At 44.5% G+C, this 72,089-nt stretch overlaps 2 protein-coding genes across 2 annotated transcripts; both read right to left on the bottom strand.

The window, feature by feature from the left end:
• Positions 1 to 14,060: 14,060 nt before the first annotated feature.
• On the bottom strand, positions 14,061 to 29,230 carry LOC144692042 (uncharacterized). Its single transcript, XM_078560600.1, has 5 exons — positions 29,153 to 29,230; positions 27,720 to 27,874; positions 25,565 to 25,770; positions 22,281 to 22,370; positions 14,061 to 17,909 (listed from the first exon to the last, which is right to left on the bottom strand). Exons 1-5 carry the CDS (start codon positions 29,228 to 29,230, stop codon positions 17,758 to 17,760), a joined length of 681 nt encoding a protein of 226 aa, XP_078416726.1. The 3' UTR covers positions 14,061 to 17,757.
• Positions 29,231 to 34,179: 4,949 nt separating this feature from the next.
• On the bottom strand, positions 34,180 to 68,700 carry gucy1b2 (guanylate cyclase 1, soluble, beta 2). Its single transcript, XM_078560599.1, has 10 exons — positions 68,619 to 68,700; positions 62,484 to 62,644; positions 57,711 to 57,810; positions 54,592 to 54,788; positions 52,091 to 52,202; positions 49,339 to 49,442; positions 42,893 to 43,109; positions 40,801 to 41,121; positions 36,693 to 36,841; positions 34,180 to 34,344 (listed from the first exon to the last, which is right to left on the bottom strand). The coding sequence occupies exons 1-10, from the start codon at positions 68,683 to 68,685 to the stop codon at positions 34,180 to 34,182; spliced, it is 1,593 nt and encodes a 530-aa protein (XP_078416725.1). The 5' UTR covers positions 68,686 to 68,700.
• Positions 68,701 to 72,089: the final 3,389 nt, after the last annotated feature.

The following is a 72,089-nucleotide window of genomic DNA, read 5'->3' as shown; positions in this document are numbered from 1 at the left end:
TATTGGCACAGCCCCTTTACCCTATTTTTAAAGATGGGTGTTTTTTTTCACCTACACCCGCATCACAATAGTGACTATACTTCAAAAGTACTTCCTTGGCTGTTAAGTGTTTTGAGACAACTGGTGGTTGTGAAGAGTGCTGTATAAATGCAGGTCTTTCTTTCTTCTCCAATGTTTCGATATAATTCCCGACTCTAATGGTTCCCTCAGCATCCCCACCAATATCATTAGCCATTTCCTTATGTGCAGGCCATTTGAAGCGGGAGCTTTATCACTTGGTACTCAGTTTCAGGGAATTTAGGGAGCTAGGTAGTAATTTAGCAAGCAGGACCTCAAAAGTAGTAATCTCCAGATTACACTCAGTACCACACACAAGTGAGTATGACAATAGGAGGATAGAGCAGATGAATGCGTTGCTGGAAAGATGGTGTGGGAGGGAGGGCTTTAGATTCTTGGGACATTGGCTGGATGGGTTGCCCTAAATAGAGCTGGGGCTGTTGCTGTTGCTATTGGGGAGGGTTTAAATTAACTTGGCAGAGTTGTAGGAACCAGGAGAAAGTAATCAGGGAGGAATACCAAGGTGCACAGAATACTGGGAGAGATTGATAGCAATAGACTAGGGAATAGTAAGTTATTAGGTGGATTCAGAGTAAGGGAAAAAGTAATAAAGTATAAGTCATGGTTAATTTGCATGTATGTGAATGCACAGAGTGTGGGAAATAAGATTGGTGAGTTAAGATGCAGATTGCCATATGGAAATATGATGTTGGGGTTATAACAGAGATTTGACTCAAAGGGCAGGACTAGATGTTAAATATTCCTGAACAGAAGGTGTTCAGGAAAGGTAGGAAAGGAAGAAAAGTGGGAAGGGTGGCTGTATTGATTAAGGAAAGCGTTGTAGTGCTGGAGAGAGAGAGGATGTCCCAGAGGGGTAAAGGACAGAATCTATTTGGCTAGAGCTAAGGAACAAAAAAGGGTTGAATTATATTGCTCAGTGTAGTCTATAGGCCACCAACTAGTGGAAAGGATGTAGAGGAACAAATTTGCAAGGAAATTACAGACAGATGCAAGAATTATAGAGTAGTTATAATGGGGGACTTTAATATCTGAATATAAACTTGGATAGTAGTCATATAAAGAGCAGAGGGGGTATAAAGTTCCTAGAGTATGTTCAGGAAAATTTTCTACAACAGTACGTGTCCAGTCCAATGGGAGGGGAGGCACTGCTCGACCTGGTTCTTGGGAATGAGGTGGGCCAAGTGAATCAAGTGTCAGTAGGTGAACATTTAGGTGACAGTGCTCATTGTATCATAAGGCTTAGGTTGGCTCTGGGAAAGGACAAAGTACAATCCAGAGTAAGAATAATTAACTGGGGGGAAAGCCAACTTCAATGGGCTGAGAATGGATCTGGGCCGAATAAACTGGAATCAAAGGTTGGCAGGAAAAATGGTAACTGAACAATGGGCTGCCTTCAAAACAGAGATAGTTCAGCACATTCAAGGTATATTCCCACAAAGGGAAAAGGTATGGCAAACAAATCCAGAGCTCCCTGGATGACAAAGGAGATAGAGATTAAGGTGAAGAAGAAGAAGTGTGCTTATCACAGGTGTCAGGTGGATAATAAAATGGAGAACCAGGCTGAATATAGAAGATTCAGAGAGGAAGTGAAAAAGGAAATGAGAGAAGCAAAGAGATATTATGCAAAAAGACTGACAGCTAAGGTAAAAGGGAATCCAAAAGTCTTTTTTGGGCATATAAATAGTAAAGGGGTGGTAAAAGGAGGAGCAGGGCCAATTAGGGACCAAAAAGGGGATTTACCGTGGAGACAGGGAATAGCTGAGCTATTAAATTAATACTTTGCATCTATCTTTAAGGAAGAAGGTGCTACCCAGAGCCATGGTGAAAGACGAGGGAATTAATAAACTTGAAGGATTTAAATTGATAGGGAGGAGGTATTAGATGGGCTGTCTGTACTTAAAAGTTGATAAGGCATCAGGACCGGACGAGATGCATCTGAGGATATTGAGGGAAGTGAGGGTGGAAATTGCAGAGGCACTGGCCATAATTTTCCATCCTTCCTCAGACACAGGGATGGGGACTGAAGAATGTTCAAAAAAGGGTGTAAAGATAAGCCCAACAAGTATAGGCCAGTCAGTTCAATTTTGGGTGGGTGGGGGGAAGCTTCTTGAAACAATAATTTGGGACAAAATTAATAGTCACATGGACAAATGTGGGTTAATTAAAGAAAGCCAGCACAGATTTGTTAAGGGAAAATTGTGTTTAACTACTTTCTGGGTTTTTTTGGAGAGCTAACAGTGTTGATGAGAGTAATGCTGTTGATGTGTTCTACATGGATTTCAAAAAGGCAGTTGATACAGTGCCACACAACAGACTTGTGAGCAAAGTTATAGCTCATGGGATAAAAGGAACAGTATCAATATGGATACAAAATTGGCTGAGTGGCAGAAAACAGAGAGCAATGGATAATGGATGTTTTTCAGACTGGAGAAAGGTTTGTAGTGGAGTTTTGCAGGAGTCAGTGTTGTCCTGATATATATTAATGACCTAGACCTTGGTGTACAGGGCACAATTTCAATATTTGCAGATACTACAAAACTTGAAGCATTGTGAACTGTGAAGAGGATAGTGTAGAACTTAAAAGCACATAGTCAAGTTGGTGGAAAGGGTGGACAATTGGCAGATGAAGTTCAATGCAGAGAAATGTGAAGTGATTCATTTTGGTAAGAAAAACATGGAGAGACAACATTAAATAAGGGGTACAGTGGAGCAGAGGCACCAGTGTGTATATGTGCATAAGTCATTGAAGGAGGCAGGACAGGTTGAGAGAGCAGTTAATAAAGCATACAGTATCCTAGGCTTTATTAATAGGGGCATGGAGTACAAGAGCAAGGAGGTTATGTTGAACTTTTATAAGACATTAGTTAACCTGCACTTTAGGGAGGACGTGTAAGCATTAGAGAGAGAGTGCAGAAAAGACTTAATAGAATGGCTCCAGGGATGAGGAACTTCAGTTACGAAGATAGATTGGGAAAACTGGGAATGTTTTCCTTGGAGAAAAGAAAGCTGAGAGGAGATTTGATAGAGGTATTCAAAATCATGAGGGGCCTGGACAGAGTAGATAGGGAGAAACTGTTCCAGCTCATGAAAGGATCAAGAACCAGGGGGCAGAGATTTAAATAATTGGCAAAAAAAGCAAAGGCAACATGAGGAAAAACTTTTTCATGCAGTGAGTAGTTAAGATCTGGAATGCACTATCTCAGAGTGTGATGGAGGAAGGATCAATCGAGGCATTCAAAAGGAAATCAGGCTGTTATCTGAAAAGGAAGAACGTGCAGGGTTATGGGGAGAAGGTGGGGGGAAGTTGCTCATTTGGACAGCCAGTGCAGACATGATGGGCTGAATGGCCTCCTTCTGTGCTGTAACAATTCCATAACTCTACACTTTCCCTCATTGCTTCTTAAGTGTTTCACCTCTACCAATGGTCCTGTTCTGCCTGAAACTGGTGCAGTACCGTGTTGAAACGGTGGTTGAGCAGAATCCATCTTAACTTTAATAAGGAACTGAATAAATACTCAGAAAAGAAAAATGAATAAAGGTATAAGGACAGAGGAGTGGGACTGAGAGAGCTGGTATGGATGGAATGGGCCAAATAACCACTGGCTGTGCTGTAAACTTTGATGATTAATTTTTAGAGAATATATTTTCACAAATCCTGTTTCACACTTTTATCTAAATGAAAGCTTTTAAGGTTTTGATCCAACAGGGGAGATGAGAATATCTTTACCCAGCTATTTGTTACGATATGGAATACACAGCCTGAAAGGATTGTGGAAGCAGATTCAATATTAACTTTCAAAATGGAATTCAATGTGTACTTAAAGATGGAAAGAATGTGCAGGACACATTGGAAAAGAGCAGAGGAGTGGGAGTAATTGGCTAGCACTTTCAAAGGGCCAGCACAAGCACAACGGGCTGAATAGGCTTCTTCTGTGCTGTGCGATTCTGTGATAATGCTCCTTATCTGCAACACAGTGACCTTTGGTTACAAGAAGGTCATTGGCGGAAACCTCTCAGTATAGATAGCCTGCTGATTTGGTCTGAGGTAGTAAAACATTTTGGGCATAGTTTCAGCTGCTGACGCTGATCAAAAATACCAATAACGACAAATATAAATCGTGTAAGTCGGTAGCACATAGTGTGATTCGTAGGATCTTTAACAAGTAGGAATAGGCCATTCAGGCCCTTGAACCTGGTCTACCATTCAATTGTATCATAGCTGATCTGTGACCTAACTTTACTTCGGATGAGCAGGGGAGTGCAGCAAATTGGATAACTCTTTGAAAGAGCTAGCACAAGGACAATGGACCAAATGGTCTCCTGATTTGCGAAGTGTAGTACACTTTATCACCTATCTCATCCTTTGGTTCACCAGTTACTTTTCTGAATTGTAAAAGGAGTAACTACAAAAATGATGAAAATCTGAAATAAAACGAGGAAATCCTGTAAACGCACCTTGTGTAGGACGTTCTCTGGAATGAGCTTTGCTGAAGGGTTGTACACCCCATTGACTCATAGTAACCTGTTTGTTGTTTTGAGGTATCATACATGGTTGGACACTAAATAATCACCTATTTCAGCAGAGAAACTGCTTCCTTCGGTTAGTTCCACAATGGAGTCGGCATGTTGCTGATCTGTTCTATTGGAAAGAATTGCACAATGTGAATACAACATAGAGAGCACAGAACTCAGTCCATCCACCCAAATCAGCGATGCCAACAGCACCAGTTTACATGGCTCAAAAAACCACTTTGAAGGTACAATAAACACTGATGAAAAACACTTGCCGGAATTTTCCGTGCCCACCGGCGTCGGGCGTGTTCAGTGGCGTGAGCGGACAATAGGGCGCGATCAGTTTCAAGGCAGCGTGAAACCAGTTTGCGATTGCCCGCTCAACCCTCCCCACCATTGGACGTCGGGAGCCTCATTGTAATACATCAACATATCATTGTAAGGCCAGCCCGCCGGACGCATCCTCCCCCTGCTGGATCGTCCACCCATGTGGGCAGGAAAACACGCCGACGTGTTTCACAACAGCGTTTTAGGACGTGCACTTGGTGGGCTGCACTTTGCTCGGGACTTCAAGGTTTGTTTGCCTACCTTGCTTCGGTCAATGCTCACAGTCATCAGCGCCAGGCTTCACAGGCAGCACCACATCACTCTTAGGGACGTTCATATGTAGGTCTCTACCTACTAGATCAGCCATATGTGGGTGGCTTTTCAATGGCTGCAGGGCTAGGGCTTGCTTGGGGAAGTGGGGGATGTGGCCTCAAGCAAGGGAAGAGGCTGCAGGGCGAGGGCTGTTCTGGGGAAGGAGGGTAACCCAGGGTGTGTGTGAGGGGGGGGCACATGTTGATCTGTGCAAGTGGCCTCAAGATGGTGAGGGCTGAGGGGGCACAGTGTGTGTGTGTGAGAATGGGTGGTGATGTCCCCTGAGCTGGCAGTGAGTGAGATGCCAGTGAATGTGTGATGGGCTTGAGTGTGTGAGTTTAGAGTGATGAGATGGTTCCCATACCCTGGTGGCATGGATGAGATCATTCATCCTCTATCTGCATTGGATGGCCAACCTCTTCTGTGCAGCATTGGCACTGATTGCCATTGCCATGTTTACCAAGCCGGAGTGGTAATGTTGCTGCCCCTCCTGTGGCCAGAGCAGGGTAGAGAACATCACAGTGGGGCCTCCACGGTGCCCAAAAGGCACTTGAGGGCTGCAGTCTTCTTGCTTTTCAGGGCCATGTCTTTGCTGCAGCCCTGGGCTGGAAGCACTGAGCGTGGCTGTACTCTAAATGTGGTGCCTGGCGTGAAGAAACAGCGAGGTGATGGTGTGGCAGGCGCTTGAGGGGCCACCACCATGGAAATGGCATGTTTCCCGGGAATGCATAAGTAATGTGGTGGGTTAGGGACAATACGGCGTGAAAACCCACCATCAAGGCCGACGGGTGAAATGTTTTATCCACCAGATACCGCACTTAGTGCAAATCTGGGACGATTTCACCCAATGATTTTTTTCTTTAATTGAAGAGTATGGATCTTGGATAATCAGCAGGTTTGTACTGTTCTTGTAGTAGTCTATTGGAAGTGTGGCACTTTGATTGGCATTTGCAGTGAGGCACTGCTATGGGGATAGTGTGATCATCAAACCATTTTGTCATGGCAATACGTTTGTGCAATTCCCACTGGCTATTTTGAGGGAGAGATTAGTTTTGCTGCACAGAACCTAAACAGAGAGGGATTTAATGAGCTCCACAGATGCCAATATTCAAAGGTGTGAAGAAAATTAATTTCCCAGCATTGGTGTCTGTACACCTTCACTTTTAGGCTTTACAAAGTGCTCTCCAGCTCTGCAGCCATTTCAGGGTCCAAGTGCTCTGGACTAATCAACCATGGGGGCCATCGCAGAATCTATTCCATTACCCACACATAGGCATTTTCCAATGGGTGAGAGTGAAGGGGTCAATGGACAGCGATTAAGACATAGGTTTATTTTCCCCTTTGTAACACTGAGGCCCACACCTCCTCCCCAGCTAAGATTAGCTAACGCAACGGAGATCAGGGAATGAACATGAAATGTTGCTGCTCTGTTTATTCCGGGACACGTGACTGTATTTTTACTGCTATGCTACAGTCTGCTTTTACCCACTGGATCATCAGGTGAATTTGACTTCTTGCCCGATTGCCCACAGGGTGTGATCCCCAACTGGATGTGCAACGCCCAATGTCCCAAGCGTCGTTCCTTACCGTAAATTCAGAGGTCAACTTCATTTGCAAAGTGTGCGGGGCCTGGACATTCAATGGTGTCACAACAGCTTTTCAAAAAGGGAGCCTAACACTCCAATATGGTGATTTGGGTGGTACTGATTATAATCCAACAGTAAACACTCAGCATATTGAGAAAGGCAGCAGGAGCACCATCCACTCTCTGAACATTAATTTGCAAATGGAGACTAATACCTGTTTGCAGCTTCTCTGAACAATGGATCTGCCCTGATTGCAGCAGCAACAGGAGGGGGTCATCAGGCGCGGTCTCCAAAATCAATGACAGAGCACGCTCAACTCCCTCCCTCTCTCCCACTCTTTCCTCTTTCACTCTCATGCTCCCGTTCCCTCTTGACCCCCCCTCTCACCACCACCCCTTAACACCCCCCTCTGACCCTCCCCCTCGACCCCCACTCAGGGCCGTGGAGAGTAATCATAGGCCCTGGTGCTTCTCCTGTTTCCGGGACCCTTATTTCCTCCCCCCACCCCCCATTAATCCTTACGCATGTTATTTTTTCTGCTTTCTAACTTCACCAGTCAATTCACTAAACAATGATAATGCCTATCGTTGGCAACTGGTTACAAATATTGTCCAATATATGTACAGCATAAAGAGCAGCAACGATATAATGCAGAGTTAGTCAGTGTGTGCCTTATAGGTGATCCCATCGCAGCTGTTAAACAAACAGGGAGGGAGGGGAGGAGAAAAGGGGACAATCCCATTCACTTGCTGCTGCCTAAGCTCCCTCCCCTTCCCCACACACTGGCACAGCGCTCACTCACCTCGCTCAAGATACATCAGTATCACTTGAAGCAAAATTCCAGTTCCCAGGGTATGGCTTGTGCTGCGGACATGGCCAACACTAGGCCCAGCCTGGCGCAAGGCTGAGCGCCAGCTCCCTGGGCCTGCTCCAGCCTTGTTACCGGTGGAGACTCCCTCCTGTTCTTTCACTTTCTGTTTCTTTCCTTTGGTCCCCCGCATCACCAATCATTCAGTGAGGCTGGAAAACTTTTTTAAATTCATTCACGGGACGTGGGCTTCTCTGGCTGGGCCAGTATTTATTGCCCATCCCTAGTTTCCTTTGAGAAGGTGGTGGTGAGCTGCCTTCTTGAACTGCTGCAGCCCCTGCACCCACAGGAGGGAGTTCCAGGATTTTGACCCAACGACAGTGAAGGAACAGCAATATATTCCCATGTCAGGATGGTGAGTGACTTGGAGGCGAACTTCCAGGTGGTGGTATTCCCATGTGTCTGCTGCCCTTGTCCTTCTAGATGGTAGTGGTCGTGGGTTTGGAAGTTGCTGTCTAAGGAGCCTTGGTGAATTCCTGCAGTGCATCTTGTAGATGGTATACACTGCTGCTACTGTGCATCGGTGGGATGAGGGACTGAATGTTTTTGGATGGGGTGTGAATCAAGCGGGCTGCTTTTGTCCTGGATGCTGTTGAGCTTCTTGATTGTTGTGCGAGCTGCACTCATCCAGGCAAGTGGGGAGTATTCCATCACACTCCTGACTTGTGCCTTGTGGATGGTGGACAGACTTTGAGGTGTCAGGAGGTGAGTTAGTCATTGCAGGATCCCTAGCCTCTGATTTGCTCTTGTAGCCACAGTATTTATATGGCTAGTCCAGTTCAGTTTCTGGTCAATGGTAACCCCCAGGATGTTAACAGTGGGGGATACAGTGATGGTAATGCCATTGAACGTCAAGGTGCGATGGTTAGATTCTCTCTTATTGGAAATGGTCATTGCCTGGCACTTGTGTGGCGCAAATGTTACTTGCCACTTGTCAGCCAAGCCTGGATATTGTCCAGGTCTTGCTGCATTTGGACATGGACTGCTTCAGTATCTGAGGAGTCACAAATGGTGCTGAACATTGTGCAATCATCAACAAACATCCCCACTTCTGACCTTATGATGGAAGGAAGGCAATTGATGAAACAGCTGAAGATGGTTGGGCCTAGGACACTACCCTGAGGAACTCCTGCAGTGATGTCCTGGAGCTGAGATGACTGACCTCCAACAACCACAACCATCTTCCTTTGTGCAGGTATGACTCCAACCAGCGGAGTTTTCTCCCTGATTCCCATTGACTCCAGTTTTGCTCGTGCTCCTTGATGCCACATTGGGTCAAATGCGGCATTGATGTCAAGGGCAGTCACTCTCACCTCACCTCGGGAGTTCAGCTCTTTTGTCCATGTTTGAACCAAGGCTATAATGAGGTCAGGATCTGAGAGGCCCTGGCGTAACCCAAACTGGGCACCAGTGAGCAGATTATTGCTAAGCAAGTGCCACTAGATAGCGCTGTTGGTCACTCCTTCCATTACTGCACTGATGATGGAGAGTAGACTGAGGGGGCAGTAATTGGCCAGGTCGGATTTGTCCTGCATTTTGTGTACAGGATATACCTGGGCAATTTTCCACATAGCCGGGTAGATGCCAGTATTGTAGCTGCACTGGAACAGCTTGGCTAGGGGCGCTCTGGAGCACAGGTCTTCAGTACTATTGCTGGAATACTGTCAGGGCCCATAGTCTTTGCAGTGTCCAGTGCCTTCAGCCATGGAGTGAATCGAATTGGCTGAAGACTGGCATCCATGATGCTGGAGACCTCCGGGGGAGGCCAAGATGGATCATCCACTTGACACTTCTGGCTGAAGATTGTAGTAAATGCTTCAGCCTTATCTTTTGCACTGATGTGCTGGGTTCCTCCATCATTGAGGATGGGGATATTTGTGGAGCCTCCTCCCCAGTGAGTTGTTTAATTGTCCATCACCATTCATGACTGGATGTGGCAGGACTGCAGAGCTTAGATCTGATCCGTCGGTTGTGGGGTTGCTTAGCTCTGTCTATCAGTTGCTGCTTATGCTGTTTGGCACGCAGGTAGTCCTGTGTTATAGCTTCATTAATTCATTATAGCTCCTGGTTTGATGGTAATGGTAGAGTGGGGGATATGCTGGGCGATGAGCTTACAGATTGTGTTCAAGTACAATTCTGCTGCTGCTGATGGCCCACAGCGCCTCATGGATGCCCAGTCTTGAGATGTTAGATCTGTTCAAAATGTATCCCATTTAGCACAGTGATAGTGCCACACAACACAATGGAGGGTATCCTCAATGTGAAGGCGGGAGTTCGACTCTACAACAACTGTGGTCACTCCTACCGATACTGTCATGGACAGATGCACCTGCGGCATGCAGGTTGGTGAGGATGAGGTCAAGTATGTTTTTCCCTCTTGTTGGTTCCCTCACCACCTGCCGCAGAGCCAGGCTATGTCCTTTAGGACTCGGCCAGCTTGGTCAGCAGTGGTGCTACCGAGCCACTCTTGGTGATGGACATTGAAGTCCCCCAGAGTACATTCTGCGCCCTTGCCACTCTTGGTGCTTCCTCCAAGTGGTGTTCAACATGACGGAGCACTGATTGATCAGCTGAGGCCTGGGGGTGTGGTGGGGGTGGGATGGTGGCAGGTGCAGTACATGGTAATCAGCAGGAGGTTTCCTTGCCCATGTTTGACCTGATGCCATGAAACTTCATGGGGTCCAGAGTCGATGTTGAGGACTCCGAGGGCAACTCCCTCCCGCCTGTATACCACTGGGAGGGGATGGTGATGGTGGTGTCTGGGACATTATCTGTCAGGTACAATTTCATGAGGATGACTATGTCAGGCTTCTGCTTGACTAGTCTGTGAGACAGCTCTCCCAATTTTGGCACTAGCCAGATGTTAGTAAGGAGGACTTTGCAGGGTCAACAGGGCTAAGTTTTCCAGGTGGTCAGTCTTGTCGTATTCCTTTGTTGTGACTTTTTGGCTTGCTAGGCCAGTTGAGAGTCAACTACATTGCTGTGGGTCTGGAGTCACATGTAGCCCAGACCAGGTAAGGACAGCAGATTTCCTTTCCTGAAGGACATTACAACAACCAACAGTGGTTTCATGGACTTTTAATTCCAGATTGTTATTGAATTCAAATTCCACCATCTGCCTTGGCAGGATTCGAACCCAGTTCCCCAGAGCATTACCCTGGGTCTCTGGATTACTAGTCCAGCGACAATACCACTATGCTATCACCTCCTGCATGGTGGCCAGCAGGAATGGCCAGAATAAATGCTCCAGCTCCTCCAGTTACAATTCCCTCTCTCCTGCCCTTGCTGCTTCTCCAATCATAGATTCTGTCTCTGGAGGAACCAAAACAGCAGGAGGGAGGGAACCTGTGATTGAAGGAGTTGGAACAACAACTAACTTGAGCACTGAAGTCACAGTCTTGTCTCATTGGTTTCCCCAATAGATTGCATTCAATTGGTCTTAGCGACTTCAAGGGAAGATAACATGAGATCTTCAAAAGAAATCCCTCAGCAGTACACTCACACCTGTTCATATGTTATAACTTGTTCATTTATTTTCCATACATAAAATGAAGTGCATTGCCGGATGACCTATACAGTCCAATCAGCATGAGGGAGAGGGGAATGGACACAACATGCAGAGCCACTTGAAAACCAGCTTGGCAAGCAAACCACCAGAAATCAAAGAACAAAAGGAAGAGCTTGCACATATCCAGCATGGGAGAGACAGAATCTGTGATTGGAGGAGCAGTTCTGTCTTTTCCATACCTGCTGCTTCTCCAATCACTGCTCTGCTGTCAGTTCCCGCTCTCAGCAACTGACAGTTTAAGTTAATGGTTTCTCTTTTTAAAAAAAAAACCCAACAGTTGCTGAGAGCGTGAAAGACCTTCAGGCAGCTCCGTGGTTGACCGGCCGGCTTTTATTAAAAATCAGAACCACAGAGCTACCTGAAAGTTGAAAGCAGCAGTTCCTACTCGCAGCAACTGTCAGTGCAACTGATGGTTCCGATTTTTTTTAAAAAGTCAGTCTTTCAAGTATGAAGCTCTGGCTGCTCAGTCTGGACAATGGCAAGAACTCAATTAACGACAATGAAACTGGGCCCCCCCCTAATCCCCGGGCTCCAGTATTTTGCACCTTATTCACCCCCCTCGCACCCTTCCTTTCATCGTCCATCACCCTTTCCCTAATCCCTCACTTAACCTCCTCCTCAGATCCCTCTTACACTCCTCCTCCATCCCCACTCACCATTCTCCCCTACTCACCCTCCTACTCAACATCTCTCACCCTCCTGCTCGGCGCCCTCCTTCCCCTCTCTCACTTCCACTTGGTCCCCTCTCTCCCTCCTGGCTCCTGCGCTCTTCTCTACTCTTTCTGAGCTCCGACCTATGCGTCGCCCCCCACTCAGAACCTATCTAAGGGCCACTACTGGTGAAGCAGGCATCCCAGGTTAAGATTTGTTCACCATGTGATCTGCCTAGATGAGACCCAACAGCTATCTACAATTCACCAGTATAGTGGGAATGAGGCCTAATATCAGTTGGGCTTTGGGCCCACTATTTCCATTATAGGAAATGCCCACAAACCCAATGGAGCCAGTGAGATCCAGGCAGCGGAAGCACCTCAGCTAAGAGCTCTCCTGTCAGGGCAGTGGGAATTAGCTGCACCTAATAGAATTAAAGACCTTTATCAGCTTAAAGGGACAGGTATCCTGGCCACACATTTGGATGCAAAAGAGAAATAACTCCCTATGCAGTAGGAATTGAGGCAGGATACAGTTGGCTGACTATATTCTTAACTAAAATCCCAGTGGAAACATAGCAAAGTAACCGGGACAGAATATGTAGATTGCACAGAATAGTGAGGCTAAAAGTTTTAGCAGCCTATGTTTTAACTGTTGCATAATACAAATGCAAATCAAATGTGCACATAATTACTGTGGATATAACATTATATTATTGGGCTTCAACTATTTACAACCTATATTAATAACTTAGATGAGAACACTGTTCATAACCTATCTGAGTTTGCTGATGATACAAATTTAGTTGGGAAAGTAAGAGGTGAGGAAGACACAAAGAGGCTGCAGAGCGATATGGACTGATTGGGTGAGTGGGCAAGAACATGGCAAATGGAATACAATGTGGTGAAGTGTGAAGTTAGTTGGTAGGAAAAATAAAAGAACAGATTTTTTTGAATGGTGAGAGACTAGGAAATATTTGCATTCAGAGGGACCTGGGTGTCCTTGTACATGAATCGCAGAAAGTTAACATACAGGGACAGCAAGCAATTAAAAAGGCAAATGGTATACTATCTTTTGTTATAAAGACCTTGGAGTGTAAGAGTAAAGAAGTCTTACTACAATTGTACAGAGCATTGGTGACACTGCACCTGGAGCACAGTGTGCAGTTTTGGTCTCCTTACCCAAATAATACTTGCCCTCAAGGGAGTGCAATGAAGGTTCATTAGGCTGGTTCCTGGGATGAGGGGATTGTCCTAAGGCGAGATTGAGTAAACTAGATCTATATTTCCCAAAGTTTAGGAGAATGAGAGGTAATCTAATTGTAACATATAAAATTCTTAAAAGGTTTGACAGGGTAGATAATGTTTCTATTGGCTGGGGAATCTAGAATAGGACACAATCTCAGAATAAGGGGTCAGCCATTTAGGACTGAGATAAGGAGAAATTTCTTCAATTAAAGGGTGTGAGCCTTTGGAATTCTCTATCCCAGAGCTGCGGATGCTCCATAGTTGAGTATATTCAAGTCAGAGGTTGATAGATTTTTTGGGTATGAAGGGAAATTAAGGGACATAAGATAGCACGGGAAGGCGGAGTTGAGGTAGAAGGTTAGTCATTTAGACCCAATGGGTCAAAGGACCTACTCCAGCTCCTTATATGTTCTTACATTCAGATACCAGTTATAAATGATAAAATAACACTGTCCTATCTATACGGCCTATCCTGTGTAGGCTCAACAATGCAAACAATTGCTGTTTCATTCATAAAAATGTTGGTGGAATACAGATGCTAGTCTGTGACACCGACACAACCAAAGCAGAAAAAAGATAATATAACTTGAACACAGCTTTATGTTTAGCGCACCTAGATGTTCCTTTATAGATGTCGCCCTCTACTCAAAATGGGAAATACTAACTGGCTTATTGAACAGAATACAAATGGTTCTATTCTGGTTGGTTGTAAATATGGAAAATCCTTCTGAGCTGATTGCTAAAGCATCAACCACACCTTGTAACACCATTTTCATTTTACACCGAATCTTCAATTTTGAGTGCGTTCTGCATCATACAGTCAGCATTGGTATGGCAACTGCAATAGTGCTGTACCATCTATGTTATAACTAATAATGACAATAATAGAACCATTCTGGATATTTCTCTCAAATGCATTTATTATTTTTGACATTTAGCAGACAGCTTTATCCAGGGCAACTTACACACTATGTAACTCACTTGTACATTAGGCATATTCCAACATGAGATACTAAAAATTAGGATATTGGGGTCAAGATTCATGAAGCGAGGACTCTCTTGGTGAATTGTTTGCCAGGGTCACAGTACCTCATCCAGGCACTGTGCTTGGAAAGACTGAGGAGCAGATATTCACCCTAGGGTACTGAGTTTTTGTGTGAAACTGTTTTAGCAGGGACAATCAGATAGGGGGAAACACAAAGAAATCTATTGTCTATTGGCGGCTAACAGACAGGGGATTTGTTGCCAATTAACTACCTCAACACACAGCCAGTCACCTTTCACCAGGAATTATCATACTACTTAAGAATATGCTGTACTAATCATGTCTGCCACTGAGAATAACGTCTAATTTATAGGGCTGAAGTATCTGGACTGGTTTACTATATGCCCATGCTTTTACCCTTTCCATCCCCAGCCTTCATTTGGAAGTATTCCTTCACTCACATTCATTCACGTAAGCCTCATATGGAATGTCATTTCCTCACAGCCACCATGGGCCAGATTCCAACACTGCCCCTCACGACTCAAAGTGGGTTTGACTCTTGTATTTTATCAGCCGTAAAGTACTGTCAGACGTCCAGTGGTCATGGAATGTGCTATATAAATGCAATTCCTTCCTTCCTCCCTCCCTTTATCTAAGACAGCCCAGAGCAGCAGGGAGACACCAGCTACAAGTGGAACACCCCACACCAGCCCCAGCCAAACATGTGATCTCCATGAGTGGGAAGCACTACACTTTCTAATGAGGGAATCTATTTTCAAGGGTTTTGGAAATGGGCAAGTTGGAGGGCATGTGCTGGTAAGGGCTTGTTGGGATGTTTTTATTGTATTCTTTAGTAATTCTGTAACATGAAACCTTCTACTGCTCCCTCCTGGAAGTGACATGAGCTTGGCTCCTTAAGAAGCCATCTGAACCTCTCTTTCTCTTGCCCTGCTCCAGCTTTGGTACAAGACAAAGAAGTTGATGTCTTGGCATCCTGCAGTGCCCATACTTTATGTCACAGTCTCACCCACTCTATCCCTCACAAGCTCCAACCCAGAGACATGCATCCACTGGCAAGGGTGAATCTGAGACTAAAGGGAGAACATAGTGGGCCAGACCCACACTTTGGCATTTCATTAACAGTCACTGGATCAACAGAAATGTTCAAGGCTGAGATTGGTAGATTTGTGCTAGGTAAGGGTATTAAAGGATCTGGAGAAATGGTGGGTAAATGGATTTGAGGCATAGATTAGCCATGGTCTATGACTGAATTAACATTTGAGAGGCCAAATGGTCCACACTTGCACTTACATAAAAGATTAGCCTAAGAGTAATGGTGAGGTCTTTTGGAGAAATATTGGGTGGAAGATTTTCTGTCTATTACACCCGCCTGTAAGAATGTGTTTACAGTTTTGCATACCTCAAGGAACTGTTCTTCCCCCCCTTATGGTGATTATTAGTGCAAAGCTAGACAAGACAGCGCAAGGCACTAATAACTGGAAAAAAAAGAGCGAGGCTCCAGGGGAAATGGTGCACAACATAAGAACAAGCAATCATTTATTGCCTATTACAGAAAGGTCCCTAAAGAAGCCTTGGAATTTTGTTCCATCAAGCTGCTGGTTTCAGATCGGAAAACCTGGGATTGAATTGACCTTGTATGTTGGGTATGGATTTTGTTACTTCAATTGCCCTCAGTACGGCTTTAAAAGCATCACATTGATTCCCTTTCTTTCTATTAAGAAGAATAAATATTTGCAGGTTGTGTGTGTGTCTGTTTCTTTTTATGTGTGCGTGTCTGCCTGTATCTATAAACGTGTATATATGTGTGTTCATGTATGTATGTGTGCATTTGTCTATTTGTGTGATTCTACGTGTGTGTGCATGTACATGCCTGTATGTGCGTGCATGTCAATGCTGTTCAGTCACAGGTGTCACCAGATTCAAAGCTAAAAATGTCTGAATAATATCACCCTGGGCATAATGGTCAATTGGAAGAATGCGTACTCTTGCTTGTGTTAATGGCGTAAGTCAAATAGATTTCATTTGCCTGGATATATAAAGTTTCAGAGTGCCAGCCCTGCTTGCCAGGGTGGCTGTGATGGGTGTTGGGCTACCTGTTATTGTACACTGTGCATTCCTGACCCTGAATAACTACTGGCATATTTCACAAAAGGATTCCACTGCTGAGATAGCTGCTATCACAAGGGGATCACTGGCTTGATCTAAACTCAAGCTCTAAACCAGGAGCAGCCTATATGGCTTATCATCTTCAGGTCAGGAATAGAGAGCCTACCCAGCATTGGTGATTTGGGACTTCTATGGCTTGTCACCTGAAACCAGTTCACTGATACAGGAAAGGTTTAAAACATGTCTAAGCATTTCAATCTTAGCAGAAGGCTTCTTCCCTACAAAGGATTGGAGAGAAGGTTTCTCCTGTTCTGGCCTGAGTTTTTAGAGGTCAAAACCAGATCTTCATTGCTAATATTACAACGCACACTATGGTAGTGTAATGGCTATGTTGCTGCACTAGGCATTCAGGGACCCAGGTTAGTAATCCAAAACCTACACTAATAATCCAGACAGCCTGAGCGCAAATGCAATGTTGGCGGTTTGAGGATTTGAATTCAGTTTAAACAAAACACTCATATCAGTAAAAATGATCTTGAAGCTGTTGGATTATCATTAAAGCCCTTTAGGGAAAGAAGCCAACTGTCCTTATCCAGTCTGTCATATATGTGACCAGTCCCACACCAACATGGGTGAGACTCTAAACTGACCACTGAGTGGCCTCACAACTACTCAGCTGGATGGGGGATTAGGAATGGATGATAAATGATGAGCTTTCCAGAGGTGCCTGCATACAGAGAGTGAATTTTTAAAAAATATCACAGTCTGAAACTGCTCTCAACAATAAGGACACAAGGCACCACCTGGCACTGGAGCTGAAATCTGAACCCAAGGGTATATTGCTGGAGAGGTGTTTGAGGGGTAATTCATAGGGCGAGTGAGAAAGCAGGTTCAACGTATCATTAAGTGCAAGTCATGTTTCGAGAAGATTGTGATCTTGGGAGCAAGAATTATAGTTTACCTCTCTGACTGTCTGCCAGTTGAATGTTAATCTGATACATCGCTGTTCTACAAACTATGCTGTCTGGATTGTCACTATGTCACATTAGTACAGGGAATGAGGAGTGAAGGATTAGTGGATGAAATAACGAAAGCTATACAAGAAATTGTTAGTTTTAATATTTCTAGCATGACTGGAAGCATTTGGTCAACAGTGCAAGGCAGAGATAATCTGTAACAATTAACTTCCTCGCCTCTGCTCTTCCCAAACTTTCTCATTGAAGTTCAGTATTTATTATTTTACCCATCCATGAAACATGTGTGAGAGTAAAGAGACCTAAGGACCTTGGTAAGATGCAATGTTGTGGAAATTTGTAAATATCTTAAAATTATTTGGTGAAACGCAATAGAAATGTTTCTGAGGGAAACTCGGTATGAAGTTGCAATGTTCCAAAACACATTATAGACTAATTTCATTTGTATCTTTTCAACAGGGTTCAAGGTGAAAACAAAACTAGTTAAGGTGCAGTGTGAGCTGGATGCACACAGCGCTCTGTTTACAATATGATACAAAACTCTGACTTTCCATCTTCCTTACTGAGACGCTCCTTATTATTCAGGTCCAGTCTTGACTTTGCTTCATCTTCTCCCCTGGAGATAACTGTGTTGTCAGGGCACTTGTTATGCTTGGGTCCATTGGTTTCCTTATCTTCATAGTAAAAAACAAAAAATCTGATATTAAATAGAATCAACTCATCAAATGATATACTCAAAATATAAAACTGAATTGGTTCACCATCCATAGTCATTGTGCATCATTGATGCATTTAATTCCCAATAAATGCCAGAGTACGAGCTGTAGACCATTAATCTATTCAAAGTGCTGCCTCAGGGAGATCGGTTGAAGTTTTAAAAATTTATTAAAGGTAAGAAAAAATTTTCCTGACGTGTCCCCCTCATGTGACACTGTCATGAGCTGGGACATGTCCATTACTTTTATTTAAAAATTTTCCGAACATTTTAAACCCCTCATGAAACCTCATCCCGTTTCATGCTTTTTTGGAAGGCCGCCTGGGCTCTTTGCCTGCCCCCCACAACCGGAAGGTTGGACAGGTAGATCCATTAATCATTTAATTACTTTTTTAATGGCCTTAATAGGCCAGTGACAGATCAGCAGGCGCGCAGCCGAACTGAAAATCTAAATGACGCGGGGTGACATTGGGACACAGGCCCGACGTCACCCCCACGTCATTTTACACGTCAGCGAGCGGGTCCCGCCCTCACTCACCGAATGGAAAATGCTGCCCAATGATTTGCTAGATGGTGGCTATGAGAACACACATTTAAAATTTAATTTCAATATCAAACAACAACAACAACATGCATTTATATAGCCCTTCCCCTCTGCAAGCATCCTAGGTTATCTCAGTTGTTATGAGACCTGATCCATGCCTTTGCAACTGCAAGATTCTGCTATTCCAATTCTATACTGGCTGGCCTCTCATCCTCTCTTCAGTAAACTTCAGTTCATTAAAATATTTGCTACTTGCATTCTATTCCACACCAAGACCCCATCACCCATCACCCCTGTTCTGGTTGACCTACAGGGGCATATTTTAGACTTGCTCAAAAATATGTTATGGACGGGGAGAGATGGCAGGATAACCTTTTCCCTTTGTCCTTTCTTCTCAGTTGTTCACAACAAGATCTGTTCTAAGAAGAAGTATTTTAAATCTTTTTTGTGTTGCAATTTTGAATAATAAACATGATGCAGGCTTTCGGGTAGGTTTAAATCAAAGGAAAGGATAACATTTATTCACACAACATCCTGAAAAGTAAACGTAATGAAACACACTTACCCCCTCACACACACAGACATACACACAAGTAAAGATGGATTCTAGAGACAAAGCATGCACTTAGGCTATTAACCAAAGTAAATCACATATCCAAATTTCAGTCCTTTCAAAAATGCACTAATAGGTTCTCTCTCATGGTTCATTGGACAAATGGGAGTTTGAAGCCTCTGGGTTCCCAGACGAAGTCGTGGCCAAGTTTTGTAGAGGCGAAGCTTTGCAGGTAAAAACAGATGAGTCCCTCTTTCTCACTGCCTGAGTTGACTGGATGTTAGGCAGGGTCCTGTTCTTTTTTCTGGAGCTTGGTCCCTCTTGTCCTATTAGTTTGCAAACTGACCTGCTGGGTTCCCTTGTGGGGTAATAAACCTGTTATCTCCAGCCAGTTTCAGTCACATGATGGCACGTTTCAGTGCCTCCCATTGTCCACAATAATGGGTTGGAGTCGGGGTGATCGATACACAATGGGGGAATGATTGATAACCCATCAACATACCAGCTACAGTTAGCTCACTGAAGGCTTTATTTGATATTCCCTCCTCATGGCCCTGGCAGGTCTGGTAGTCATTGCTTGTTAAATCTGGTGAGGGTGGTCAATTTCCACCTGGGAAAACCTTTTGCATTTGGGGGCTTTCCAGAAGCAGGTTCAGACATGAATTCATTTGTTATCTGTGCAGAAATTACAAACATTAGTCTCTTGACATATTGGGCAACACTTTGATCACTTTTTTTGATCAATTAAGAACATAAGAACTAGGAGCAGGAGTAGGCAATTCAGCCCCTCAAGCCTGCCCCGCCATACAATATGATCATGGCTGATCTCATTTCAGCCTCAACTCCAATTTCCCTCCCTCTCCCCATAACCTTTCAACCCATTACGAATTAAAAATCTGTCTATCTCCTCCTTAAATTTATTCAGCGTCCCAGCAACCACTGCACTCTGAGGTAGTGAATTCCACAGATTCATGACCCTTTGAGAAAAGTAATTCCTCCTCATCTCTGATTTAAATCTACCACCCCATTGCCTAAAACTATGGCCTCTCGTTCTAGAATGCCCCACAAGGGGAAGCATCCGCTCCACGTCTACTTTGTCTATCCCCTTTAGCATCTTATATACCTCAGTTAGATCTCCTCTCATCCTTCTAAACTCTAGTGAGTATAGGCCTAAACTACTCAATCTCACCTCATAAGACAAGCCCCGCATCTCTGGAATCAATCTAGTGAACCTCCTCTGAACCACCTCCAATGCAACTACATCCTTCCTCAAGTAAGGGGATCAAAACTGTGCACAGTACTCCAGGTGCGGTCTCACCAATGCCTTGTACAGTTGCAACAACACTTCCCTATTTTTATACTCTATTTCTTTAGCAATAAATGCCAAAATTCCATTTGCCTTCCTTATTACCTGCTGTACCTGTATACTAGCTTTCAGCGATTCATGCACAAGGACACCCAGATCCCTCTGCACTGAAGCATTCTGAAGTTTCTCTCCATTTCAATAATAAGTCACCTTTTTAGTCTTCCGGCCAAAATGGATAACCTCACACTTATCCACGTTAAACTCCATCTGCCAAATTTTGGCCCATTCACCTAACCTGTCCACATCCACTTCTTATTTCTTTATTACAACTTACTTTCCCATCTATTTTGGTGTCAGCTGCAAATTTAGCTATAGTACCTTCTATCCCTGAATCCAAGACATTACTATAGATTGTAAATAGTTGAGGCCCAAGGACTGAACCCTGAGGCACCCCACTAGTTACAGCTTGCCATCCAGAAAAAGAGCCATTTATCCCGACTCTCTGCTTTTTGTTGGTTAGCCAATCCTCTATCCAAGCTAATATGTTACCCCTAACTCCATGTGATCTTATCTTGTGTATTAATCTTTTGTGCGGTACCTTATCAAAGGCCTTCTGGAAGTCCAGATATACTACATCTACAGGATCCCCATTATCTACTTTGCTTGTCACAGCTTCAAAGAACTCTAGCAAATTAGTCAAACACGATTTACTCTTCATAAAACCATGCTGACTCTGATGGATTGCATTTGACTTTCCAATTGCCCCATTACTACTTCCTTAATAATGGATTCCAACAATTTCCCAACGACAGACGTTAAACTAACTGGTTTAACTGGTTTCCTACTTTCTGCCTCCACCCTTTTTTGAATAAGGACATTACATTAGCATTTTTCCAATCCACTGGAACCTTTCCAGAATTCAGGGAATTTTGAAATATTATTACCAATGCATCCACTATTTCCACTGCCACTTCCTTTCAGACCCTGGGATGTAGGCCATCAGGTCCTGGGGACTTGGATTAAATCCAATAGTTTGCTCAGTACTTTTTCTCAGTAAATTTTCAAAAGTTTGCATTGACTGAAGTCTGTATCTTGAAAGTTAGGAATATATCATCCTTGCAGGCATGACATGACCATCACTAATTTCCTCAAGTCTTCATTCTTTCAGGAAAAGAATTGGTTTAGTATCTAAACTAATCAATCCACTCCTGTCAGCTTCCAGTGAAAGTCCTGAACTCAGCCCCTGATTTCACATCTCCTCAATTCCTGCTCCATCAAGCTGAAACCAGCAGTATATGGTCTTGGTGGCGTCCTCTTTGACTCTGAGCTGAACTTCAAATCTTACATCTCATCCTGTGCCACAGGACCATCCTTTTCCCCTTCTGCAGCATTACTGAGTGCCTCTCCGAATGAGACAGTGTTCAAGAGATTTGATTGTTAAAATGGGATTCACTGTCAATCTCCTATGATAAAATTACTCAAATATGCTTAGCTTTGAATTCATGGTCACTTTCCACCACTTGCAGCTGACCGCACGTCACCTGCAGGAAACCCACATCAAGAACTTTGCTCGGTGGAATAATGACCAATTGGCAATGTGTCAGATTCCAGGCTCCCCACTGGAACACTTGGCTCTCATTTCACTCCAGTGCTTTTTGTGTTTCCTCACAGTGAATTGTTTGTGGATATTATGTTGTCAAGGTGGATCTCCAACCGGTTAAGTTTCCTAATGGGACAGTCCTCATTTGAATGATTAGCTTTTTTTAACCTTCAAATGTGTATCTCATTCCCTTTCTTCTCTAGAGTTGTTATCAAAATACTGGAATATTAAGCCCATCTAATAACATCGATCTGATTCGTTTCCCTGGCTGAACAACAAGACAAGCTTACATCTTAACTATGGCCTTGGGGTATTCACACAACTTACCAGAGGGGTTACCTGTGGGTGTCTGCTCACTATCAGCATATTTCATGGTAACAACAGGCTTCTGATCTTGATCTTCATTGTTATCTTGCTCTGTGAATTGAAGAAGAGGTTGGCTACCTATTCAGTGATGATTTGATGATGATCTGCATTAACCCTGTGATTAGACCATGACTCACCTGTAATCAATATTTTATCTCAGTTACTCATTAACCAGTAATTCAAGACCAGAAAACTTATTGTTTTATCTCAAGATCTCAAGCTTTCTTCTGACGGGTAACTGGTTAAATTATTGATAATAAATAACAATTATTGGTTGAAATTATATTGCATCATATTAGTGGCAAACGTGTTAAAGTGTTATATAAAATTATGTTGCCTTCTCTTTAAATGAAAAGACATTAATCATTACTTTTGAATGGTGCTAGAAAGACAGACAGAGGGATTGCGTATGGATTTTTTTTATTCGTTCATGGGATGTGGGCATCTCTGGCTAGGCCAGCATTTATTGCCCATTATTAATTGCCCTTGTTCAGGGGGCATTTAAGAGTCAACCACAGGGCTGTGGGTCTGGAGTTACATGTAGGGCAGGCCAGGTAAGGGCAGCAGATTTCCTTCCCTAAAGGACATTAGTGAACCAGATGGGTTTTTACAACAATCAGCAATGGTTTCACGGTCATCATCAGACATTTTAATTCCAAATTTTTTTTATTAAATTCAAATTACACCATCTGCCATGGTGGGATTCAAACTCAGAGCATTACCCTGGGTTCCTGGAATACTAGTCCAGTGAAAATACCACTATGCCATTGCCTCCCCATGATGCAGTGGTAACACATTGCTTAGCAATATCGCACAGTCTCTTTAGGCTGTTGAAGGTGTCATTCAGTCAATGATTCTTCTCAAAAAAATGTTTCAAGGCCATGGAGTAGCAGCTTGACATCTGAAAGTGTCCTGGCATGAGGTCCTGGGTCAGCAGCAGGCTAGATTATTTTTGTGGGATCCAGGAGTACACTAATGCTGCTCAGCAGCCCTCAGAAATAACTGAATACTAATCTTCATTAGGTGCCTTCTTTTCCATTATACGTGTGTAGGATCGGAATCCCTCCAACTGAGAAATTTATGGAGTATAAAACCCAAACCATGGACATGTTTTGACCTCATGTTTTCTACCACAATACAGAAACCAAGCTGATGCCAACAGCGCAGGGCTGGGCAGCAAGGGGTTAATTCAGACATTTCGTAAAAGACAGTGGCTCATGAAAAGGGTTTGGACATTGACGGATTGCTATTGTGGAACAATAGTACCAGGGAAATGCCATTACCTGCGCAATTAAGAGACTGATTACCTGATACAATGGCACAAGGAATAGGCCATTGATATTCAAACTTTCACCGACCTTATAGCCGGGCGCTGTACTGCCTTAAACCAACAGGAGCATTGTTTAAACAATGGTACGAGCTGATCACATTCATCTGGGATATATTTTCCATGGAACGACTGTATTGTTTCAACCAGCATGAGCTGATCATATTCGCCTGGACTATGAGTAGAATAAACTAAGTGCTAACTACTGGACATTGAAATGAGTTGGCCTGACCAGCAGCAGAAATTGTATAAGTGGGGACAGAAATTGTCGGACACCACTGTTTTCTGCAGGCTGTTAAAGAAGTTGGTAGAGTCTGGTCAACTCCACCGAGGGACCTACAACATCATTGGAAGACCAGCCGAGGGGTGATTGTCAGTACTAAGTTAGGATCTAAAGATTTAAGTATTAAGTTAGGAACAATGTGGGGGCTTTAGCCTCTGATGGGACAGGGTTCTGGGTAACTAATTGTGACTGTATTTTGTGATTGCTGAATGCAGCCCTTCTCTGAGGGCTGTGGGTAATTCAATGAAGTGACTGTGAATTTATCAGGAGAAACTTGTCTCGCTGGTCATTCTGTTCAAGCCATACACTTGTGAATCTGGTGTCACGAACTTGAGTGTGGGGAGAGTCTCTGAGGGAGAAAGGGAACAACCTCTACACTTGTGGAGCCTGCACTTTGTAGGCTTCAGCCAATCCCGACCTAAATGGTAAGCGAGGTCCTATTAGCCTCACAGGACTTCGATACAGGGCATCGATTTCCATATTAAATTGTTATTAGTTCCCTGTTAAGAACAGGCAGAGGAGGTCTTGTGGTGCAGTGGGTTATGTCCCTGCCTTGAGTCAGACGCTCCAGATTCAAGTGCCTGCTTCAGGACTTGATGGAGTCCAGGGCTTCATGGGGTCATAACGTGGCCAAACAGGTTGAGTATCAACTTGTAAATCCACCCAACATACGCTAATGACATGCAGTAGGTGTGGGAGAGATTCCTGGTCAGCTGTGGGATGGAAAGAAATTGGAGCCTCTTCCGTCACTATCCATGTAAAAGCGTATGTTGCCATAGCAGCTGAGACTCGGTGGGGTGGGTGTCTGTTGGCTCTGTGGGCTGGGAGGCTGGTGTGGAACAGATTGCTGCCAACAGCATAAGGTTTGATCCCCGTTCCAGCTGGGGTGGATTCAGGACCTGCCTCCTCGCCTCTACTGGCGACTGGGTCGGACTTGCCTTCAGGCAGAGAACTCAAGAAGAAGGAGTTGCAGTGACAATCGAGTCCGGTAGGTTACCTACTGATGATAACCAGTCCACGGCTTTGCTGCTGGTGGGAGGTAGCTTAGAATTAAAAAAGGGAGGAAAATTAATCGGCAAAGGGAATCATCAATTTTGTAGTCAGGTCAGGCAAATACATCTTTTCATGTGGCTGTATTTGACAAAGCGAATGTAAACTATCAAGACAGCCAATAAGTTCAGATTGGGCTGGTACTTACAGCAGGATTCACAGCAAACAGTCTATTTTACAACGAACAAAGTCTATATACTAAGAAAACAGAGTCCATTTATGCAGCATATTCCAACAGTCTACAGAGTCTATTTAAAGTGAGTATCTACAAACTAGAGCAAACAAAATCCTGGTCAAAACTACACAATTAAACTCAAGATGATTTCTCCAGCAACCTGCAGTGAGTAGAGGACAGTTACATGGCAGGGTTCAGAAAGATAAATAAAAATTGTAATAATTGGTGCATTAAACCTTTTCTAACGCAGCCCCTATCACTGGCACTTTGCACTTTGCTGTTAATTTTTATCTAGCTAAGTAACACTACTTATGCCTCACTAGTGCTAACTGCAATTATCACCTTTGAATTCTAGTTGCAATAAATGCCTTATAATTGCCAAAGTTGTATTCTCCTCTAATGAAACTCACCATTCTGCTTACAATGTTCAGATTTCCACTTGCTGCCATTGTTGCATTGGTTGGGGTCTCCTCCATTGCCCATTGGTGGCCTCCCCATGATGTCATCTTCGGTGGCATACAGATTCTGAATGAGAAAGTAGGTCATCATATTCCCTTTGCCTTTCACATTGATTGCTCCCCTCTCCACTATTTCAAAGCCTTTGTTCTGTAGGGCTCTGTAAGACAAGAGTACGGTTGTGTTAAAGTATACTTTTATAATAATATAAATAGAGGCTGCAGTCTTTGTCTATTTACCATTCATTTAGTGCCTTTCACAACCTCAGAATATTCTAAAAGTGCTGTTGACATGCAGTTGCTTTAGTAATGTAGGAATGCAATAGCCAATTTGTGCACAGTAAGGTTTCTATGAAATAGATTTCTTTAGAAGCACTCGAGCTTGACAGTTTCACTCACAGTCTTGCTCTTATGTTTTGCTTTCACATAGTGCTGACCCTTGTTCTGCTATTAACACATTCTGCATTTTGCTATCTTTATGCCACTATCAGCGCCTTCTTTAGTCTTAAACACTACCATAAACACTCCCTTTGTCTTGCATCCATGGCATCTTTGTCAAATTTCTCCTGAGCTCCCACCTATCCCTGACCATCTATTTTGTACCATCTGCTCCACCCCCTCTTAAACAGTATAAAATCCACCACATTTCCACTTCTCTTCAGATCTGAAGAAGGGTCATATGGACTCGAAACGTTAACTCTGTTTCTCTCTCCACAGATGCTGCCAGACCTGCTGAGCTTTTCTGGCATTCTCTGTTTTTATTTCAGATTTCCAGCATCCGCAGTGTTTTGCTTTCAGTTCAGTAATCCAAAGGCCCAGGCTTATGTCCTGGGGACATGACCTCAAATCCCACCATGGCAGCTGATGGTATTTAAATTCAATTAATAAGCTCTGGAAAGCTAGTCTCAGTAATGGTGACCATGAAACTATCGTCGATTGTTATAAAAACCCATCTGGTTCACTAATGTCCTTTAGGGAAGGAAATCTGCCGTCCTTACCTGGTCTGGCCTACATGTGACTCCAGACCCACAGCAATGTGGTTGACCCATAACTGCCCTCTGAAGTGGCCAAACAAACCACTAAGCAAAGGCAATTAGGGATGGGCAACAAAAGCAGGCCTTGGCAGTGAAGCCCACATCCTATGAAAGAATAAATTTTTAAGAGTAGTCCAGAATTAGAGGAGCATTGAGATCTGAGGGTTGTAGAGCTGGAGTAAACTACGGAGATAGGGATTTGAAAACAAGCATGAGAATCTTAGAATGGAGGTGTTGTCAGAGCGAGAGACATTGTAGGTCAGTGAGCACAAGGGACAGTGGGTGAACAGAACTTGGGGCAGAGTGTTTAGCTGGACGTGCGGACGCGTGCCCAACCTGCTCGAGCGTAAAATAGCGCGTTATTTCAGTGGGCGGGTGCGCGCAAAAGAATTAAGAGGGAAATTAAGCCCATTGAAGTTCCAATTGTCCCCGATTTTTCGTGGTCCATCCAACCTTACGGTTGGTGGATGGGCAAATCTGCCAGGCGGGCTTTGCATTTTGATGAAACCTCATCCAAGGGTGGGATGTGGTTTCCATTATTAAATTTTAAAAAAATAAAAATCTATGGACAGAATTTTCATTATGCATATGTTCAGGTGACTGATTCTGATGCGTGGACATTTTTTCTGGATTTTAAAATCTTTATTTATTGGGTTTAAATTCTTCAGCTCCCTGAGGCAGCTCTCTGCCTTCAGGGAGCTTTCATTCCGCGCTCCCCCGCTCCCGTGTTTATGTCAGCACCCACCCTCCTCCTGCCCCCACCCCAGCAGCGCTGAGCATTTCAGCGTGTGTTTCACGTTAATTGGCCAGTCAGCGTAAACTCGCGGTTGGAGACTGATGGTGGATTGTGGCCCATTCCCCAGCTGCTCCCAGGCCCGCCAATCGCCACCGCGCACTGACCTAAAAATCCTGCCCTGGTTGTGAGTTAAGATATGGGATCCAGAGTTTTGACAGGTTCAAAACGGGAAACAGCAAGATAGCATTGGAATGCTCAGCTCTGGAAGTTACAAAGGCATGGATAAGTGTTTCAGCAGCAGCTGAGCTGAGGCAAGGTGGCGTTAGACAGAATTCACTACCTGTTCGCTGTTGGACTGAGGTGGATTTTGCCTGGCACTCCGTGGCTCTCCATCCTTGAGGCAGTATTAACTGTGTCACCAAACAGACCGTATCTGGGCATCTTCTCTCCAACCACTCCAGCCAAAACCGGTCCAGAGTGTATACCAACTCGGATCTGATTGTGGAAAAGAAAAGAGTCATGTCAATTCATCGTAAGAACCCACTTTCTCATATGTCAGTATTTTTACATTGGCTTTACAGCTGTGTTAAAAATAATCCTCCTCCGCTCTTCAGTTATTGGCATCTGAACACTAAGACCCTGCACAGATTCTCCTGCTCTCCTAGTAACTCCCACAGGTGATTAAAGGAACGCCACACCTTCCCCCTTACCCCGCCCCCACCCCCCAACACCCCCTCCAACCCCGCCCCAGGTTACTATGTGAAGAATGAAAATGGTCATTTAAGTTGTGGCTTCATTGTGGCTTCTGCATTTCTCCTGTTGGAGATCAGGGGCAGAATTTCCCCGCACGCCCACGCATAAAATGACGCGCGGTGACATCGGGCGAGCGTCTTGACATCACCGCACGCCATCGCAATATTTGGGAAGGTGGGCGCGCTATAAGTTCGGATGCGCGCCCACCATCAATCAACGGGTCAGTTAAGACCCTTGAGGCAGCAATTGATCTCAATTTTTCGTAGCCCGTGCGATCTCCAGGACATCAAACGGGCACAATGGGCAGGCGGGTAGGATACATTTGTGAAAGTTACTTACACTTGCCTGTGTGAGCAGGAAGGCTTCAAAACTCCTATCAGTTGTTTGGACAGGAGTAAAAGCCTTGGTCTGGGCTCTACAGTAAAGATCCTTTTTGGGGCCTGCAGCTTTCAGGAAGCCTTCCCTTACCCTGGGAATGGGGATTGTGCTCTCCACTGGAGGCACCTCCTCTGAGGAGGAAGGTAGGGCCAGAAGCGGGAGGAGGCCAGGAGTGCACATTCAGCCTCCAGGGGAACTGCCTTTGGGAGGAGAGACGCAGGCACATTTTATTGTGAATTGGTGGACAGGAATGTTCCCACAAAAATGGAGCCAAAATGCACCAATCACATTAAGCTCAGAAGTTCAAAGCCTTTGGTTTTTAATATTTGATAGGATGCTGTTTCTGCTCCGTCACATTCTCTGATATTGGTTACATTCAGTGGTAAATATTTCTGAAATGACATTAAACTACCAATTGAAATAACTACTGGGCCCAGATCAGATTAAACAAGGCCCATTCTCTGATATTACGCCTATGTTTCGCTTGGGCCATTTTAATTGTGGGGCTAATTTTTCATCTCCCACACTCCTGCACAGAGATGTGTGTCAGTCAGAGCATGTCTGGGGGTTGGACCTGACCATCCACAACCCCACACTCATTCTCAGGTTGCAGACATCACTGGCAAGGTCAGCATTAATTACACATCTCAAGCTGATGACAGCAAGTTTTGGTGGGACTTCTTCCGAAACTGAATGGAGATTTTCCTCTATGTTTACCATGGTTGCAACAAAGGGTTGTTAGTTCAGTGGCAATAGCTCGGATCCTGACTGGTTTTTATAACCAAGCATTACTACATTGACTAAGGACACTATTAGATTATATTATTGACCGACTGTGATATATTAAATGACAAGGTGACATGCTCAAAGTTCACTAATGTCCTTTAGGGAAGGAAATCTGTCATTCTGACCCTGTCTTGTCCACGTGACTCCAGACCCACAGCAATGTAGTTGGCTCTTAACTGCTCTCTGAAATGGCCGAGCAAGCCACTCAGTTGTATCAAAATGCTGCAGAAAAATCACAAAGGAACAAATGCCGGATGGACCACCTGGCTTGACCTAGGCACCGGAAAGGTTAACGGCACATTGTGCCCAATAGACCCCGCAAAGTCCTCCTTACTAACAGCTTGGGGATTGTGCTAAAAGTGGGAGAGCTGTCCCACAGACTAGTCACACAGCAGCCTGACAAAGTCATACTCACTGAATCATATCTCACCGACAATGTCCCAGACATTGAGGTGGCAGCTCAGTGGTATATAGTCAGGAGGGAGTTGCCCTGGGAGCCCTCAACATTGACTCTGGATCTCATGGCATCAGGTCCACATGTGACTCCATGGACAGATGCATCTGTCCACGACAGTATCAGTAGGAGTGACCACCCACAGTCATTGTGAAGTTTTCATACCTTCACATTGAGGATACCCTCCATCGTGTTGTGTGGCACCATCACTGTGCTAAATGGGATAGATTTTGAATAGATCTAGCAACTCAAGACTGGGCATTCATGAGGCGCTGTGGGCCATCAGCAGCAGCAGAATTGTACTTGAACACAATCTATAACCTCGTGGCCCGGCATATCACCCACTCTACCATTACCATCAAGCCAGGGGATCAACCCTGGTTCAATGAAGAGTGCAGGAGGGCATGCCAGGAGCAGCACCAGGCATACCTAAAAATGAGGTGTCAACCTGGTGGAGCTATAACACAGGACCACTTGCGTGCTAAACAGCATATGCAGCAAGTGATAGGCAGAGCTAAGTGCTCCCACAACCAACGGATCAGATCTAAGCTCTGCAGTCCTGCCACATCCAGTCGTGAATGGTGGTGGACAATTAAACAACTCACTGGAGGAGGTGGCTCCACAAATATCCCCATCCTCAATGATGGAGGAGCCCAGCACAGCAGTGCAAAAGATAATGCTGAAGCACTCACAACAATCTTCAGCCAGAAGTGTCGAGTGGATGATCCACCTCGGCTCCTCTGGAGGTCCCCAGCATCACAGATGCCAGTCTTCGGCCAATTCGATTCACTCCACATGATATCAGGAAACGGCTGAAGGCACTGGATACTGCAAAGGCTATAGGCCCTGACGATATTCCAGCAATAGTACTAAAGACTTGTGCTCCAGAACTTGCCACACCCCTAGCCAAGCTGTTCCAGTACAGCTACAACACTGGCATCTACCCGGCAATGTGGAAAATTGTCCAGGTGTGTCCTATACACAAAAAGCAGAACAAATCCAACCCAGCCAATTACCGCCCCATCAGTCTACTCTCCATCATCAGTACAGTAATGGAAGGGGTCATCAACAGTGCTATCAAGCATCACTTGCTTAGCAATAACCTGCTCACTGGTGCCCAGTTTGGGTTCCACCAGGGCCACTCAGCTCCTGACCTCATTACAGCCTTGGTTCAAACATGGACAAAAGAGATGAGAGTGACTGCCCTTGAAATCAAGGCAGCATTTGACTGAGTTGGCATCAAGGAGCCTTAGCAAAACTGGAGTTAATGGGAATCAGGGGAAAACTCTCTGCTGGTTGGAGTCATACCTAGCACAAAGGAAGATGGTTGTGGTTGTTGGAGGTCAGTCATCTCAGCTCCAGGACATTACTGCAGGAGTTCCTCAGGGTAGTGTCCTCAGCTCAACCATCTTCAGCTGCTTCTCAATGACCTTCCTTCCATCATAAGGTCAGAAGTGGGGATGTTCACTGATGATTGCACAATGTTCAACACCATTCTCAACTCCTCAGATACTGAAGCGGTCCATGTCCAAATGCAGCAAGACCTGGACAATATCCAGGCTTGGGCTGACAAGTGGCAAGTAACATTTGCACCACATGAGTGTCAGGCAATGGCCATCTCCAACAAGAGAGAATCCAACCATTTCCCCTTGATGTTCAATGACATTACCATCACTGAATCCCCCACTATCAACATCCTGGGGGTTAAACTGGACTGGACTAGCCATATAAATACTGTGGCTACAAGAGCACATCAGAGGCTAGGAATCATGTGACAAGTAACTCACCTCCTTACTCCCCAAAGCCTGTCCACCATCTACAAGGCATAAGTCAGGAATGTAATGGAATACTCCCCACTTGCCTGGATGAGTGCAGCTCCCACAACACTGAAGAAGCTCGACACTGTCCAGGACAAAGCAGACCACTTGATTGGCACCACATCCACAAACATTCAGTCCCTCATCCCACCGACGAACAGTAGCAGCAGTGTGTGTACCATCTACAAGGTGCATTGCAGTAATTCACCAAGGCTCCTTAGACAGCACCTTCCCCCACGAGCACTACCACCTAGAAGGACAAGGGCAGCAGATAGATGGGAACACCACCACCTGGAAGTTCCCCTCCAAGTCACTTGCCATCCTGATTTGGAAATATATCTTCGTTCCTTCACTGTCACTGGGTCAAAATACTGGAACTCCCTTCCTAACAGCACTGAGGGTGTACCTACACCACATGGGCTCAAGAAGGCAACTCACCACCACCTTCTCAAGGGCAACTCGGGATGGGCTATAAATGCTGGCCCAACCAGCGAAGCCCACATCCCTTGAATGAATAAAACAAAGGTCAAACATGGGCAAGGAAACCTCCTGCTGATTACCACCTACCATCCCCTCTCAGCTGGTGAATCAGTGCTCCTCCATATCGAACATTAATTGGAAGGAACATTGAGGGTAGCAAAGGTACAGAATGCACTCTGGGTGGGGAACTTCAATATCCATCACCAAGAATGATCCAGTAATACCACTATTGACCAAGCTGGTTAAGTCTTGAAGAATATTTCTGCCGCACTGTGCCTTCAGCAGGTGGTGAAGGAACCAACAAGAAGGAAAAACCTACTTGACTTCACCCTCATCAATCTATCTGTCGGAGATGCATCTGTCCATGGCAATATTTATCGAAATGACCACTGCACAGTCCTTGTGGAGACAAAGTCCCAACTTCACACAGGAGATACCGTCCATTGTGTTGTGTGGCACTACCATTGTGCTAAATGGCATAGCTTCCAAAAAGGTCTAGCAGATCACATCTGGACATCCATGAGACCTGTGGGCCATCAGCAGTAGCAGAAATGTATACAACCACAATCTGTAACCCCATGGCCTGGCATATCCCCCACTCTACCATTATCATCAAGCTGGGGGATAACCCTGCTTCAATGAAAAGTGCAGGAGGGTATGCCAGGAGCAGAAGCAGCCATACCTAAAAATGAGATGCCAACCTGGTGAAGCTACAACATCAGATTACATGTATGGCAAACAACAGAAGCAGCATGCAATAGACAGAGCTAAGCGATCCCACAATCAACGGATCAGATCTAAGCTCTGCAGTCCGGCCACATCCAGTCATGAAAGGTGGTGGACAATTAAACAAATCACTGGAGGAGGAGTCGTCTCCACAAATATCCCCATCCTCAATGAGTCCCAGTAAAATTGAAGTCAATGGGAATCTGGGACAAGGAAGATGGTTGTTGTTTTTTGGAGATCAATCATTTCAGCAGTCAGTGCCTCACCAATAATGAACTGGGACCCCCAGCTGAAAGTCAGTGTTAGTGCCACATGAGTGGGAAAGCAGCATCTTAAAGATAACATCAGAGATCACAGGGGGAAATTTAAATTCCCAGTTCGGAAAGCAGCTCAGCGAGCATGCGGCCTGCCCAGGACAACGGGAAGACCGGCCGATTTTGATGACTGGTCATCTTGCCAACCAGAAAGCCAGGAAATCAGCGGGAAAAGGCTGCCCTACCATTGAAATGAGGCAGATTGGAGGCTGCCAGCCAGGGACTAGGGATAAGTGCGGGGACGGGGATTCTGGGCTAGTAAATGGTTTGGGAAGGGGAGTGAAGGGAATTCCAGGCAGGAGAGGCCCACCCTTCCTGTGTGGGACTTACAGGAGCATTCCTACTCCTCCCACCCCATGAAGGGATGAAATAAACTCACCTGGAGGGCTCTCTTCACCTGGTCCCCCTCCTCCCACCAGCTTTAGCCTATTGGGTGGGAAAGGTTAGTCTGTCTCAGATTAAAATGGCTGTCCAATCCCAACGATGTCAGTGGGACCTGATTTACATATTTAATGAAGAGCCTCCCCATACCCCCACCCTGCCTCCTCCTTGCCTTTGTGTGAGTGTCTTTGCTGCCTGAAATTTAGGCCACGGGTAAGCCTCCCACTTTATTTTAACTGCCTTTCTGTTTGATTCCAACAGGCCAGGGGAGTTAAAATCCCCCAAGGGCTACAGGAGATTTATAGTCCCACATGACCCTCTATACTTGGAGGTCCATCTCCTACATTTGAGATGGGCAAGTTGATTGGAGATTGGCCAAGGCATCGAGATAATCACTTTAAATACACCTGTATCATCCTGCCACCAAATGTGTGATTTTTGAATTGCATTGGAAATATCTGACTTCAATTTTGTAATAATATCTTTGATAATTTGAGCTCCAAGAAAGGAAACAATGTTGGGATCTTGGTGAGGGCTAGAGTAACATAATGGGGACATCGTCTCACATTGACTGGATAAACATGCCTGCAGTCTAACAGCAACCTCACCGTCCGCAGCCCACCAGAAGTGGCAACTATTCTTTATTCAGCAACTGCACACCTTCTAGACCTCATCGTGATAGTCATGCCTAGTCATCAACCAGCTGTCTGTCTATATGACAGGTTGTACCTGAATAGGGTCTCCAGTAACTGGATTCTTCACACTTCTTGCAGCCACCCTCATTCCCAGGGCAAAGTTGGCGACTCTCTCCGCATGGCTTGCAACAGGAATGGGCACGCCTCCGACCACCATGTAGGCATCTCCAATGGTCTCAACCTATACACAGCCCAAAGTGCATTCGCTTACACATCAAACCAGAAAGAGAGCTTTGTACCTCAGTCCTTATGGAACAGGTTCCATTTCAAGACGGGGAGGACCACAAACAGAAGAACATGAATTTACCATCCTCCCCAGCCTAATCGTGGACCAGCCCATGTTTTGTGGGTCTTTCCTCGCGCAAAGTTCTGTGTCATTCAACATCTTTTCTCAAACTTAGCATTGATGATTCAAACAAAAATAACCAGTCCGTACAGACCAGGCAGGTCACCCGAATAATTGAAATGAGGCCTGAACACCAACTGCAGGCTGATCTTGGCTTGGGTTGCCAACCCTCCAGGATTGGTCTTGAGTCCCCAGGAATTGAAGATCCATCTCCAGGTCACAGCTGTGTGCAACCTTGGAGAAAAAAATCATCAGGGCATTCAAAAAGGATTTTTTTTTTCATTTTCTTTGAACATTTCCCTTTACCAGATATAAAAATATTGAAAATGGGAAAAAAAAAAGGCTGACAGTCAAGCACCATCCAATTGGGGAATGAGACTTTTTGCTTTCCAATTGGAGTGGATCGTGACGATGGGTATTTTGGCTGAATAGCCTGAGTGTGGGGGCAGGTCACGTGATGAAACCTCCAGGAATACATTGGCAACCCTACCTTGGGCCTCCTGGTTGGGGTGTGTGCGGAGCCTGCAAACAGACCTAGACAAAACTCTAACCTAGTGATACTAAACGCTACTGACCACTGGCACCATGTGCCTAAAGGAAGCCGCATGTAATTAGAGTTTCCACTTTTATTTTGAGTATTATTAATTTGGTGTCAAATCCTCACGTACATAATCGTGCAAAGGCCAGATTGTGTTAGATGTTATAAAACCAGTTGACGGACTGAGGGGCTAACTCCTAACAACACATAGGTGTCCTTTCATGGGAAGGATCACTGGCGGCTCCTGGCTGGCATGGCTTGCAGAGTTTTGATGGCTCCCCTGCACCACCACCCAACTCCCCTGACAGTCAACGGTTCATCAAGTAAAATAAATATACTGCTAATGCTGAAAAGAGCAGACTAAAGGCTCTCAGACCAGGTCAGCCTGGGTGGAGGGAACAGACAATTGATCCCTAAGGCTGCTAACCAGAGATGAAAAGGAAAGTGACTTTGGGGTTGGATTTTCCTCTACGACACTGCCCACTACAGTGTAGCGATGGAAAACTGGGTAGGGAGATCCACTACCAAAACTGCCAAAACTTTTGCACAGGCCCTAAAAGAACCAGATGGGAGATGGTGAGAATAGTTTTTTTATGCACTGAGTCGTTGTGATCTGGAATTCACTGCCCAAAAGGCTGGTGGGAGCAGATTCAATCGTAGCTTTCAAATCACATAAATGTTTGAAAAGTAATAAATTGCAGGACTATGGGGAAAGAGCTGGGGAATGGGGCTAATTACTTAGCTCTTTCAAAGTGCTAGTATAGGCACATGGACTGAATGGCCTCCTTCTGCACTCTCTACGGTTTCAACAGGCCTCTACTTCTAGCTGGAGATCTTGATTTTCAACGAACCAGATGGGAGATGGTGAGAACAGGTTTTTTATGCACTGAGTTCTCCAACACTTAGGTTGGTTCGTGGGTGCAATCGACAGGCCCAGGAGCTGCCGGGGAACGGAACACACCCCACGATCGGCCCCCGACTTGCCAATTAACGGCTAACCAGCGTGAAATGTGCACTGAAAGTCTCAGCGCTGCCGGGATGGGGACGGGAGGAGGGCGGGCGCTGATGTAAGCGCAGGCTCCGAGAGGAAGCTCCCGGAAGGCAGAGAACTGCCTCAGGGGGCTGAAGGATTTAAAACCAATAAATAAAGATTTTAAAATCGGGAAAAAAAACGTCCACACATCAGAATCAGTCACCTGAACATATTCATGATGAAAACTCTGTCCATAGATTTTTTTTTGTTTAATAACGGAAACCTCACCCTGCCCTTGGATGAAGCTTCATCAAAAATGCAAAGTCCGCCTGGCAAATTCACCCCTCTGCCAACCATAAGATTGGACGCACCACGAAAAATTGGGTACAATTAGAACTCTACTAGGCTTAATTGTCCTCTTAATTATCGGGGGGGGGGGGGGGGGGGGGCGTCATTCCGACTTCTGTGTGCCCCCGCCAACTGAAATATCGCCCAACATCATCATGCGCTATTTTATGCTTGAGCGGGTCAGGCGCGTGCCCGGATGCTGAGCTAAAAATTCTGCCCTATGTTTTCTGCCCAATCTAACATCTCGATTGTTTACAGCGATGGGCTGGAGGTCTCCATGTTGAGGCCTTCGCTTTAGTTGGGTGCTAATGGTGCATGACTCACCTTGTAAACATCATGGACTGTTGTTATACGATCAAATCGGGAGTACATGGAGTTGAGCATGTGGACAATCTGAATAGGCTCACAGGCGGCACAGATATTGGTAAAAGTCACTACATCGCTGAAGAGGATGGTGCATTCTTCAAAATCTCCTAAAGCAAAGCACAGACCTGTGTCATCACATCATTCACCCCCCACCTGTGTCACCACATCATTCACCCCCCACCTGTGTCACCACATCATTCACCCCCCAACCTACTCAGAGACTGATGAGCAACTTCCATTTAAAATATAAATACATCACTTCAGGAGAAACATCTTTACCCAGAAAGTGGTTAGAATTTGGAAATCACTAGCACATGGTGTAGTTGAACAGTATAGGTACATTTAAGGGTCAGCTAGGCAAGCATATAAGGGAGAAATGTAGAGAAGGTTACACTGATAGGTAAGATGAAGAGGGGTGAGAGGAGGCTTGCATGATTATAAGCACTGGCATGGGCTAGTTGGGTTGAATGGCCAGTTTCTGTGCTGTAAATGCAATGTGATACTATGTAATCAATGGAATTTGGTGTAGGGTGCATTGGTGATGTTAGATTCATTCTCAACCACAAGGATGAGGGTGTCTAGTCATTCTGGACTGTCTCCGACTCTCCAGGAATTAAGGATTGGTATCATGGATACTGCTACAGACAACCCCAGCAGAAAAGTCATGAAAAATATTTGTTATTTTCCATTTTCTTTGAACACTTTTCTTTATTAGTTCTAAAGGTAAGAGATGCAAAAAAAAGGCTATTTGATAGTCAAGAATCACCCAATTGGATAGTGAAGAATCTAGTCATATTTCCATTGGTGGGGGAAAGTTTAGATATGTCAGCTGGCCAATGGTAGGGGTTTGGGGACAGGGTGGCTGGAGGCCAGAGGTCTGTTGACGAAACCTCCTGCCAGAGTGGGCGACCCTAGTTTGCCTCGGCATGTGGGGGGATGGAGAGGGAGGCAGTTAGTTTGCTGCATACTCTTATTTAGACCATTGAAACTATACAAACTGACCTTTCACTTCTTGGGCCGAGGTTCAGGGCCAGGTCAGACCGTTGGGGATGAAGATTTCCTCTGGCAGCCGTGAACAAGGTGAACTGAGTTTGTGTTGGGCCTGAGCCTAAAGCACAGAACTGTTCACTATTCAATACTGAATGGCAGCCTCACCCAGAGAGGCTGCAGGACAAAAGAGACAGTAGTGAGGGGGGAGGGGGGTCTGAAATGGAAAATATTCCATTATCCAGCACTAAAATCCCAACAAATGCATAAAAATATTAAAAATTGCAAAACCATGGCCCTGATAGAGGTAAGAAAAGGGACACCTTGCATTTATATAGCACCTTTCACAACCTCAGGCTGTCTCAAAGCTCTTTACAGCCAATGAAGTACTATTGAAGGGTCGTCAGTTTTGTAATGTGAGAAACACAGCAGCCAATTTGTACACAGCAAACTCCCATAAATAGCAATGAGATAATGACCAGGTAATCTGTTTTAGTAATGTTGGTTGAGGAATAAATATTGGTTAGAACACTGAGAAGAAACCTCATGCTCTTCGAAATAGAGGCTGTAAAGTGCTTTAGGATATTCTATGGTCATGAAAGGAGCTATAAAAATTCATAATCTCTTTTTGCATGAAAAATTGTTACTTCAGTTTTACTCTGCATATTAAAAATTCATAATGAGCATTAAGATGGGCAAAATGCAGACTTCCTATCCACCATTTCCTGTAGGATAAAAACTGGATCACAGCCAGGTTTCCATCACGTGTGAGGACAGCAGTGGGAGAGGGTCAGAGGTGGATTAATCCAATAGCCTGTTAATGTGATGAAGATGTTCTGATGAAGAGTCATATGGACTCGAAACGTTAACTCTTGTCTTCCTCTCCACAGATGCTGTCAGACCTGCTGAGTTTTTCTAGCTATTTTTGTTTTTGTTTCAGATTTCCAGCATCCACAGTATTTTGCTTTTAGCCTGTTACTCTGCATTGCCATAAATTCTGGATTAAATCATCCACCCATGATTGTGCCATATGACACAATGCAATAAATGAAAATGGCACATGGGGACAAGGAAAGTTGCAGATTGCTGGCCCTGAGCCTAAACGCAGTGTCTAAATGGAGTTCAATCCAATTTCAAAGGAGCAGTACTTAGCAGTGACTGTATTCTGATTTATCAGTGACTGGATTCTGATTTATCAGTGACTATATTTGAATCAGCAGTGACTATATTTGAATCAGCAGTGACTATATTTGAATCAGCAGTGACTGTACTCTGAATCAGTAGTAACTATATTCTGATTTAGCAGTGAATGTATTCTGATTTAGCAGTGAATGTATTCTGATTTAGCAGTGACTGGATTCTGATTTAGCAGTGACTGGATTCTGATTTAGCAGTGACTGGATTCTGATTTAGCAGTGACTGGATTCTGATTTAGCAGTGACTGGATTCTGATTTAGCAGTGACTGGATTCTGATTTAGCAGTGACGGATTCTGATTTAGCAGTGACTAGATTCTGATTTAGCAGTGACTGGATTCTGATTTAGCAGTGACTGGATTCTGATTTAGCAGTGACTGGATTCTGATTTAGCAGTGACTGGATTCTGATTTTTCAGTGACTATATTCTGATTTATCAGTGATTCTGTTCTGAATTAGCAGTGACTCTATTTGAATTAGCAGTGACTATATGCTGATTTAGTAGTGATTGTATTCTGAATTAGCAGTGACTGGATTTTGATTTATCAGTGACTTCATCCTGATTTAGATGTTAGCCATAATTCAATGCTAGCACACTTCCTTCTGAATCAAAAGGTACTGGACTCAAGTCCCACTCCAGAGAGTTGAGCTCATTTCCAGGTTGACACTTCCAGAACCGTCTGAGGGAATGTTGCTCTGTCAGAGGTGCCATTTTTTATAATATATGTTAATCCAAGGCCTAGTCTACTCTGTCAGGTGACTGAAGCTGTCCATGTCCAAATGCAGCAAGAACTGGGCAATATCCAGACTTAGGTTGACAACTGGCAAGTAACACTAATGCCACACAAATGTCAGGCAATCACCGTCTCTAACAAGAGAGAATCTAACCATCTCCCCTTGATATTCAACAGCATCACCATCATTGAATCCCCCACTGTCAACATCCTGGTGGGGGGGTTTTCTATTGAAACTGAACTGGACTAGCCATATAAATACTGTGGCTACAAGAGCAGGTCAGAGGTTAGGAATCATGTGATGAGTAACTCATCTCCTGACCCCAACAAAGTCTGTCCAACATCTACAAGGCACAAGTCAGGAGTGTGATGGAATACTCTCCACTTGCCTGGATGAGTGCAACTACAACAATTCTCAAGAAGCTTGACACCATCCAGGACAAAGCAGCCTGATTGACTGCCACCCCATCCACAAACATTCACTCCCTCCACCACTGATGCACAGTAGCAGCAGTGTGTGTACCATCTACAAGATGCACTGCAGGGATTCACCAAGTCTTCTTAGACAGCACTTTCCAAACCCATGACCGCTACCATCTAGAAGGACAAGGGCAGCAGATAGATGGGAACACCACCACCTGGAAGTTCCCCTCCAAGCCACTCACTTGGAAATACATCACCGTTCCTTCACTGTCAGTGGGTTCTGGAACTCTCTCCCTAACAGCACTGTGGGTGTACCTACACCACATGGACTGCAGCGGTTCAAGAAGGCAGCTCACCACCACCTTCTCAAGGGCTATTAGGGATGGGCAATAAATGCTGGCCCAGCCAGCGACACCCACCTCCCATGAACTAATATGAAAAAAAGTAATAGGCCCTATGACATTAGTTGAAGAAGAACAGGGGAGTTCTCTCTGGTGTCAAAGCCAATATTCGTTACTAAAACAGAGTAACTTACCAGCTCACTGTTTGTGGGACCGCACATTGGCTGCAGCTTCTTCCACATTTCCACAGTGACAACACTTTAATAAGCGTTTCACTGGCTGTGATGTGATTTGAATCCTGAAAGACACTATAGAATTGCAAGCTCTATTTTGTTTTGTCTTCCTGCAGAACCTGCCGTGTTGAAGTTGTATGAGACAGTCCTTACCTGCTTCTACCCGTTTGCCTTCCTTCAGCAGATTGGCCACGTGTTCAGGGAGCATGGCGTACAGTAGCAACTCGGTTTTCTTCTTTTCCACTTCCAGGTTCTTGGACAGGATCCTCAGCTCCTCCTTCTTGCGTTCAAGCTGATTGGACAGCTCGATCTCCGCCAGCCTCTGCTGGTTGAGGAGGATGAGGTCTCGGGTCGTGTCATGTTGGGCAATGTCAGCAATGTACATCTTCCTCTCCTCCAGTTCTTGGAGACTGCGCAATTGTGGCGAGCACAGGTAAATCATGCATTGGATTATTCCCATCCACAACATCTGTCCTAAAAGAAAGAGAAAAAAATACATCGTGGATCAGAATTCTACCAACGGCAAAACAATGAAACATTTCTTGTAAACTGTAACCTGTAATCCTTACGTTTCTCACGATAGATGGCTATGCCCCATAGTTCTGTAGGTAAGGTTCCAGTAGTTAGGTTGAGTATCACACCCTCCGGTACTGACCTTGCTGGTGTCGTTGGGAGGCCATCTCATTTGCCTGGGGCAGGCTGGCACAAATACCACATTGGGCACATCTCCAGCCCTTGTCTACCATCTCCAGCAAACACCCTCCGCTCCCACCCTAACACACCTAGCAGTCTTTGACCAAACTCTGGGTGGTCTTTGGGAGTTCTCGCTGGCCTGGATCCCGTCAGATTGGTCTACATTCTGAGAACAGAAGAAATAGCAGCAGGAGTAGACCGCACAGCCCATCGAGCCTGCTCTGCCATTCCATACGATTGTGGATTATATGGGCTTGAACTCCATTTTCCCTCCCACTCCCCATATCCCTTATTTCCAGGAATTTTAAATTCTTAATTAATGTTTAATATATTCATTCTCCGACAGCACTTACAAGGCCAACATTTATTGCCAATCGCTAACTACCCTGAGGTTATAGGTTTGATGCAACTCCATTTATTAGCTGGGCCACTTCAGATGTCAGGCCCGGTCATCAGAACTGATGAAAAGTCAGCGTCCTGAAATGCTGGCTCTGTTGCTCTCTCCCCAGATGCTGCCTAACCTGCTGAGTATTTCCAACGCTCTGTTTTACCTCAGGATTATAAGCCCTTGTGAAGGCTGCTAACCCTCTATTCACTCAACATTCTAGCCCCCACGACAATTCCAAGTCCTGGCTGAGGAACTGGTGCAGGAATCCTTGGCTGAGGGAGTCCCCTTCGTGGGCCCCACTCCCTTCCCAACATTTGTCTTCAAAGGGTTGGGGAGGAGCTCTGCCCCCCTTGCAGGAAATGGAGGTGTAACCGTGTTGAGTTGCCATCTTCCAAGGAGTTCCAGCAACGTCCTGCCAGAGTTTAGTGATCAGCTGGCAAAATGATATTTGATGAGCACAATAGGAGCTTAAAATCTACTCTGGGTCTGTACAGGTAAGCTAAGGACTGGGCGGTACCTGTACAGGCGAGATAGAATCAGTGTACCACCTGTACAGTAAGGGCTGTGCACTGCATATAAAAACACATTATCTGTACAGGTAAACATAAGGGCTGTGCACTGCATATAGAGATAATTACCTGTACAGGTAAACATAAGGGCTGTACACTGCATATAGAGGTAATCACCTGTACAGGTAAACATAAGGGCTGTACACCGCATATAGAGGTAATTACCTGTACAGGTAAACATAAGGGCTGTACACTGCATATAGAGGTAATTACCTGTACAGGTAAACATAAGGCCTGTACACTGCATATAGAGGTCCACTACCTGTACAGGTGGGCTAAGGGCTGTGCAGAGTATTAAGGTTCCTGTGGTACCTGAACGGACCCTCAAAGCAACTGCTCTACTCGGAACTCGGTCTTACCAGGAGAGTCCCAGGAGTACAGCGGAAACCCTGTAGTAATGTCCTGAAAGCATCCCTGAAGGGGTCCCAAAACCCACCGATCCCTGGGAGACCCTGGCTTGTAACCAACTGAAATGGAGAAGGTTCATTTGGGAAGGGAGCTAAGGCTTCTGCAGTCCCTGTGAAGGTGGGCTGAAGCATGATATAGGAGTTTAACACAAATTCACATGCTATTCAGCTAACGGTTCTGAATGTACCTCGGAGTTGCAGCATTGGTTGAGTTTTCCAAGACTCCGGCATCATTTCTCTCCGTGCTTTGAGTACAAACTGACTGTTGATAAATTTCCTAATGCTGGAAATGGTAAATGGCACTGCTGGATGGGTGATTGTGAAGTATTCATCAACTCGAACGTTCATTGTTTGTAGTCCTGGCACATGCTTCTGGATATTCACCCCCGCCTGCTTGACCTTTAACTATAGCAATAAGAAATTAACTTTAGGCAGTATTTTCTGGGATGGAGAAAACGCCACAACCCTTAGTCAATACTGTCACAAAGGAGGCTTCCAGGATAACTCCGCAACAATGAAATCATAGACAAGTATATTGATTGTGTCTCATTACTGGCATCAGACTTTCACAGAACCACAGTGCAGAAGAGGCCCTTCGGCCCATCGAGTCTGCACCGACACGTGAGAAACACCTGACCTACCTACCTAATCCCATTTACAAGCACTTGGCCCATAGCCTTGAATGTTATGATGTGCCAAGTGCTCATCCAGGTACTTTTTAAAGGATGTGAGACAACCCGCCTCCACCAACCTCCCAGGCAGCGCATTCCAGACTGTCACCACCCTCTGGGTAAAAAGGTTTTTCCTCACATCCCCCCTAAACCTCCTGCCTCTCACCTTAAACTTATGCCCCCTTGTGACTGATCCTTCAACTGCTCCCTATCCACCCTGTCCATGCCCCTCATAATCTTGTACACCTTGATCAGGTCACCCCCTCAGTCTTCTCTGCTCCAACGAAAACAACCCAAGTCTATCCAACTCTCTTCATAACTTAAATGTTTCATCCCAGGCAACATCCTGGTGAATCTCCTCTGCACCCCCTCCAGTGCAATCACATCCTTCCTATAATGTTGCGACCAGAACTGCACACAGTACTCCAGCTGTGGTCTCACTAAGGTTCTATACAACTCCAACATGACCTCCCTACTTTTGTAATCTATGCCTCGATTGATAAAGGCAAGTGTCCCATATGCCTTTTTCACCACCCCACTAACATGCCCCTCCGCCTTCAGAGATCTATGGACACACACACCAAGGTCCCTTTGTTCCTCAGAACTTCCTAGTGTCATGCTGCTCATTGAATACTTCCTTTTACTTCAATTTAAATAAGTTGATATTTAGCTGTCAGCCATATCTCAGTGGCAGCACTCTCACTGCTATAGTCAGAAGCTCATGGATTCAAGCCCCACTCCAGAAACTTAAAAACATAATGTAGGCTGACACTCCAGTCAGCACTGAGGGAGTGCTGCACTGACAGGGATGCTGTCTTTTGGATGAGGCATTGAACCAAGATCCCGACTGCCCTCTCAGAGGGACGTAAAGGATCCCACGGCACTATTTCGAAGAAGAGCAGCAAAAATGTCCCTTTGTGCCTGACATTTATCCCTCAGTCAACGTGGTCATTTATCTGATTGTGGTTTGTGGGGCCATGGCATGAGCAAATTGTCTGGTCATATCCCTTCATGACAACAGTGGCCACACTTCAAAAAGTATTTCATTGGCTCTGACATGCTTTGGGATGCAAAGATTGTGCAAGGTGCTATATAAATGCAACTCCTGCTTTGCTTCATCACTATAACCCCTCATCTCTGGTGCAAATAAAAAATTGCTGCACCAGTATCAAGCATTCAGTATAACTTTGGTATTAAATGAAATTAAAACTCTGAAGAAGGGTCATATTGGACTCAAAGCATTAAGTCTCTCTCTTTCTCCACAGATGTTGCCAGACCTGCTGAGCTTTTCCAGGATTTTCTATTTTTATTTTATAACTTTAGTATTAGTTTATCTGAACTTAGAGGCTAAATTTTTTGACTCTGTTGCAGTATTAGCTGTGTTATTCATTTAACTATCTGACAGTTTTCAAAACATAGGATAACATTTGGGAGAAAGACTCATTAGCGCAAGTTTTGTTTGTGCAGGGAGTCAACTAATGCTCCCAGAGTACATTAATCAAAATCACGTTTCATAATCAACGGTAATATATTTGACTTCAAAAGAAATAAAGAAAGACGTGAACTTAACTTTCATGACCTCAAGATGTCCCAACACGCTTTACAGCCGGTAAAGTACTTTTTAAGCGTAATCACAGTTGTAATGTAAGGGATGCGAGAGCCAATTTGCACAAACAGAAACGTGATAATTTTGCAATGTTGGCTGAGGGATAAATATTGACCTGAACACCAGGGAGAATGCCCCTGCTCTTCTTCAAAGTGGTGCCACGGGATGTCTTAAGTTCACCTCGTCCAGAAGACAGCACCTTCAACATTGGGGCACACCCTCTCTGCGGCACTGTAGTGTCAGCCTTGATTTTTATAAGAGAGAAAGAGCAAGGGAGGACAAGTTAGTGAGACAAAGACAGGAAAAGACTGTAGCTTCAAATCAGCACAGCTGACACAATCCAATATTTATGTTTTCAGGTGCAGGTACATTGGGCTGGATTTTCATCCAAGAGGCAGGTTGCAGGAGTTGGGAAATGTTCTGGCTTGGTGTACCCACTTTGAGAGAAAGTGCCTGCAAAAACGGGATTTTCATTCTGGAGGGGCAAGAGGGGCCAAGGATGTAGAATGAGGCTTGGCTTAGACCCCAGACATCCATTAGTCTGTTAAAACAGCTGCACCCCAGGGAAAACATTGCTTGATTTACAGCTCCTTCTCTGTGATCTATTCTGTCAATTGTACAATGTTTATTTACACAAGATAAAGAGTGCCAAGTGCTTGAGTTTCTGCTATTGAAACGTTAAAGGGTAATTGACAATTTTATAGGGCTATAGTACAAGTAATTCTTTTTAAGAAAATAGAAAATTGTGAATGAATTACTAGTTTTTAAATGCTTTTTCACATGCTATTGTTGCTATAAGATTCATTGGTTCTGTACAGAGTGTCTACTGGGTGAATGGGCATGGAAGTGCCAAAGGCATGGAGGGTATGAGGAGCCATGGGAGGGTGGGTGGGGGGGCATAAGTTGGCATAGAGGGTATGAAAGACCATGGGGATGGGTGGAGGGACATAAATTGGCAAGAGAGCATGGTAAAGATCTTTTGAACTTACCTCATCTACACTATGGTTCACGACTTCTCTGAGGGACTGTGAGCCATGGCTCCTTGAAAAGCTGGCCCAACTTCACGAAAATTGCGGGGAACTGGGAGATGCCTAACGCTGCATCTGAGTCCGTCAGGTCAGGAGTGCGGGATGTGGGCTTGTGACCTGCACCAGCCTGCACTCTTATCCTGCACTGCTGAAAATTGGGGGCACCAGGAATGGGGCCGGGAATCCTGGAGTCTATTCCCGGCTGCCACTTATAAAGGGTCCACGGAGCCGCCCTGACTCTGCAAAAATCCAGTCCATCTTATAAGGACCTCAAAAGTGACATGTTAGTTGATTTGTCCCATCTTCATCAAAATGTTGGCACTGAGGAATAGAAAAGAACATATCTTTCACACACTATCTACGTAAACTACACCCAGGTCAAGTGTAAAACAGACCAACGCACACCAAACCTTGGCTCTTGGTTTACATAATTAAAAAATAATAGTCTTTTTTGAATAAGAAAGTACAAATTGATTGAATGTGAGGGGTTTGTATTTCAATTTCATACAATTTCCAGACATTCGGTCAAGACCTCTCGAGTTTAACACCAGTGAGAGTGCTTTGATTTGTGCTTCACTGGTCATTCAGAGTTTCATACGGAACAGAGTAAAGTCTGAACATGTACTAGGCGAACTGATATTTCTGTTATGGGACACTGTGGGTCAGCTAGTCTGGGCTTTATTTTGGTTTATTGTGAAATTTTACAATGAGGTGATATTTCGAGATTTGTCCTTATTTTGCGGCCAATAAACCCGAAAACGTTAGCTGGTTGATGAAATCAGAAATGTAAGCAGAAGAACAACAAAATCATACTAGTGATTTGATAGGCTCCAGGCAACGTGGGCAGCTTTAAGGACATTAGAACACCATTATGTTCTCTTCATGGGCTAATTCCTTTACTTCTGAAAAAGGTCAGAAAATAAGTTAAGGGGAGTTGTCAATTGTAAAAACCAAGCCTTGTAATTCCCTTCCCCAGTCATCTTTCTCTTGAATATGAATCTAAAGTTTTCTCTTTCATTTCCACATCCAGTGAGCATCCTGGGTGCTGATCACTCCGCAGGAAGAAGATCTTCCCTACGTTGACCTTTCACCTGTTTGGAAGTTGCAAAGCCACTTACTTCCTTCTTCTCCTCCTTCTTCCTTTAGCTTTCCCATGTTACATATGAGTCGCCATAATGCTGCTTCACATCAACCATTCATTTTTGGATTTGGTGGGTGGTTCTACAGCCGAGTGTCCTTCCTGTCGCTAACCTTCCCCATTTGTCCAGGGCTGGGAACTGAAGCATGGCTGACCAGGAGTTTCTCCCTCTCTTACCAGCAGTCATAGGCATGTTGGAAGGATTTACAAGTTGACAATCGACCTGTTTGGCCACGTTATGAACGCACGGAAGGCTACTTACTTTCATCTCCGCAAAATCTCCTCCTTCTCCCTAAGCTCCTCCTCCTCTGCTCCTGCTGAAAACTTTACTTCTGTCTTTTCATCTCCTGACTCGATTTCTCCAATGCTTCCTTCACCCACCACCTGAGTGAGCTTCACCCTACCCAAAGCCACCACTTCAATCCCATCCCACCTTAAATCCTGCACACCTTAAAACCCCTTGTTCTCAGCAACCATACACCAGCACATCGATTTCAAAATGTTCCGCTTTCTCTAAATATTGCTCCACTTTACCACTACAACCTTCTCCAGGCTTGCCCCAATTCACACTTTTTCCACCCCTGGCCTTCTTAGTATCCCTGCTTCACTATCGGAGGTAGGACCTTCAGCCATAATGTCCCTGCACCTTGAGGCATTTCACTGTACTAAATTCCAAGTTGTATTTGAGAAGTGTGGACTGTATCTTTTAATTAAGGTATTTCTCAACATATACCCTGCTTTTCCAGCAGTGTAATTTAACATTCTGTTTGCAGTGAAGGCCCTGTCACTGTGATTGATGTTATTTAAATGACCCAAATTCTTTTTCATTTCACGTTCAGTTATTTCTGCACCTGCAACATTCATTTTTTGTTCCAGTTATTTTTAATTTATGCTGTGGATATGAACAATGTTGGCAATGTCAGCATTTATTGCCTATTCCTTGATGCCCTTGAGGTGGCAGCTCTGGGCTTTCTTTGTGAATCACTGCAGTCCATGTGGTGTAGGTACACCCACAGTGCTGTTAGGGAGGGAGTCCCAGGATTTTACCCAATGACAGTGAAGGAACGGCGACATATTTCCAAGTCAGGGTGGCGAGGGGCTTGGAGGGGAACTTGCAGGTGGTGGTGTTCCCATGGGCTGAATTTCCCCCTGTTGTGGGGGGGGGGGGGGGAAAGTTGAATGGCGGACGCACAAAGGTGCGCTTCCGATCAGCGCCCCCAATTGGAGGCGTGGCACCATTTTACGTGGGCGGGCCAATTCAGGCCCGCCCAGCGTGACGTCCGCACAGAAACGCTATGCACTCCGTGTGTGGGCAGTGGTGGGGGGGGGGGGGGGGGTGGAATCCCAAAAGCGAGAGTGCGCTCCTTCATGCATGCGCACAACAGAGCGCACTCATCCCCAGTGCAGCCTCAGGTAGATCAGCTAGAAATGTCAAAAAGATTAAAATAGAAAAATAAAATTCCCCCAACTTGTCCCCTCATATGACAATGTCACACGAGTTGGGACATGTCCATAATTTTCTCAAGAACTCTATTAAAAATTTTTAAAAGCTACACGAAACCTCATCCCGCCCGTGGATGAGGTTTCGTGCTTTTTCTAATTCCCGCTGGGGCTCCTGGCCTGCCCGTCAACCTTAAGGTTGGACAGGCAGGTCCTTTAATTACTTAATTAACCCTGTCAATGGCCTCAATTGGCCATCGGCAGGTCGGCGGGTGCGCAGCTGATTGCGCTGCGTCCCCACCTTCCTGGAAATTTAAATGGGGCGCGGTGACGTCGGGAGTTCCCCCCGACATCGCCGTTCGTCATTTTATGCGTCGGCGAGTGGGCCCCGCCCCCACTCGCCAACGCATAAAATCCTGCCCCATGTGTCTGCTGCCTTTGTCCTTCTAGGTGGTAGTGGTTTGGAAGTTGCTGTTGGAGGAGCCTTGGCCAGCTGTGTGCTGGTGGTTGAGAGGGTGAATGTTTAAGTTGGTGTGTGTCCATTATGTCACACTTGCCTGTACTGACCTCCGTCTCCCATTACTGAATCCATTTACAAACTCCATCAAGCTGTTTTTGCAGATCTCGGACTTCTGCCTCCAACTCAACACTGTATTCCCCTTTCCAGTTTAATATTCTCAGGGAATTTCAACATTCACTTTCTGAATTCAAGCCAATAAAATAACTCGAGCAATAGCAAAGAAAGTTTTACCTCATCATCAAAGACTATGTGGAAAGGAAATGCATCACAGAAAGCTTTTCTGTCTATCCAGAGCCTCTCCGGATAAACTGGCTCAAAAGAACTTGGCAAGTTACCTAGTAATAGGAAAGCATTGAGTAATTAGTGAACTTTTCTGCACAATTCCAATGACTTTTTTTTTTATATAGGAGAACTAAATACGAGTGGAAAGTCATTATGAAAAGACTAGTATTTGGTATTTGGTAGGTGGACTGATAGCCTGCTCTTTAATTCAGAGTCAGCATTCTCAGCTTGGAGTTAAAAGTGGGGTTTGAACCCAGCACCAACCTGAATCTGAGGTAGGAAGCAGACCACAGGGGCAAGGGCTCCCATTCTAATGACTCAGAAAGGTCATCAAAAATCTCACGTCACTCCTTGAACTAGAACAGGGAGTTCTCCCAGTGATAAAAACAAAAAACTACTGCGGATGCTGGAAATCCAAAACAAAAACAGAATTACCTGGAAAAACTCAGCAGGTCTGGCAAGTTCTGCTGAAGGGTCGTGAGGACTCGAAACGTCAACTCTTTTCTTCTCCGCCGATGCTGCCAGACCTGCTGAGTTTTTCCAGGTAATTCTGCTTTTGTTTTGAGTTCTCCCAGTGCTTCGGTTAACTTTTCTGCTTCAATTCCAACATGCCAAAATACAGGTTCACTGACCATTCATTCCTCTCAGTGCCATGGACAAAATGGTTGCCATCTTTGTTGATTTAACAACAGTGGTTGGACTTCAAAAAGTAATTGATTGAATTTGAACTGTTACCACCAGCCTGCGATGAAGAGATCCAAATCCAGGGGCATGAAAAGTAGGGTCACTTTCATTGGAACAAAGCAAGATAAGGAGATTTGATTGATGTGTCTTAAATTATGAAAGGATGGGTGTAGATGGAAGCAGACCGTTTCCAGTAGTTTAGGGCTTAAGAATGAAGGGTCATGGGTACCTGATTTAGAACAGAGGCTAGGAGAAACTTCCTTACACAGCGAGCTGTGAGACTGGGCAATTCACTTTGAGTTAGTGGTTGAGGTAGGAACTATGTCAACATTAGATAGGAAAAGACAATGGAAACCAATTGAAATTATCGACTGAAAGTGACCAAAACAAATGGTATTTCTAACTGGGCATCAGAAATCAGTTGGGATTCCTCGTTCTCCAGTTGGCACCAATATCTTTCAGCCAACTTTAATGTTCATCTGTTAACTGGTTCAACTGGAGCCAGTTGGAAATAAGTGGAACCAGCTGACACGATAACTGGTTCAACTGAAACTTGATGAAGCCAACTGGTCAGTTTTACTAAACCAGTACACCAGGGAAAACCAACTGAGACACTCACTCTATCCCTCAGTTATCTCTCTCTTTCTCTCTTTCTCTCTCTCTCTCTCTCTCTCTCTCTCTCTGTCCCCACTGGGCTTCTCTCTTTTCTCCCTTCCCCCTATTGTCTCTTTATCACTCTTTCTCTCTCTTCCCACAGTCTCTCTCCCCAGTCTTTCCCCTCGTCTCTCTCCCCCAGTGTCTCTTTCCCCCACTCTCACCCCCCAGTGTCTCTCCGCAGATTCTTTCTCCCCAGTCTCTCTCACCCCCAGACCTATTCCCCCCAGTCTCTCTTCCCATCTCTTTCCCAGTTTCTCTCCCCAGTCCCCTCCCCCAGAACCCTCTTTAGACTCTAACCCCAATCCCCCTCCCCTCCAGTCTCTCTCCCCCCCAATCTCTCTCCCCAGGCCCCTCAGTCTCCCTACCACCATCTTTCTCTCCCCAAGTCCATCCCACAGTCTCTCCTCCTTCTCTCTCTCACCAGCCTTCCTCATTCCCACCCTCCCCAATCTCACCCCAGTCTCTCTCCCCCACAGTCTCTCACTCCCCCAGCAGTCACTCTCCCCCTTCAGTTTCTCCCCAGTCTCTCTCCCCCGCAGTCTCTTGCTCCCCCCCATCTCCCCCCAGCAGTCACTCTCCCCCCTCAGTCTCTCCCCACAATCTCTCTCCCCCAATCTTTCTCCCCCCAATTTCTCTCCCCTAGTCCCTCTCCCCCATCTCTCCCTGCCACACTCCCCTCCGTCTTTGCCCCCACTCTCCCTTCCCCCAATCTCTCTCTCCCCTAAAGCCTCTCCCCCATCTCCCTCAGTCTCTCCCCCATTTCTCCTCCAATCTCTCTCCCCTCAATCTCTCCTCCAGTCTCTCTCCCCCCCCCCCAGTCTCAATCTCCCCTAAAGTCTTTCCCCATCTTCCTCCATCTCCCCAAATCTCTCTCTTCCCCCAATCTCTCCCCCCACAGTCCTCCAGTCTCTCTTCCCCCAACCTCTGTCTGCCCCAAGTCTCTCCCCCAGTCTCTCTTCCCCAAATCCCTCCCCCCAGTCTTCCACCCTGCAAGTGTCTCTCCGCCCCCCAGTCTCACCCCTCACCTCACCCTGTCTCTCCAGTATGAAGAGAAAAGGGGTAAAGTCTGTAGAAACAGAGCCAGGTAAATGGGATTGGGAATATTTGCTCATCTGGAGAATAAATTTGAACACAGGGCCAAGAAGCCAGCTCCCATGTTGCACTTAATCCCATTCGGGTTAATTAATGACCTGAGTGTTCTTTAACCAAAGGATTAAAGCATTCCTGGATATTAACAGTTGGGAAATATGAGCAATATAGCAAAAGGAAGGCCTTCCCTAAGGAATTCTGGTGCCCTTTAAGTGCTCTGTCAATAAACAATATCATTTAAAGCATAGTTATTATATATAATGAAACATACTTTGGCCAAATTTCACAATGTTTCTGAGAATGTCCCAGTGTGTCCTCTTGACTGAGCAGTGCGACAGTGCGTGATATTTCTCCTTCATCTTATGCAAATACCTCTCAATCTCCTATGGTACAAAGTCAGAAAGGAAATCAGTTTCTGAGGAGATGCATCTACCTTCCCTGGTGGTGAGTCTCAACTTGAACAGAAACCAATGAAAGTGAAACCAAGTGGGCTCCATAATGGGTCGGTAATCTTCTCAGCCAGGTTACCCCTCAGCCAGTCGACTGCCAACCCTGCAGGAGTAAAGATTCGACCCAAGGGCACTGGAGTGAGCAAACTGAAATAAAATGGTCAGGGCTTTGAAAAAAAAAATGACATTTTGTTTAAATTTTCTTTGAACACTTATTTATTGGCTATAAAAATATTGGAGATGGGGGGAGGCAGCGGAAGAGGCTGTTTTACTGGCAGTCAAGAATTATTCATTCAATCAGGTAAAGAACAATCTGTTCACTCTCCACTGTGTGTGCGAAGGTGGGGGCGGCACAAGAATGGACATGTCGGATGACTAATGAAGGAACGTGGGGGTGGGGTGGTTGGAGGTGGGAGGTCAAATGATGAAACCTCCAGCTATATGTGAAATGAGAGTTAGAAACTCTATTGGCTGGAGAAGTGGAACATTTCCCTCTACATATACGGCAGATAAATAAAACAATGTACAAAGATGTTAGTAGTAGATTTCTGCTATCAGTTCACCCTGACTAATACGCGCATGCTCGATATTCAACGTGCTTTTTAGGTATTGGTCTTGGCTCAGTTGGCAGCACTTTTGGAAGAAATGACTGACTTCCTAAAAGAGGCTTTTGCCACCCAGCAGTAGGCCCCTTTTAAAATGGCGGCAAGCACATCGCTGGCACTAAGGGGGCCGTAAAGCTGTTGGCCCTGTTCTGAGATTATTATACCCATTAACTCAAATTGAAATCAGTCCCACAGAATCACATAGCATTGAAGGAGGTCTTTCAGCCTATCACACCTGTTGAACAATCTGAAACAACTGTGCATTCCCATATTATTTCCCCACACTACTTTAAAATAGTTATCTACTTCCCTTTTAAAAGGCGTACGAATTTTGCTAACACCAAGGTTTCTGATTGGCATTTTGCGTCCCAATAACTCTTATATAAATGAACAGATTCCTCCTTCCCCTCTGAACACGATATTAAACATCCAACTCTAACAGCCAGTCCTGGCCATCACCCCACATCCACTGTATTCACAGCAGTTCTACCATGCAATGTTAGGGTGTTGATGACTCTTAATGCCATCAATGCTGTTATAAATGTGGGGCTTTACAAAACAATAATGTTTTAAAAAGTCTCCTTTAATTTAAAGTGAAAGAGAATATTCTAGAAAGGGGGATAGTGAGCTCACACTAAACATCTGTCCATAGAAAGGCCAATGTGATCTGGTTGTCATGGGGAAAGAAAGCCAAACCAAAATGTATTGAAATTAAACGACAGTTTTCACATCTTGACATGGAAAGAGGGACAGCTGCTTTTTGTAGACCGACACACAGAAACATGGAAAGAGAAAGGGACAAAAGGAGCTACTACTGTGAAGAGCAGGAAGCACTGTTTTTGTGTTATCAACCAAGCAGGATGCTGATGAGACCTGGTTCTCTGTTTGAAGAGAAGAGGATGGAATAGATGAGACTTTTGGAGATTTAAGGAACAAGGAGTCGCCCAGGCGGCTTTGCTGGTGGAATGATTTTCAAAGGACACTGGAAGATTCAACCTGGCATGGTAGGGACAAGTGAGCCTGCTGGAAGGTTGGGAGTAACTTGGGACATAATCGTTAATGCTGCATATCCGCCAGAAGTGTGGCGTAGAGTAAAAACATTTCATATGACATACTTTGAGTGCATTGCTTGGTTAATGCAAATGTTCCTTTTCTTTAGTTTAGAGTATTAGTTGCCTATTGGATAATGTTTAGTCTGTGTTGGTTTTAGTTTTTTGTTACAGTAAACATCATAAAATGTGAAATCTTGTCTTTCGGTTATTTCCTTCGGTCGCTGGGAAATTAATCTCTTTTTAAAAGTTATCGGTCTCTACAGGGATCATAATGTACAAAGCTTTAATGGATTTGTAGCAAATTCCTCTCTGCTGTTTTAAAGGAAGAGTTATTCAATGTACATATGAGCAGTTATGGTGATCAGCAATGCACCATCTGTAAGGCTGGTGAAAACAGATTAATGGTATCTTTCAAAAGGAAATTGAAAAGGAACATTTTCAGGGCTAAGGGAAAAGAAAGGGAGTGGGACTAACTGTGTAGCTTTCCCAAAGAGGTGGTACAGGCATGAAAGGCTGAATGGCCCCACATTTTGCTGCATCATTCTATGATTTAAAAGAGTAGAGGATTTGGAAAGTCTTGAGAAGTGACCTTGGCAGTTGGTACCCTCCAAGCCTTGAAGATTTGACTTCACTGACCTGGAATCTTGCAGAATGTGTAAAATCTACCTCTTTATCCAGCTGTTTTCCCTTGGACTGCATGCTTGTCTCTGGCCTCTCCCTCTGCCGCTGTGACAGCTTCTTCTGGACAACAAGAAAAACCACATGCTCCATCTTTTCCGTGCATTCTTCCTCTTCCGACTGGTCAAGGATTTCCATCTCCACCTCTGTATCAAAGAAATCTTTGGCTACAGCTTGTATTATCCCTGGAGTATAGACATTTAAGGAAAGAGTGATATAGTTTCATTGGATCCCACTGGGGATGTGTCGATGTTCAACTTTGTTGCCTTCAGCATGAGGGATCATCCGGGAAGAGTGTGGAGAGGAGAACTGAACAGGGAGGACGACATACTTAGAACCCATCTGATCTTCCTTCCCAATTTGAGTACATAATCTAGGCTAACACTCCACTACAGTACAGGGAAACTCAGTTAAAAGCAAAATACTGCGGATGCTGGAAATCTGAAACAAAAACAAAAATAGCTGGAAAAGCTCAGGAGGTCTGAAAGCATCTGAGGAGAGAAAGACAGAGTTAACGTTTTGAGTCCGTATGACTCTTCTTCAGAACTAAAGAGAAGTAGAAATGTGGTGAAATATAAGCTGTTTTAGAGGGGGTGGGACAGGTGAAGCTGGATAGAAGGCCGGTGATAGGTGGAGGCAAAGGAGAGATTGTCAAAGATGTCATGAACAAAAGGTGGAAGGGGTGTTGATGGTGGTGATACTGGCTAAAGGAGGTGCTAATGGTGACAATAAGAGTAGAAAGCAGGATGAGCAAGTGACAGATGGCCCTAGTGGGGCTGGGGTGGGAGGAGGGGACGGTGTGGGAGAAAAGATCGAAATAGGCTAAAAGGTGGGGATAAAACAATGAACGGAAATAAATTTTAAAAATATAATAATAGAAATAGGTGGGAAAAATATATATATGTATAAAAATTAAAAAATAAATATTTGAAAAAAGGGGATCAAAAAGGGGTGAGGATGGAGGAGAGAGTTCATGATCTGAAGTTGTCAAACTCAATGTTAAGCCCGGAAGGCTGTAAAGTGCCTAATCGGAAGATGAGGTGCTGTTCCTCCATCCCATTCTCTCAGTTCCTTCACCTCCGTCACATCTGTTCCGATGATGCCACTTTCCAAAACAGTTCCTCTGACATGTCTTCCTTCTTCCTTAACCGAGGTTTTCCACCCATGGTGGTTGACAGGGCCCTCAACCATGTCCGGCCCATCTCCCGCACATCCGCCCTCACACCTTCCTCTCCCTCCCAACCATGATAGGGTTGCCCTTGTCCTCACTTTTCACCCCACCAGCCTCCGCATTCAAAGGATCATCCTCCACCATTTCCGCCAACTCCAGCATGATGCCACCACCAAACACATCTTCCCTTCATCCCCCCCCCTATCGTCGGCATTCCGTAGGGACCGTTCCCTCCGGGATACCCTGGTCCACTCCTCCATCACCCCCTGTACCTCAACTCCCTCCCCTGGCACCTTCCCATGCAATCGCAGAAGGTGCAACACCTGCCCCTTTACTTCCCCCCTCCTCACTGTCCAAGGGCCCAAACATTTCTTTCAAGTTTCACTTGCACTTCCCTCAATTTAGTCTACTGCATTCGCTGCTCCCAATGCGGTTTCCTCTACATTGGAGAGACCAAACGCAGACTGGGTGACCACTTTGCGGAACACCTTCAGTCTGTCCGCAAGCATGACCCAGACCTTCCTGTCGCTTGCCATTTCAACACTCCACCCTGCTGTCATGACCACATGTCCGTCCTTGGCCTGCTGCAATGTTCCAGTGAAGCTCAACGCAAACTGGAGGAACAGCACCTCATCTTCCGACTAGGCACTTTACAGCCTTCCGGACTGAATATTGAGTTCAACAACTTCAGATCATGAACTCTCTCCTCCATCCTCACCTCTTTTTGATCCCTTTTCAAATATTTATTTTTTAATTTTTATATATATATTTTTTCCCCCACCTATCTCTATTATTATATTTTAAAAATTTATTTCCATTCATTGTTTTATCCCCACCTTTTAGCCTATTTTGATCTGTTCTCCCACACCATCCCCTCCCTCCGCCCCCCCGACCCCTCCGTGCCCCCCCCCGACCCCTCCGTGCCCCCCCCCCGACCCCTCCGTGCCCCCCCCCCCCCACCCCCACTAGGGCCATCTGTCACTTGCTTATCCTGCTTTCTACTCTTAGTATTAGCACCTCCTTAATACCCCTTCAACCTTTTGTTTATGACATCTTTTGCAATCTCTCCTTTGCCTCCCCCTATCACTGGCCTTCTATCCAGCTTCACCTGTCCCACCCTCCTTAAACAATATATATTTCGCCACATTTTTACTTCTCTTTAGTTCTGAAGAAGAGTCATATGGACTCGAAACGTTAACTCTGTCTTTCCCTCCACAGATGCTGTCAGACCTGCAGAGTTTTTCCAGCTATTTTTGTTTTTGTTACAGGGAAACTAAGTGTTTGTCTATCTGTCTATATATCTTTCCCTCTGAGTTCAGTTAGGAACAAGTTTCCTCTCTGTGCACTATCCAGACAATGACTAACATCCAGGCATACAGACAAATATCCATCCCACAATAACTGGTTGATTTCATAAACATATCCAGTAAGTGTACATCAAGACCATCAGTATTAGCACAGCTGGAGAGCATTCACGCCATGTTGCTTGAATATGAAAGTGCACTGAACGACTCAACTGATGGGCCCTGTTTCACATTGCTGGCACAAAATTATATTTTGTACACTCAATCGAGAAGACCCATATGGAATAACAAACAAACGGGGTCTCTGCCTCTCTTCCGCCGAAGTTACATTAAGTTACATTCTGTGGAGCCAGAGCAGCTTCGAGGAAATTCGGAGCCAGGCCTTTACCCCACAAAAAACAGTGGAAAAGTAACGTGAAGAAAAGGGGTGAGTTACAAGAATCATCTGCTCTGGGAGCCACCTGCCCTATCGAAGTACAGATCAGCCAAAATCTGACTGAAGGATAGGTCAGGCTCAAAAGGTTGGATGTATATATTAGCTAGAGGTGATTCACCTGTACAACAAATAGAAAATGCTTACAAACTTTCTTATCAATTGAAAGACAATTGCCAGCTAATAATGCAGTTTGTACCTGGGACTATATGACAGAGCCCTCTTCTGTCAGAATAGTAATGAAGCCACATCTCTCCACCTTCCCTCTTCTCCACTCGAAAAGATGGTGCTTTCATCTCCTAATAATCAGATAATACAGAGCCTTTTATTGGTTGACATATTCATTTTGGCAAGTATATTTTGGTATTTGCTTTCAGAGCTGAAACATAAAGGACTATAAAATTTTGACCCTGTGCCCCTGGTTAGAGGGTCTGGAAGCAGGTTCAATAGTGACCTTCAAAGGGGAATTGGATAGATACTCGTAAGGGAAAAAATTGTAGAGCCCTGAGGAAGAAGCTGAGGAGCGGGATTAATTTGATAGCTCTTTCAAAGGGCCAGTTCAAGCATAATGGATGAATGGCCTTCTTCTGTGCTGTAGGGTTCTATGGTTCTATCTGCACTACCACCAGATGAGGCTCTCCATTGTCTGTATGAAGTCAGAGAATTACTAGGCTAATGGAATGTTGGCCTTTATATCTAGAGGGCTGGGATGCAAGGGTGTAGAAATCACATTTCAGATATACAATGTCCTGGTCAGAGCACACTACATGATTGGCTGGCTGATTGACAGGCGAATTGACAACCTGATTGACAGTCTGACTGACAGGCTGTCGAGCGAGCACTCTTACAGAAAGGGCTGTGGAGGTCAGTGGCGGGGGGAGGGTAACAGGTTCCACTTCCTGGAACTGGGGGGCAAAACAGCCCTGCTCTTACTGACCCAGACACTGTTATAATGGTAATTATGTTTCTTTATTCTTTCATGGGATGTGGGTGTCGTTGGAAAGGCCAGCATTCATTGCCCATCCCTAATTGCCCTTGAGAAGGTGGTGGTGAGCTGTTTGGTTGTTCAATACAGGCAGAGTGCAGACCTTACTCAACCAGCCTGCTCTTGCAAAACCCAAAATGCCTACTGTTAGATATGATTCCACCATTGGGTAGCACTTGTTGAACAATCTTGAGTGTGTTAATAGCTACACTCACAATCAAGTTAAGATAATCACAAAATCTTAATGGCACAGAAGGAGTCCATTCGGCCCATCATGTCTGCATCAGCTCTCCAATTGAGTATTATGACCTAGTGCCATTGCCCTGCCTTTTCCCTGTACCCATGCAGATGGTTTCTATTCAAATTATCATCTAATGCCCTCTTGAATGTCTCGATTGAACCTGCCTCCACCACACTTCCAGGCAGTGCATTCCAGATTCAAACCACTCGTTGTGTGAAAAAAGTTTTTTCTCACGTCACACTTGCTTCTTTTGCAAATCACTTTAAATCTGTGCCCTCTCATTCTTGATCCTTTTACGAGTGGGAACAGCTTCTCCCTATATAGTCTGTCCAGCCCCCTCATGATTTTGAACATCTCTATCAAATCTCCCCTTAGCCTTCTCCTCTCCAAGGAGAACAGTTCCAACCTCTCCAATCCATCCTCATAGCTGAAGTTTCTCATCCCTGGAACCATTCTTGTAAACCTCTTCTGCACTCTCTCCAATGTGTTCACATCCTTCCTATAATATGTTGCCCAGAACTGTATACAATAATAAGTTGAGTTTGTAGCATAGCTCATTTACACTCGTTGGAAGCAACATACATTCATACACAGGAAACTCTTCTCCGCAAACAAAAGGAATATGCTCAACCCTTGCATCTTTTTTGAATTACCCAGGAGCTTGGGAACCTATCGTTCTCCATTGCTTTCTCCATGGCAAATGCCTCGGCCAATCAGGGATGAGTTGCCAACCAATCAGCATCTATTGTAGTATAAATTGTTTGATCGTTTGAAATTTGGCATTCTTGCATTTGTCCTAACACGTGCAAGATGAAAAGCTTCAGAAACATGTCTGTCTTTTCAGCAATAAAGGTTAATCAATCTGAAAAATCGATCGGCCAACTCAACTAACCTCTGTTGCCACAGAGATGAGTTATTCAAGAAGCAGCCTTGGTTGGAATTCTGAGAAGTTGACGATGGAATTTTTTCAGATGGTCTTTGGAGTTGAAGCTGAAAGTACCCAGGTTGCTGCGTGTAAGCCCTGAGTACAGCTGGCAGAGAAAGAAAGCCTTCTAAAAGCTGAAAAGCAGCTGTAGACCAGAAACAAAAGGGTTATCAGAAACCAGGGGTATTTCTTAGTTAGAGGCACTCAACAAGGGTGCAGGGAGGCTCAAGTTTGAGCTAAGAAGTCCACAGTCATGAGATGCTTATGGAATGTTGGAGGATCACTTAGCCATGGAATTATCCCCATGAAATTTCACATCTCAGAGAACAGGTGGAATACTGAGGAGAAATTGAAGTGAATTCCTGAGAACTGTAGCACTTTGGTTTGGTCCCTGGAATTGAAGGAACCTCCAAGAGCCTGACAAAGAGTTTCTGTGGGGGGAAGTGAGGGTGGGGGGGTGTGCGGTAGAAGTCATAAGGAAAAGGGGAGGCTCCTTTAAGAATTTTAGTCTAAAGTATGTGATTGTGTTTTATTATGCTTTTTGATGTAAAGTATAAGTATTCACTTAAGACAGTGTTTATTTAGTAGTGTTTGCTTTACTTGTTTCTTGTATAGTAAAACTCATTTGTTTTAAACTATGTAATCTTGTAGCATAATTTATTGCAATTGATCATTGGGTGTTCGAATTTCTCTTTAAACATTAACTGTCTCAACAGGGATTGTAACAAACCGCTGCAGTCCATGAGGTGTAGGTACACCCACAGTGCTGTTAGGAAGGGAGTTCCAGGATTTTGACCCAGCGACAGTGAAGGAATGGCGATATATTTCCAAGTCAGGATGGCGTGTGACTTGGGGAACTTGGAGGTGGTGGTGTTTCCACATGTCTGCTGCCCTTGTCCTCCTAGGTGGTGGAGGTCGCAGGTTTAAAAGATGCTGTTGAAGGAGATTTGGCAGTTGTTGCAGTTCATCTTGTAGATGGTACACACTGTGCATTGGTGCCGGAGGGAGCAAATGTTTAAATCAGTGGATGGGTGCCCATTAAGCAGGCTACTGTGTCCTGGATGGACCAACCTACCTTAAGGTCCAACAAGAAGGAGGCATTGCTGGATTGGGTTCTGGGGAATGAGTGGGTCAAGTGATGAATTATCAGTTCATGGAAAAGGTAAGGCTTGTGGGCCAGGAGAATCAGTGGTGCTTCAGCCCAGTGTCCATAAGCTTACCTGCTTCACTGTCCATGATCCATCCTTCCCACCATGATCACGGAAAACCACCAGGATCAGTAACAATCCCAACCCTGGGATCAACCCCCTTCCATCTTCCCACCAGGATCAGTGACCACATCTCCCCCACCCGCTCACTCCAGGTAAGATCCTCTGCCTCCACCCTACACCCACAGGCATCGGCTCCCCCTGCCCCTGGGATAGTGACCATTGACCACCTGGATACAGACTACTCCCCCACACCTCCCCTTCAAACTCACTCAGCTGCAGGCCCTCTACCTGTTCCTGGGCCTGCAGTCTCCTCAGGAGCATTTTCCATCTGGAAATCCCCAGGCCAGGAACCAGCTGGAAAATAAGACGCACATTGTGAGATTAAAATGACACAGTCTGTAGGGAAACCTGGACCTCTGCATTTCCTGACCAAATTCCCCACCCCCCACTCAATCTGCTCACAAAAACCGCAGCTGTCAAGATTGGGGTCTCTGCTTGACTCCACACATCCTGTCTGATCTGCTGAGAATGTTCTGCATTTCCTGTTTTTATTGTTAATTAAACTCTGCTGTCTAGTTCTACTTATCACCTGTGCCTCAGTGATAGCACTCTCACCTCTGAATCAGCAGGACATGAGTTCAAACCCCACTTAGAGCCTTGTGCCCACCATCCTGACAACATTCCAGTTCAGTTAGTGAGGGAGTGCTGCACTGTCAGAGGTGCTAGCTTTTGGGTGAGTTGTGAAACCAAGGTCCTATCTGCCCTCTCTGATGGATGTAAATGAATCCCTCTCCATATTTCGAAGATGATGTTCTGGTCAATATTTAACCCACAGCCAACATTGCTAAAACAAGCCACCTGGTTATACATCATATAGCTGTTTGTGGGAGTGTGCAAGTGGGCAGTTGTATTTCCATTACAACAGTGACTAACTTCAAAAGCACATCATTGGCTGTAAAACATTTTGAGACATCTTGGGGTTGTGAAAGGCACTATTTTAAATCTATAACTGTAATACCCTGTCAGTCTTTCCACCCCACCCCCACTAGAGCTGTACCTTGAGTGTCCTGCCATCCATTCTTAATTAGCACATTCTCTTAGATAATATCACCACCTTCAACACCTCTTTGTTCCTTTTGTCTGTGACATCTTTTGATTATTTGCTCCTATCACTGCTTGCTTGTCCCTACAACCACACGCCCCCCAACTTCTCTCCCCCTCTCTCTCTCTCTCTCCCCCCCACCCCCCACCTTAAACCAGCTTATATTTCACCCCTCTCCTAACTTTACTCAGTTCTGTTGAAGGGTCATGAGGACTCGATACGTCAACTCTTTTCTTCTCTGCCGATGCTGCCAGACCTGCTGAGTTTTTCCAGGTAATTCTGTTTCTGTTTTGGATTTCCAGCATCCGCAGTAGTTTTTTGTTTTTATAAAAATGCAGGCCTTACAGTCCCTTAACTTGTACGTTTATTTCAAATCTAAAAATAATCTAATTATAGTAAAAGTTGAGCCACTACAATGAATTACTGGTAGAACTGTATCACTACAGTTACCATAGCCTACCCTCAGGTTTTATTAAGCACTGTGTATTTTTCAGGAGAGTTCAGTTACCTGGTATGACAGGGCAAGGTAACTGTGAAGCGCATCCAAGTTTTCAATAAATTCCATTAGCGATCCTCCCAATGTTCGCAGCATCCTGTCATACCCAGACACCTTGCAGAAAGTGAAAAAGTATCCTCCAAAAAGTTTCAGGACAGCCTCAGCAGGCACATCTGTGTGGCAGCGGAAGAAGATTCAGTTAATCACATTGACTCACACCCAGCTACTTGACAAGTTGCACAAATGAGCACTTAACAACTCCGATTTTGAGAAAATCATTGAGGAATTCGCATTCTAACACATCCCAACAAATACAGCCAAATCTCACTAAGAATTGGAGTGTGATTAATTAGTAGGACAGTTGTTAGAACAGCCATTCTTTACCAAACAGTGATTTTCCAATCGTCCAAGGAGTTGAAATTGGTTACTTGACATCCTACTCTCCTAATTATAGCTGAATACTGCAAGTATCTACCATGGAGGCTAAAATCAGTGGGAAGCCAAATTAATGTCTGTGAATTAGTAGACATTCGCATGGATATAAATTAGTAAGAAATAGGCAGGCGTGAAATTAGTGTACAATTCACAGATGCAGATGAGTAAAAACATGTGTGTAAATTAATTGGCAAGTGCATGTTCATAACTGAATAGATAGCATATGTATGTAAATTAGTAGGCGATCTACTTGTATGTTAATTAGTAGGTAACCAACATGTATGTAAATTGGTGAGTAATCTACATGTATGTAAATTGGTGAGTAATCTACATGTATGTAAATTGGTGGGTAATCTACATGTATGTTAGTTGATAGAATACCCACATGTAGGCCTCTGAGATGAAGATGACTGGTGTTCACCATCTGGTGGGTATGCAGGTAACTGCTAAAGCTGATCTGTGTCCGGAAGGTTCTGCTGCAAATAGGACAGGATCCTGTGGACGATCGAGTTGCTGGCTCGGGATTTCCTCCCCTTGTGTTTTCTCTCTGTCTCTGTTATGTGTTTGCTTTTGAAGGAAGCCACACCATTTTGTTATTTGGTTGCGCCAGGTGCAGCGATCCTGGGCAAGCTTCTCCCAGGATTGGAAGTCGATATCAAAACCCCTAAGCGAAGCCTTCAGAGCGTCCTTGTAGCATTTCAGAGCGTCCTTGTAGCATTTCAGAGCGTCCTTGTAGCATTTCAGAGCGTCCTTGTAGCATTTCAGAGCGTCCTTGTAGCATTTCAGAGCGTCCTTGTAGCATTCCCTTTGACCATCATGAAAGCCCACTCCAGACTCGAGCTCTCCATAGAAGCTTTGGTAAACAAGTGTCTGGCATTCTGGCTACATGACCAGCCAATTTGGTTGTGACTGGTTCAATATGTTGAATATCCAAGGGTACTCAGTGTTTTGGAAGGATAGGCAGGAAGGAAGAGGAGATGGTGTAGCTTTGTTAGTAAAGGAAGAGATCAGTACTATAGTAAGGAATGATATAGGCACTGGAGAGCAAGGCGTAGAGTCAGTCTGGGTAGAAATAAGAAATAGCAAGGGAGAGAAGTCCCTGGTGGGAGTAATCTATAAGTCCCCAAACAGTAGTTCAGCAGTAGGGCACAGTATAAACCAGGAAATACTGGGAGCATGTACGAAAGGCACGCAATAATCATGGGTGATTTTAATATGCATATAGACTGCACTAATCAAATTGGCGAGGGTAGCCTCAAGGGAGAGTTCATCGAGTGTATTAGAGAATGTTTCTTGGAGCTATATGTTGTGAAACCAACCAGGGAGCAGGCTATTCTGGATTTGGTTTTGTGTAATGAGATGGGATTAATTAATGATCTCAGAGTAAAGGATCCTCTAGGGAAGAGTGATCATAGCATGCTAGAATTTCAAGTTCAGTTTGAGAGCGAGAAACTCAAGTCCCACACTAGTGTTCTGGAGTTAAACAAAGGTAACTACATAGGCATGAGGACAGATTTGGCCCGGGCAGGAAGACTACAAGGTAGGACAGTTGATGAACAGTGGCAGGTATTTAAGGAGATATTCAATTCTTCCCAGTAAAATATATTCCAAAGAGGAAGAAAGATGGTAAGAGGGGGAAAAAGCTTCCATGGCTAAGCAAGGAAGTTAAAGATAACATAAAGGCAAAAACTAAGGCATACCAAATTGCAAAGGTCAGTGGCAGGCTGCAAGATTGGGAAACTTTTAAAGATCAACAAAGGGTTACTAAAAAAAAATAAAAAAAGCAAAGGTAAATTATTAAAGAAAACTAGTGCAAAATGTAAAATCTGGTTGCAAAAGCTTCTACAAGTATATAAAAGGAAAGAAAGTAGCTAAAGTGATCGTTGGTCCCTTGGAGGATGAGACTGGGGAGTTAATAGTGGGGAACGCAGAAATGGCAGACGCTTAATCAATATTTTGCCTCAGTTTTCACGGTGGAGGACACTAGTACCACCCCAATAGTAACAGGTAGTGCAGAGGGTATAGAGAAGGAGGAACTTAGAACAATCACCATCACTAGAGAAAATGTACGAGCAAATTATTGGGATTAAAGGGTGACAAGTCCCCAGGACCTGATGGCCTACATCCCAGGGTCTTAAAAGGAAGTGACAGTGGAGATAGTGGATGCATTGGCTATAATATTCCAAAATTCCCTGGATTCTGGAAAGGTTCCAGTGGATTGGAAAAATGCTAATATTCAAAAATTGGAGGAGGCAAATACTATAGACCAGTTTGTTTAACATCTGTCGTTGGGAAATTGTTGGAATCCATTATTAAGGAAGTAGTAATGGGGCATTTGGAAAGTCAAAATGCAATCCATCAGAGTCAGCATGGTTTTATGAAGAGTAATTCGTGTTTGACTAATTTGCTAGAGTTCTTTGAAGATGTGACAAGCAAAGTGGATAAAGGGGATCCTGTAGATGTAGTATATCTGGACTTCCAGAAGGCCTTTGATAAGGTGCCGCACAAAAGATTAATACACAAGAAAAGGTCACACGGCATTAGGGGTAATATATTAGCTTGGATAGAGGATTGGATAACCAACAGAAAGCAGAGAGTCGGGATAAATGGGTCTTTTTCTGGATGGCAAGCTGTTAACTAGTGGGGTGCCACAGGGTTCGGTCCTTGGGCCCTAACTACTTACATTCTATATTAATGACTTGGATTCAGGGATAGAAGGTACTATAGCTAAATTTTCAGATGACACCAAAATAGGCGGGAAAGTAAGTTGCAGTGAAGAAATAAGAAATTTACAAATGGATATTTGGACAGATTAGGTGAATTGGCCAAAATTTGGCAGATGGAGTTGAACGTGGATAAGCGTGAGGTTATCCATTTTGGTCGGAAGAATAAAAAGGTGACTTATTATTTAAATGGAGAGAAACTTCAGAATGCTTCAGTGCAGAGGGATCTGGGTGTCCTCGTCCATGAATTGCTGAAAGCTAGTATGCAGGTACAGCAGGTAATAAAGGAAGGCAAATGGAATTTTGGCATTTATTGCTAAAGGAATAGTGTATAAAAATAGGGAAGTGTTGTTGCAACTGTACAAGGCATTGGTGAGACCACACCTGGAGTACTGTGCACAGTTTTGGTCCCCTTACTTGAGGAAGGATGTAGTTGCATTGGAGGTGGTTCAGAGGAGGTTCGCTAGATTGATTCCAAAGATGCGGGGCTTGTCTTATGAGGAGAGTTGAGCAGTTTAGGCCTATACTCGCTAGAGTTTAGAAGGATGAGAGGAGATCTAATTGAGGTATATAAGATGCTAAAGGGGATAGACAAAGTAGATATGGAGCGAATGTTTCCCCTTGTGGGGCATTCTAGAATGAGAGGCCATAGATTTGGGCTAAGGGGTGGTAGATTTAAATCAGAGATGAGGAGAAATTATTTTTCTCCAAGAGTCGTGAATCTGTGGAATTCACTACCTCAGAGTGCAGTGGATGCCGGGACGCTGAATAAATTTGAGGAGGAGATAAACAGATTTTTAATTAGTAATGGGTTGAAAGGTTATGGGGAGAGGGCGGGAAATTGGAGTTGAGGCCGAAATGAGGTCAGCCATGATCATATTGAATGGTGGGGCAGGCTCGAGGGGCTGAATTGCCTACTCCTGCTCCTAGTTCTTATGTTCTAATATGGTGTGGATGTTTGGCATGCCAGCTCGGGTGAGTCTGGTATTTTGTTCTGACATCTGATCTTCAGAAGCTTCTGAAGGCAACTCAAGTGAAAATGGTTGAATTTCTTGGCACAATGCTGCTACACAGTCGTCATCTCATCCTGCCAACCCTCTTCTTCAGCAGAGTGCAGTATTGTGGATGGTGTCTCGGAGTATGTTCCATTTCTCTTCTGCACTCTGTGTAAGAATGCTGGAGAGCAGCTGTTCAATTGGGTTCCTAAGCTGTGGTGACTAGAACTGGATTCAATATTCTGGACCTAACCAGGGCTTTATAAATCTACAGCATAACTTCTCTGCTTTTGTACCCAATCCCCCTTTTAATGAAGTCCAAGATCCCATTGCCATGGACAGAATGTATGTCCTCTCTTAGTGCCCACGATCAGTATGTTTGTATGGGAAAATGTGTGCCTTTTCTTACCTTGTTTGAGTGTGTATCCCGATTAAATAACTCAGCAGCAAGCTTTTGTAAGTATAAAAATAAAGAAGTTTATTTATTCTTGCATGCTTACCCCAAATTAAACATATCAGACACACTCGTTCTCACACAGACACACATACACAAAGATTAGACACAAATAAAAGTCATGAACTTTTACAGGGTACAGTGGTCTCAGTCTCTGGTTTATGATCTCCAGTCTCCCATGTGATAGGCCTGTAGTTTCTTGGATGGTTTTGATGTTTTAAAGTTGAAGGGAGATTCTTGCAAAGCAAAAGGTTCACAGAAGATTGTGAGGTTGCTTGTAGTTGAATTTTGAGGAGGTTGGTTCTCAGGCGAACATTAACTGGAACAGGTTACACACTCTGTCTAAAAACGGAAATGCTGGAAAAGCTCAGCAGGTCTGGCAGCGTCTGTAGAGCGAGAAACAGAGTTGATGTTTCAAGTCCACATTGACTCTTCATCGGAACACAAATCCAAAGGGTCATATTGTACTCGAAATGTCAACTCTGTTTCTCGCTCTACAGACGCTGTCAGACCTGCTGAGCTTTTCCAGCATTTCCTGTTTTTGCTTCAGATCTCCAGCATCTGCAGTAAGTGGTTTTATTTTACATACTCCGGCTGCCTGATGACTCACAGCTGGTTTCAAGTCTGGTTTACAGACTGGCTGAGCCGATGGTTCAATGGCTTTATGTGGAACTAGCTGCAAACAGCTCCTAGCCAATCTTTTTAAACAGGCAAAGACAACATGGCTGCCTCCATGTGGCTTTTCCCAAGTTTAAAGTCTTTTTTCAAATAAGGTAGGGGGAGGTTCAATGTTGTGTGTTGTGGGTTAATACCCCTGAGCGTTTGAAACAGTCAATGTCTTTGTTTTAGAATGACCCACTCAAATCAGATAACACCTCTTTGACTGATTTCAGGGAAGGGCATTGACTCAGCAGTCTGGAATGTTCTTTGATTCCCGCTTGAGACAGGGGAGTTGGTCTAATCCACAAAAGGAGTCAGGTGTCCCTTTGGGCAGCCATCTTTTCCTGTCTTTTTGTCTAGTTTTTTAAAAATATGAAATTAGTTTGAAGTTCAGAATATGACATAGCAGTACTGGGCATGGCACCATAATCTTCGCTAAGCACTCTCTCAATATGTCCTATCGCCTTCAAAAATCTATGCATATGAATGCTTTGTCCCTGCACACTCTTTAGAACTGTGCCATTAAGTTAATATTCCCTTTCTCAGACTGTTCATTTCCAGTTAACAGCACAAAGTGTTCTTATTGTTGTCATAGTAATAGTTTACATGTATCTTTTCTTTGTTTGGATGAGTGACAGAGGAAATGCACCCAGAGCACTGATTGGAATTAATTAAAGTCATCTGACATCATAAATTTTCTTTTTCCATTGGAACTTTCAGTTCTTTAATTCCATCTCTGTCCAGTTTTACTTTTTAAACAGCTTTATGTACACCTGACATATTGCATTGCATTGTATTGTATTGTATTGTGCGATTAAACATGTCGATTCAGGCAGGAAAATTGTACCTTGAAAGTAAAACCGAAGCAAACAGTACTTACTGAGCATTTTAGAAGCTGCCTGGACAAGTCTCAGTGTGATAGCATCATCATAGACCTGGTAAGTCATGAACGTGTCCTGAACTTCAGCTTGCGCTCTGAGAAGAGAAAGGCTAATTTTAGGTTGTGAGAAAGGAAAGCAAACAGAAAGACCGAAAAATTCAGCAGGTCAGTGGAAATAAAAATAAAACTGTGGACACTGGAATCAGAAATAAAACAAGTAAATAATGGAAATACACAGCAGGTTAGTTAGTAACTAAAGGAGCCCAGTTGATGCCAATCTGATGAATGGTTTACACCCAAAATTTGACCCTTTTTCTTTCCGAAGCTGTCTGTTTTATTGTCCACCATTTTCTAGTTGCATTTCAGCATTGCATGTAATTTGGACCAATTAACAAAGAATGTGTTTGTTTCTGCTAAGTTTCTGTCCTGGTGCAGTTCCTGCAAACAGATAGAAGCAGCAGTGACAATGATGCAAATTTCATCAACTATTGGTGGGCAGGATCCATAGTTCTGATCGATCATGAGGTAGAAACTTTAAGGCCAGTCTTACTTGTTAGTCATGGTTCAATGGTAACACTCTCATGTCTAAGTCAGAGGTTGTGGGTTCAACTTCCATTCTGGAGACTTGAGTACATAACCTAGGCTGACACGTCAGTGCAGTACCAGGGGAATGCTGCACTGTTGGTCGAGCCATCTTTCGTATGAGACATTAAACCAAGACTCCATCTGCCCTCTCAGGTGGCCGTAAAAATTCCTACGGTACTGTTGAAAGAAGAGTAGGGGAGTTCTCCCCAGGGTCCTGCCCAATATTTAGCCCTCAACCAGCATCATCAAAATGAATAAAAACAAAAAATACCTGGAAAAACTCAGGAGGTCTGACAGCATCTGTGGAGAAGGACACAGTTGACGTTTCGAGTCTGGATGACCCTTCACCAGAACTAAGAGATTAAAATGAATACCTAGTCATTAACCTCCTTGCTGTTTGTGAGATTTGCTGTGCACAAATCGGCCACTGCATTTCCCACATTACAACAGTGGCTACAATTCAAATTGGTTGTAAAGCACTTTGGAACATCCTGAGGTTGTGAAAGGTGCCTTACAAATGTAAGTTGAACAGGACGCGATTTCAGTTTGTAACAACCTACAGCTTGGCATTCTTAGCAGTGTCCGTACTGCTCATATATCTGTGTGTCTTTCCGCTTGTAACTGGAATTGATAATGGCCACTATGTCACACCAACAGCGAAGGCCTGTGGTCAATTAGCAAATGAATATATTTATAAACAGTATGAATTTGTTGCAACATCTCTGATACTGAGCAGCAGAATTGCATCTGTGCAAATCCCACAGGTGGTGGTGATTTGGTCATGGGAAGGGGGTCTGTACTCATTCCAAAATACAGAACATGACTTAATTCTCAATATTGTGACATGCATTAAAATGAATCTCTATTCTATAAAAATTCTATCACTGTGTCACACTACACGCTTTTCCCGAAAGAGACTCAATCAGGCTGAATGGCCTCTTTCCACATATGAACATTCGAATTCAGAGCAGGAGTAGGCCATTCAGCCCCTTGAGCCTGCTCCAACATTTGATAAGATGATGGCTGATCTGATTGTGGCCTCAACTCTGCCTCCTGTTTACCCCTATACCCATTGGCTCCCTTATCGATCAAGAATCTATCTAACTCAGCCTTAAAAATATTCAATGGTCCTGCCTCCACTGCTCTCTGGAGAAGAGAATTCCACAGACTAATGACTCAGAGAAAAAATTTCTCTTCGTCTCCATCTTAAATGGGAGACCTCTTATTTTTAAACTGTCCTCTCGTTCTAGTTTCTCCCACAAGGGGAAACATCCTTTCAGCATCCATCCTGTCAAGTCCCCTCAGGATCTTATATGTTTCAATAAGGTCACCTCTCATTCTTCTAAACTCCAATGGATACAGGCCCAATCTGTCCAATTTTTCCTCATAAGATAGCCCTTTCAACCCAGAAATCAGTCAAGTGAACCTTCTCTGAACTGCTTCTAATGCAATTATATCCTCTCTTAAGTAAAGAAGTCAAAGCTGTACACAGTATTCCAGATGTGGTCTCACCAACTGGTTTGGTACAACTGTACCAAAACTTCACTACTTTTATATTTCATTCCACGTCCACCCTGTCAAGACCCCTCAGGATCTTAAAGGTTTCAATTAAGTTGCCTCTTATTCTTCCAAATTCCAGTGGATACAAGCCTAATCTGTCCAGCCTTTCCTCATAGGACAACCTGCCCATTCCTGGTATTAGTCTTGTAAACCTTGTCTGAACTACTTCTAACGTTAGTAGCAGGCAGTGGGATTTTATTGAAGCATGTCAATATTCCACAGTGCGATTCCACTCCGTTAAATCATTAGTTCCTCTACAAGCCAGTCAATGTTTTTATTCACCTCTGCATTACAACTACTGACTCAGTCACTCTGTTTCTATCCTGAATGTCATAGGAACAAACTATCCCTTAGCAGAAGTATTCATTAGCAACCAATATGTTACATGGCATGAAAAGTTAAAAAGAAGAAAATTGGGAATGCACACCAGGAACAATAAATGTACCAAATATATGACTCCAAGTACGGTACTGCTCGCAACAGTAATCCAGAGGCCTGGGCTAATAGTTCCAATGAAGCGAGTTCAAATCCCATTGTAGATGTTTGAGAATTTGAACTGGAAATAAAAAGGCTGGTACCAGTAAAAGTGATGGTGAAGCTGTCGGTTTGTCAATAAAATCTAACCGGTTCCCAGATGTCCTTTAGGGAGGGAAACCTATTGTCCTTACACAGTCCAGTTTATATGTGACTCCAGTCCCACACCAACATGGTTGACTCTTAACTGCCTTCCGCAAGTCACACTGTTGCATGAAATCACTACAAAAGGTCACTTACAGTGGGTCAAGAAGGCAGCCCATCAACATCTTCTCAAAGCAGCTAGGAATGGGCAATAACTACCCACCTTGCCAGCAATCCCAAGAATGAGTGAAATAAAACCTGTGGTCCGGGAAAGATATAACGCAAACACTAATAGTTTCTACAGGTAGATTCATTATTTGGAAAAGGTGACATTAATAGCAAGCACGGAATGTAAATGGGGGGGAACATGACGAGCCCATCAGTTGTATCGTTCCTGATAGTTAGCAGCACAGGGTGTTGTTACAAGTACAGGTCACCATCTGCTGATGTAACCCTCATCCGTGCCTTTGTCACTGGCCCAAGACTCGACAATTCCTGCGGTCTCCTGACCTGTCTCATTCTCAAATTGTCCATACGCTTCAACTCACTCAAATCTCTGTTGCCTGTAACCTAACTCGTGTTAAGTCCTGTTCACCCATCACCCTTGCACTTGCTGACACACATTGGCTCCCAGTCGCCGAATGCCTCAAAATTTAAGATTCTCATCCTTGTGCTCAAGTCCCTCCCCTATCTCTGTAGCCTCCTTGA

This window comes from Cetorhinus maximus, chromosome 16 (genome assembly GCF_964194155.1).
Source record: "Cetorhinus maximus chromosome 16, sCetMax3.hap1.1, whole genome shotgun sequence".
In the NCBI taxonomy this organism is placed as follows: Eukaryota; Metazoa; Chordata; class Chondrichthyes; order Lamniformes; family Cetorhinidae; genus Cetorhinus; species Cetorhinus maximus.
The sequence above is the reverse complement of the archived record's forward strand: the minus strand, read 5'-3'. Positions and strand labels throughout refer to the sequence as shown.

What these genes read in the sequence shown, in the direction of transcription:
- LOC144692042 (XM_078560600.1), bottom strand. Translation starts at nt 29,230, where the DNA reads ATGGTAAACATAGAGGAAAATCTCCATTCAGTTTCGGAAGAAGTCCCA. An exon ending in CTCAGTCCAACAGCGAACAG is followed by an intron (nt 25,771 to 27,719) that starts GTAGTGAATTCT and finishes CTTGTCTTACAG; the next exon opens with AGCCCTACAGAACAAAGGCT. An exon ending in ACCCACAGGTAACCCCTCTG is followed by an intron (nt 17,910 to 22,280) that starts GTAAGTTGTGTG and finishes TTTACTATGAAG; the next exon opens with ATAAGGAAACCAATGGACCC.
- gucy1b2 (XM_078560599.1), bottom strand. Translation starts at nt 68,685, where the DNA reads ATGACTTACCAGGTCTATGATGATGCTATCACACTGAGACTTGTCCAG. An exon ending in GGCAGCTTCTAAAATGCTCA is followed by an intron (nt 62,645 to 68,618) that starts GTAAGTACTGTT and finishes GCTGCCACACAG; the next exon opens with ATGTGCCTGCTGAGGCTGTC. An exon ending in GCTCTGTCATATAGTCCCAG is followed by an intron (nt 54,789 to 57,710) that starts GTACAAACTGCA and finishes TCTATACTCCAG; the next exon opens with GGATAATACAAGCTGTAGCC.